General features: G+C 36.4%; 1 long non-coding RNA gene across 1 annotated transcript; it reads right to left on the bottom strand.

The window, feature by feature from the left end:
* Nucleotides 1-33111: 33111 nt before the first annotated feature.
* On the bottom strand, nucleotides 33112-39784 carry LOC148115098 (uncharacterized). The gene is made up of 3 exons (XR_015731887.1): nucleotides 39598-39784; nucleotides 34430-34541; nucleotides 33112-33605 (listed from the first exon to the last, which is right to left on the bottom strand). It is a non-coding gene; the product is annotated as an uncharacterized LOC148115098 (long non-coding RNA).
* Nucleotides 39785-72089: the final 32305 nt, after the last annotated feature.

Genomic DNA, 72089 nt, shown 5'->3' with positions numbered 1-72089 from the left:
AGATGCATTCAATTATTTTGCGTGTTTGACAACAGTAGAAATGGAAGAAAAAAATAAACATATGGAGAGACATCCAACACACTTAAACAGTGCATTCTATCATATAGATGGTCACAAAGCAACACACAATTATAAAAACAATAAATCAAAATATGGCCCCAGTTCTTAAGTTCATAATTTTAGGTCTCTCTTAAAATGTCAGAACTAGCAATTCAATCATATACTTCATGGTCTATAATCAGGGGTGAAATGCTCCTGGTTCATTCCAGATCGCCCAATCCGGTAGCGATGTTGGTGGGCAATTCGGAGAACCGGTATCATCAGAGGCTTTTTAAAAAAAAAAAATTTAAAGCATTTTTTCTATAACCTCTTTGGCCAAAAAAATGCTTTTTAAAGTAAAAAAAAGCCTCTGATGATCACGGGGTTCAGCTGGGATCGTCAGAGGCTTTTCAAAGCATTTTTTTCTGCAAAAAAATGCAGAAAAATGTAGGGAAAAAATGCCTTTAAAAGCCTCTGGCGATCCCAGCTTACTTGCCTGATTGTCAGAAGCTTCTAAAAGCATTTTTTTCTGCAATCTCTTCAGCCGAAGAGGTTGTAGGGAAAAAAAAACCTTTAAAAGCCTCTGGCGATCCCAGCTGACTTGCCTGATCGTCAGATGCTTCTAAAAGCATTTTTTTCTTAAGCTTAACCTCTTAAGCTGAAGAGGTTGTAGGAAAAAATGCTTTTAAAAGTTAAAAAAAAAAAGTTGGCCACGCCCACCCAGTCACATTACCCCCCCACCAAGCCACACCCATAAAATAAGCCATGCCCACAGAATTGGTAGTAACAAATTTTAGATTTCACCCCTATATATAATCCTTTATGTTTCCTAGTGAAACAGTGAGTAACTGAAAGAACAAAGAATTCATGATTGGTCACCTATAACCTTGATGGAGAGTAGAAAGAAAAATCAATTCTGTAAACTATGTGGTTTATGGACCACAAAATAAAATATTTGGTAAATATAAATCTAAAAAGAGAACTCAAACAAAACATTGGGTACAGACAGCTGCTGCTAAATATATTTCATTACATTCCTCGTCAACATGGTTTTGTGTCATTTCCTCTCCCCAATCTGTCACCATTTGGTGGCTATGAACACGTTCAATCTTCGTTGGACAGATTTGTGGTTTTGTATGTCCCTTTAGCTCTTTTTTTTAAAAAGTGGTTTATGGTGCCACAAATATTAGAGGCTTCCTGAAGCATTTGATACCTCCATTTTGTGCCTAAGAGGCATTGTCTGGGCTTCATAAAGACTGGCACTTACAGAATTGAAGTTACATTTAGTATATTGACACAATGGTAAAGATATTTCTTTGTGGAACCCGAGGATAATGAACATTTTCTTCTATTTTGCCACAAAAATTAAGTGTTTAAATTTCTAGGCATTCCATATCTTCCTTCAAGATCTCTACAGGATTCAACCATATATCTCATAATCAAAAGCACACAAATAGTAAAGGAAGAGAGAGAAACACAGTCACAGGGTTTGTGGGCTATTCCTTGCTGCAATTTTGGTCCAGGCCTTCAGCAACTTGATGGGCCCCAATACCAATATAATCCTGTATCAGGCCTGATGTACAGTAGAGTAGAATAGAATAGAATAGAATAGAATAGAATAGAATAGAATAGAATAGAATAGAATAGAATAGAATAGAATAGAATAGAATAGAATAGAATAACAGAGTTGGAAGGAACCTTGGAGGTCTTCTAATCCAACTCCCTGCTTAGGCAGGAAACCCTTTACCATTTCAGATAAATGGTTATCCAATCTCTTCTTTGAAATGTCCAGAGTTGGAGCATTTACAACTTCTGGAGGCAAATTGTTCCACTGATTAATTGTTTTAACTGTCAGGAAATTTCTCCTTAGTTCTGGGTTGCTTCTCTCCTTGATTAGTTTCCACCCATTGCTTCTTGTCCTGCCCTCAGGTGCTTTGGAGAATAGTTTGTCTCCCTCTTCTTTGTGGCAGTCCCTGAAATATTGGAACACTGCTATCATGTCACCCCAGTCCTTCTTTTCATAAAACTAGACATACCCAGTTCCAGCAACCATTCTTTAGCCTCCAGTCCCCTAATCATCTTTGTTGCTCTTCTCTGCACTCTTTCTAGAGTCTCGAGATCTTTTTTACATTATGGCGACCAAAATTGGATGCAGTATTCCAAGTGTGGCCTTACCAAGGCATTATAAAGTGGTATTAACAGTTCACATGGTCTTGATTCTATCCTACTGTTTATGCAGCCTAGAACTGTGTTGGCTTTTTTAGCAGCTGCTGCACACTGCTGGCTCATATTTAAATGATTGTCCACTAGGACTTCAAGATCCCTCTCACAGTTACTACTATTGAGCAAGGTATCGCATATACCATACCTGTGCATTTTGTTTTTCTTGCCTAAATGTAGAACCTTACTTTTTTCACCATTGAATTTCATTTTGTTAGATAGCACCCAATGATCAAGTCTGTCATTGTCTTCTGTATCTTAAGCCTATCTTCTGGAGTGTTGGCTATTCTTGCTAGCTTGGTGTCATCTGCAAATTTGATGAGTTCCCCATCTGTCTCTTCATTAATGAAATTGTTGAAGAGTACTAGTCCTAAGACAGAGCCTTGGGGTACCCCACTCCATACTTCCCTCCATGTAGATGCAGTTCCATGGGAAAGCCATGAGGTAATCATCCATTCTCCCTGCCATACTATCTCCTCCTTTATACCTCCTAAGTGAAGCATTGTCTAAAGCAGCAGCAAAAGCACTGCCATCAGCTCACTTTTCTTCTAATCAGTTGACTTGCCTAGAAATGGAGAAAAGTTATGTCAAGCCATGTGACAGAAATGGAGCCCTTGCAGGCCTTGATAGCTTCCCAATGCTCACTCCTAGCTGTTTTCTTTCTATTATACTGAGTTCCTTGGGATGTTCATGCCTACTATTTTGGTGCAATGGAAAAAGCAGTTGTGACTTTCTTCTTACACACCAACTGATTTCCATGGCCTGTGGTCTGTCACCACTGGGGATTTGAGAAATTTTTATTGGAACTACATATATGTTCATATGCATGAGCAATACAGAAGCTTTCAGCAAGTCTTTAAAATGAAGCAGGAGCCTTTTTTTAATCTGATGCCAGCTTTACCTCAAGAAGACCTCTTTGGATTGAATTCATCTTTAGGCTGTCGGTGAATGTGTTTCTTCCTACTTCATGAATGCTGAAGAGGAATGGAAAACTATTGAAGCATTATCTAGGGAATATGCAGGTGTTCTTCATATTATGATTATTTCTATTCTCGATAAATATGTCTTAGTAATAATATTTATTTCTGTTGTTGAATCTTCCCAAGAGCTTTCTTTGAAGTATCCATAAATAATTGCTTTTCTAAAGACTCTGAACGTTTCTTTATAAAGGGACAAGGAAGCCATTTGTCCTGTTATAGATTATTCTTTCACTTAAGTATATCTTTCTCTGTAATTTAGCATAACATCATCCTGGCCAAATGAGATAAAATATGCTTTTCTGAAATATATGTTTTTGTTTGCATTCACTTTTTCCAAATATGCTTTTTGTATGCAACAATGGTGAATGTATATATTTTAGAATATGAAATTAATGCTGAGAAATATTGTTGGAAGCCTATCAATTATGCAAGTAAAAAAATATTAAAATCACCTAGCTTTTAAAGCTGCACTGTACTCTAAATGATTTCTTTTGTATTCTTTTAGTTTTAAAAGGAAAAAAAAGCAGCAATTAATGCTTCTGAACCTACTACATTTTATCACTTGATAGTATGTATTGCACAAGACTTATCCTTTCCTATTAATGCATAGGTGAGCATCTTAAAAGTTATGCTAAGTTTATTACTGAAATCCCTTTTTGGTAATGGTTCCCACTTCTTAGATCTTATTAGCTTGGGCAGGCTTCATATAATCTCTTTTTTAATCTTCTTTAAGTAGCCTAGATATAATATGCACATGACCTATTATTAGAAATGATATGCTTTTGCTCCCCATTCTACAGAATTTAGAGAAGGAATTAAATCTTAGAGATTGGCAACTTGTTATTTATAACAATATTTAGGTGGCATTCAAATAGGTAAAGATCCACACCACCACCATCATCACACCCTGGAACAAAATACTGAAGACAATTTTTGGTTATTGAATTATATATGTATGTGTAATACATTACTTCAATTAGCACAAGGCACTATGCACAAGATAGTATCACTGTCTGTCCATGGTGCTTAAGGGTAAAGTGTTCTAAATTCACTGCATTCTATTATCGCTATACCTGTTACTATCACTGGTTTGGTCTAGTAGATAAGACATCATTCTAGAAAGCCTGAGACCATGGGCTTAAGTCCTGACTTGGCCATGAAAGCCAGCAGGTTCACCTTGGGCCAGTCACTCTGTCACAGACCAAAGCATCTCATAGGGTGATTATTGTGGCAAAATAGGAGGAGAAAGGTGTATTGAATAGCTATTAGGTTATTAGTAAAAACAATTATTTATTTTATTTAGTGTATGGCATTGTTACATTATCCAGGAGACTACAATGCTAATGCAGAGTAGTAGTTTGGCTGCCTGTTTACCAGTTCTGTTTGGTATACGCTTACTTGCTTCCAACAATAAGCCACAAGAGGGCGAGCTAGCTTTGCACCAGAAAAGAAAGAGGAATGGCTCTTTCAGCAGCTTATTTGAGGCCTTCTCCCTCTACCGAAGCTGCCTTGCAAATGGGCATCACAACTGGAAGGGTTCAATGCCAGAAGGATTCTAACCACCACACCAAGTGCCAGTTTATCTCCCCACTGAAGTGGTACTTATTTATTTACTCCCATAGAACATGCTTTCAAACTGCTGATGGGAACTCACCCTGCCAGATGGTGCTAGGACTCAAACCCCTGCCTGAGGAACAACCATCTCTAGCCTCTTTGAGTCACTGAGCCCCAACACCCCTCTGTAAAAATAATAAAGATAAGATATGAATGAATGAGTAAATAAACAAACAAACAAACAAATAAATATTGAATATTGTGATAATTTTAACATTGAGAATTAGTCTGTAGACTCGTCACTCTGCCATACAGTTGAGGATGTGTGGGTGGGTGGGTGTGGGTGGGTCTGTCTGTCTATCTATCTATCTATCTATCTATCTATCTATCTATCTATCTATCTATCTATCTATCTATCTAATTCTATTCATAAATTCTGATGTATAAGAGAACATGTAAGGATATTTTGCCAGTTAAAAAATAAATGTATGCACTTTATCTAAGGGTTAGAAGTAACACTAGCAGTAACCAAGATATGATTGCTGATTCTGGTAGTTTTAAACATTCATGCCACTTCAAACTATTGTATACACATACATTGCAAATAACAATACTGTATGCAATAGTTCTGTGCAGTATTATACAGTATTAATAGAAACAACCATTATTCCAGCTGTTTTGTTTTGTTTTGCCTTTTTGAGTTACATTACAATAAAAATGCTAATACTTGTAAAATACAGATCATGGAAAATATTAAATCAAATTAGTCTCTGACTGAATAGGTTTAAAATGCTTATGATAATATTTGAGTAGAATTTTATTAAATCCCTGAATACTACAGTGCAGAGCTAGTTAAGTGTAGAGGATAAATTATAAGACCTAAAAATTCAGCCCAAGGCTAAGATGGTAGCTGGGAATTCTGGATCTGGAATTCTGTGATCTATAGAAAGACAATTACATTTTTAGGAAACCTGGACTATAACCTGGGAGATCCAAGTTCAATTTCTGATCTTTGAAAGATTGATGATGGAGTTTCATTAGTAGCTTGAGTTTTCAGGGGCAAGAGTATGTAAATAGACAGTGGCACCTCAAACTGAGTTTGAGTACCCAAAAGTAAGTTTACTGGTACCAAAGGAAAATGTGGGAAGAAAAATTGCCAGAGTTAAATCCAGTCAGGATTTAAATTGAGAAGCAGCTTTTAGGGAACTAGCATAAACTGTGTAATAGTTAAGTCTTTTGTGTTGACAAGGAGTAGTTTGCTAGTGTTGTATCTGTAAACTAGGACTTTATAGTCACCCTTGTGGAATCTCTCTTTTTGTATGCAAAGAAATAAAGAAATATGAAATGAATCTATATTAAGTTAAATGAAAGTGCATTTAGATGGAATTGTGCATATTAACCTATTTCTCCTGAGGTTATACCGTAGGCTGTAATCATGGGAGCATGTCTGATTGAAAGAAACTGAAATATACTTCTGATTAGGCATATATCAGATTGTGCTGTTGATCACTTGTCAACAATGTAGTAAAAAATTATGCTTTCTGAAAATGCAGAAATGATGGCTTATTCATGTGTTCATCAGTCCAAAATTCTAGAGAATGAATATTACATGTGCCATAAATGAAAAATATCAAAAAAGATGTAACAAAAGATAAGATTTAGTTTAATGATTCATTTTGTAAGGATATTAACTCAAGGTGGAAATGAATTTTAAGCTGTAGAATTCTCTCTTATGTACATCTCAGATCTTATATATCTAACAAATTTGAAATGTATTTTAATAAATTTCAAAGCATCAGTACTACCGTAGCAAGTGTCCTTTCTATTTGAAATGAATATGCATTACCCCCACAATAGTCTTGAGGATTGGAGACATAATTAAAACATGAAGCAATCCAAAATTTTCTGCTATCTTTGCAATCATTCTAGAGACTTTTTGTTTCTTTTATGCCTCTTAAGCAATATTAATAATTTAGTCATAATAAATGTTTTATTTATTTATTCAATTTATATATCAATTCAATTTATTTATTCAATTTCTGTAGCCCCCCATCTCAATCTAATTGACGTAAGATGGCAAACAATATCACAACAATTAAAATCATAAAAACACAAATTACATGTAGACAACTGAGAATTATCATAACCAATACATAAAAATTAAGAGTGCATCTCTTGGTGTCCAAAATCAAGAAAACAGGAAGCCCTAAGGTTGTGCACATAGCTGAGTCTCTAGAGTTTTACATAATGCTAATAGAGTCAAAGCCATCTTGAGCTCTAAAGGAAGAAAAGTCCAGAGGGCAGAGTCTACTACTAAGAAGGCACACTTCCTGGTCCCTGTCAGCCCACATTCATAGACTGATGAACCTTATAGTATCCCCAATCTACTATATCAAATTGGATGGGTAGAAACAATTTGAGATGGTTCCTTAGGTAACCCAGACCCAAGCTATATAAAGCTTTAAAGGTGAATTATATCCAGAAACACATTGGCAGCCAATGCAGATCCCATTACAAGTGTAATATAATTGACACCATTAACTACCCAGGCAGCCACGTTTTGTATCAGTTAAAGTTTTGAAATGATCTTCAATGGCAGCTCCATAGAGAACTCATTATGGTAGGCCAAATGAGAGGGCATGAGGGCATGAGTGTCTATGAACAAAGCCCACTGGTCCAAGAATGGACATAACTGGGAGAAAACCTGAAGGTGTGCCAAGGTCTTTGTAGCCATGACTTCAAGCTGTGAGTTTAAGAGGACCATCAGATTATGCACTCAGTCTGACTTCAGCACTGCTCTCCCACACAGTACCAAAGATTGAAGAACTTTGTTTCCATCAGGCGTAAATACCAAAAGTCATTCAGTCTTACTTGGATTAAGTTAAAAGCCCTTTCAGGCCCCTACAACTTTCAGACATAGGTACAAGACATCCATGGCATCACTAAACAGGCCAAGAGTAGAAATATATAGCTGGGTATCATCTGCATATTGATGGCATCTCATTCAAACCATCAGATCACCTCCCCCATCAGTTTCATGTACATATTAAATAGGAAAGGAGAAAGAGCCAAGCATCATGTGAGGGATCCCACACAGTATGGACCATGGTTTGATTCTCTTCCTTCCTGCCAACACCGACTGAAACTGGCCACAGAGAAAAGAGAGAAACCATGCAAGCGATTTTATCTTCGAGATGCCTGGCACATTTGTCATAATTACTCCATAGTGATCTGTGATATTATTCCCTCCTAGGTGGGATTGAATCACCCATCATAGGCGCCAATTGATTATCTGTAGATGAAACTAATGTGAAGAAATAGTTACATTTCATCAACCTTATGATCCTGAGGTAGGCTCTAATAATGGCTATAGTTCTTGTTTGATGGTCTTCGCTCCTTATCTTCTGTCCATCGGATATCCAACCAGTAACTGGAAAGGGCTGGACTATAAGGCAGCACTGAGGCACTTATCATAGCAGCATTAGAACAGGCCTTAAACACCAGATCCATTGAAACAGGGGTCTACCACATTAGACAGAACCCAAGATGCAGACTGTGTAGAGATACATAATGGCAGGGGGTAAAATGCAGGTAAGAACAACATACAGTGAGCAGCATAACCAAGTAGCTAGCATTGTGCACAGGGACATCTGTACAGTGTGTGAGCTACACCCACCCAATCCAGATGTGAGAAAGTGATAAGTTACTAAAATTGTTTATATGTGTTTGGATAAAGAAGGAAATAATTTCTTTACAAGTTTTTCTTTTTCTTTATTATATTCTTTTTCCCCCTTCCTCCCTGCACTTTCTATTTTTTAGTTTTTTCTTTTCTTTTTTAGTTTGTATTAGTTTTGTATTATTGCAATTGTGATTTTTTAAAACAATCTGCTATTTGAAAAATTGTTCATGAAGGTATATCAATGCTCTCACACTTGTCTTATAAATATGTTACTGTTGCTACTCCAACAATGTATTGTATTTCTTTGTCATTGTGTGTTTAGGGTCCATTAATATGTGATGTTATGATAATTAAACTGTTATAATCGTGTCAGGTCATGCCAAATAGAAAGGACTCTGAGAAAATGCTATATTAATTTACTAAATTAAGCCCTATTAATAGATTCTTTTTAAAGACACCAATAATTTGAAACCAGCAGCTCATTAATAGTTGAAATCCCAAAGGTTAGTATAAAACTAAGTTAATGGGTAAATCCCTTTACAGCCTTCAAAATGCAGGTTCTCCCTGCCCTCAGAATAATTCAGAGTGTTTTGTTTCCAGCATCCATCAGAGAAGTGAAGATATAATTATTCTAACACCCTCACTTAATTAATTATGCAAATTATCATGCACCTCTGTGTTTTTCCTTGTTTGAATACATAATTCTATATTTATGAATATGTATGACTTGCTGTTTGCCAGACTGCCCATTACAAAGTCAGAATTGCTGGGAAATTTGGTGCTCCTTTTTGTTTTAAATTGCTCACTATGAAGAAAATAATACCATACTTACTCTGGACGTGGGATAATAAATTTGGTTGATTCTCCAATTTTTTCTTTTCTTTACAGGTTTCTGCAATTTGCATACTGCCTCACTCCAGTTGGACTTAATGAATGTGTGCATTAAAACTTCAGTTTCGAATTTAACAGACTTTAGTGCAAGTTACAAAATTTTCAAACTTCACACACATACATTCACTCCCCGCTGGGTTTATTGCATCAACTCCTTTTGTCTCAATTGCAATACAAATTTATATTTAAAAAGCATTCAGATTAAACATGGGTCCACTCTTTTTGAATAGTTTGTCAATAATAACTGAGGTTTTGCTGTATATAGTGATGTCTCATTTCAAAAGCTAGGGACAAGTGTATGTGTATTGTAACAGCAGAGAGAATGTACTTCAGGCCATTTATTGGCTGCCAGCTGGATACTAAATCCAGCCGCCTAGAATAACCGAAAGTGAGTGGGCAGCCATATAAATTATCTAAATAAATCAATAAATAATAAATCACACATTTTCCCACCTATTTCTTTTTAAAATGTAATTTCTTAATGGACCCTCTTTGCTAAAGTATAATGCAGCCTCTTCACTAAAGCTGACCAGTTTTTGATTTGGTAATTTTTTGGCTGATTAGTTGTTGGGGTTCTTGGTACTCTGTGACCTTGGTTGCTTTGTGACAGACATTTCATTATTAGGCTATGTAACATCATAGGACATAAGACTGTAACATTTTTGGGTAATTTATATTTGCAGCAGCAGCTAGCCTTGCCCATCTTAGTTGGAATTGATATTTTCCTTGATAGTTGTTTAATTAATAAGGACCTGGTGGCTCAGCAGACTAAAAGCATTGTGGTTAACACCAGCTGTCTGCAATTACTGTAAGTTCGAATCTCACCAGGCTCAAGGTTGACTCAGCCTTCCATCCTTTTCTTTCTTTTTTTTTTCTTTTATTTGATTTCTATACCACCCTACTCCTGAAGGACTCAGGGCGGTGCACAGCCAAACAATAAAACACATACATACAAAATTTAAAAGTAGAATAAAATCAAATTAAATAATTTTGGCCCCGACAAATTTAAAACCCCAAACTATTTAAAACCAATTTTAAAATTGAATATATAAAATACTAAAAGATATTTAAAAATTAAAAATCTTCTATAAAAGAGGGAGAAAATTAGGCCAGGCCCGCCTGGTGAAATAATAAGGTCTTTAAAGCGTGGCGGAAGGTGCGCAGATCCAGGATCCTCCGTATCTCTGGGGGGAGCTCGTTCCAGATAGTAGGTGCCCCCATAGAGAAGGCTCTCCCCCTGGGGGCCGCCAGTCGGCATTGTTTGGCCAATGGCACCCGGAGAAGCCCCTCTCTATGGGAGCGTACCGGCCGGTGGGAGGCTATTGGTGGTAGTAGGCGGTCCTGCAAGTACCCAGGTCCTAAGCCATGGAGCGCTTTAAAGGTGGTAACCAAAACACTGGTGACCAAAGAGATCAGAGCAAAGCCTTTGTTTATTGCCAGTTTGAAAGGAGACCAATGGAGCACTGATAATAGAATAGAATAGAATAGAATAGAATAGAATAGAATAGAATAGAATAGAATAGAATAGAATAGAATAGAATAGAATAGAATAGAATAGAATTTTTTATTGGCTAAGTGTGATTGGACACACACCGAATTTGTCTTGGTGCATATGCTCTCAGTGTACATAAAAGAAAAGATACATTAGTCAAGAATCGTAAGGTACAACACAATGATAGTCATAAGGTACAAATAAGCAATCAGGAAACAATATCAATATAAATCGTAAGGATACCAGCAACAAAGTTACAGTCATACAGTCATAAGTGGAAGGAGATCGGTGATGGAAATGATGAGAAGATTAATAGTAGTGCAGATTTAGTAAATAGTTTGACAGTATTGAAGGAATTATTTGTTTAGCAGAGTGATAATGTTTGGGGAAAAACTGTTCTTGTATCTAGTTGTTCTGGTGTGCAGTGCTCTATAGTGTCGTTCTGAGGGTAGGAGTTGAAACAGTTTATGTCCAGGATGTGAGGGGTCTGTAAATATTTTCAAAGCCCTCTTTTTGACTCGTGCAGTATACAGGTCCTCAATGGAAGGCAGGTTGGTAGCAATTGTTTTTTCTGCAGTTCTAATTATTCTCTGAAGTCTGCAGAACCCAACCAGACAGTTATAGAGCTGCAGATGACAGATTCAATAATTAATTGGCACATCTCTGTTATTTATTGACCAGAAAGGACAATCACTTGTTGGCTGATACTTCTTTGTGAATTCCAGATTTTGAAACATATACATATAAACGTATTAATTCCATTTTTATGTCCGCATAAAGTAAAGTATTTAAAGTATTAATAGCATCTCAGCAGATTTGGTAATTGTTAAAATAGCCCAGGTTTGTCTTATTTCAGATTGAGGACACTTGGAAGACTCCTTATCCAGCTTTTAACTGTGTTAGAAAGTTGAATGACCGGATTTAGTTACCTTAAAGAGCCATAGAAACCAATGATCTGCAGTGATTAATTAGGAAACCAGATACAGCCACTAGAAAGAGATGAGTAAGTATATCTAAATTATTGCTGTCAGCAACTGCAGTAATGATCCATATGGATGATTTTGTTCTGCATTGCTGGAATTTTGCATCTTTGAAGACCTTTACTTAGCTAACTTCTTTCATGCTAGTTATTTCAACTTCAGCTTTCAAGGTTCTTTGTCCTCCTCCATATCTTCCCACACCTACTGTACTTTCTATCCCATTAAATATGCAGTAAACTTTACTTTGTACTTTGGCTATGTTCCATCAATAATATTTCTTTTTAATCTTCTTACACAGATGAAATTATCAGTCATGGTTAGTGCTTTAAATATTATGTAGCTATTTTAAGTACTTATCAAGCACTAACCCAAGTTGGTATAATATACAAGGAACAAGGAAAACAAAATATTTATAGTCATAACACATTCATCCTCGTTTGCAGAGTGATACATAGCCTCTTTATAGTGCTACAAAATTTCTAAACCATTGTAATTATCGGTATTATCTGAATGTTGTTCAAACACATCAGGGATTATGTACAATATTTGTTTTCTGTTTCACATTCATATGTTTCTGTTTCAGTGACATATTAATAGTTTTGGCCTTGTTTTATAAGAGGCTTCACTTTCCCAATTTACATAATTTGTCTCTTCCATGAGACAGGGAAAAACATATTATTTTTGCCTTTCAAACATTTTGTACTGCTGCAGACTCAGAGATTCCTCTTATATCCAGTTCTGTTGCACAACATACAGTAGATTGGAGCAATATATTTCAGATTTTTTTTTATTTTCTACTTCATGGCACGATGTTGATATTTAAAGTAAAACAAAAATTACAGAATTCCTTCACTTAATTTCTGATAATAAATGTTAATTAAACACTTAACATTTTTGCCATAAACAATTGACATTTTGGCCATTTTTATGTTTTGATATAAAAATGCTTATTATTATAATTACTATTGATAGGCTGCTCCATACTGTATTATTTAAAACACAGTGATTTGTTAAGGCAGATTGCATGAATGTATTTTGAACTTTCCTTCTCCTTTATTTTGGTAGCATGCCAGGTGTCACAGTTGAAAAAAATAAAATAGTAGACAAGACCAGAACAAAAACTAAAATAGCAATTGCCCTTGACTTATATACCTTTCCACTGTGCTTTTCAGCAGTCTCTGGGCAGTTTACAGAATCAGTGTATTGCCCCTAACAATCTGAGTCCTCATTTTATCAACCTCAGAAGGATGGAAGGCTGAGTCAACCTTGACTCCCATCAGGATTGAACTCCAGGCTGTGGCAGAGTTTGCCTGAAATACTGTATTCTAACTACTGTGCCACCAGGGGTCATTTGATTTCAATATATATATATATATACTTACTCTCCATTTAAAAAAAATCCCTTCAGACACATTCCAATTTAAAGGTTTGTCACAATTTTTGAGAGGTTTATGGAATGTGCCCTCAAAGAAATTTTGAATGCCCAAACTTACCCTTTAGAGCTGGTTTATGTATCTCATTTCTAGAGTAAGAACCCATTGATCTGATCTAGAGTGAACCAGTCTGTATACTGATAAGTAAAAGGTTGACTTTGATTCCTGGTGATTGCTTGGAGGCAACCAATTGACTTTTCTTGGCAACAATATGGAAATGGTTTCCCTTTGCATGTTTCCAAGGTGTATTTTATTTATGTAGTCTAACATACAGTCCTGTAACCCCTGGTAATCTCATCTAAATAACAAATAGTGCAATTAGCTTTAAGTCCAGACTATTTCTACCATTTGCTTATCATTTTTAAAGGTTTGAATGGCACAGGCCAGGCTATTAGATATCTAACCCTAAGGATATCTGCCCAGTTTCTAGATCAGATAGGGAAGATGCACTGCAGATCCCTTCCCTCGTGCACTGTCATCTGGTGGGTCCCTTTTCTGAGCTATGCCTGCCCTTTGGAATAGCTTCCTACCTGACATTCTGGAACCTTATTCTTTTAGGTTTACTCTGGAAGTACATCAAACTGGACTCTTCCCTCACCCTCACCCCCTGTCAAGCATTGAGCAATATGTGGCTGAGTCAAGAGATGCCCAGCATGATGAACTGATGCACGGTGAAATGGGCTTAATGTGTTTTATCTATTTATTTTATTTATTTATTTTATTTATTTATTTTATTTATTTGATTTGATTTTTATACTGCCATACTCCAGCAGGACTCAGGGCCGTGAACAGCCAAGGTAAAACACAGCATACAAAATTTAAAACAATTTAAAAGATATTAAATAATGTTGGCCCACAATTTAAAAAACACCCCAATAAAATCAATTACAAATTAAAACCGAAAGATGGGATCAAGCCGGCTAGATGAAATAAGTGAATTTTAAGGGCCCGACGAAAAGTCCGGAGGTCTGGGATCATACATATCTCTGGGGGTAGGTAGTTCCAGAGGGCGGGTGCTGCCACAGAGAAGGATTTCCCCCTGGGGGCCGCCGGCCAACATTGTCTGGCCACCGGCACCCTGAGGAGCCCCTCTCTGTGTGAGCATACTGGCCGGTGGGAGGCTATTGGCGGCAGAAGGCGGTCTCATAGATACCTAGGCCCTAAGCCATGGAACGCTTTGAAGGTAGTCACTAACACCTTGAAGCGCACCCGGAAGACCACCGGAAGCCAATGCAGCTCACGCAGGAGAGGTGTCACATGGGAGTGCCCTGTCTCTCCCATAATCCCCCGCGCGGCCGCATTCTGGACCAGTTGGAGCCTCCAGGTGCACCTCAAGGGGAACCCCATGTAGAGAGCATTGTAGTAGTCCAGGCGGGAAGTGACGAGTGCTTGATAATACTGTCACTTATATTAATTGTTATGAGATGGCTAGGATCACTGTGTGAGATAGGCAGCCATGTAAGTGCTTTAAATAAATAAATTGCACATTGGCGCTCAGTCCTTTCCATTATTTTCTCCCCTGGTTTACATTATTCTCTCTTTATTCATGTACTCTAGAGTTAAAAAAGAAACTGAAGAATCACATCACACTATATTTTAAACATATAATTCATTTTTGTGCCTTACTTTACTTTATGTTAAAACTACCCCTATGTATACAAAAATAAAGCAATTTAATAAGTGTAGATAGCATGAAAAAAAATACTATTTCTTAGAAGAATTTAACCTTATTAATGAAGATTAGAAAAGCAATACCATACAAAGATAGATCTGTATTACATACCGAGTTATTTTTTTCTCAAAAGTATGAGATTTTTTTTAAAAAAAATGCATTGTTCATTTATGCTTCTCTCAAATATGTAGAATGAGTTTAATCAGAATAAGATACTGGTGATCAGATAACCCATTTCTCTGCAAATTACAAATCCCTCTGTGCAATCTATGTATTCAGAGACTGTAAAGGGAATTATTTCTAAAACTTTCTGCATCTTCCAACCATCACAATAGACATAAAGGCATCACATTAGATCCTGGATTAAAAGGTTAACACATATGGTGCATGTATGTAAGAAAAAGAGAAATAATAAAGAATGCTTTGGCTAAGTTTATAGAAAAATAGTCAGGAAATAATAGCAGAATTGGGTTGTTCTGCTAGAGAATTATATTTATCGGGTTCTTATATAGGGTAAATTGTTTTAATAGATATTCATGGTTGAGTAGAGAAAAATGGAGAAAAATGGAGAATAAACTGTGGTGGCGCAGTGGCTAGAGAGCAGTACTGCAGGTTCCTTCTGCTGACTGCTGGCTACCTGGCTACCAGGCTCAAGGTTGACTCAGCCTTCCATCCTTCTGAGGTCAGTCAAATGAGGACCCAAATTGTTGGGGGCAATATGCTGACTCTGTAAGCCCTTAGAGAGGGCTGTAGAGTACTGTAAAGTGCTATATAAGTCTAAGTGCTATTGCTATAAATGTTTTGTGTTTCTTCTATTATTTCTTCTATATTCATTGTTATTGGAAGGCTGTATCCTTCAAGTTCCTTTTTTAAAATTTTGCCATTTGCTGTCTTGTTGCCCTGGGATTTAATTCATTTGCAAAGGAATAGAATGGAACTGTCCAGAGCTTTTATGAACCTGAGGAATATTAGAATTCTTTACAAGAAGAAATCCTGTGTTTCTCTTTATCTTAAAAAAGATATCTTGATTCTGTCTTGATTCTGATTAATACCTTGTACACCATAGTACATCATGTTAGACTTTCAGCGCATAATCACTTGCTGGACCTTTATGTTCCTAGTATTTATTTACATATGAGTAAAACTTTCCATGTAACTGGGGATTAAGGCTGTTCAGATCTGGAAACATACTGTACAAGAAAACTAAAATTAAACTTTATTTTGCAACTTGATTGAAGTTCTTGGTTTCTCTGAGCTTGGTTGTTACCAGCTAGGGAACATCATCAGTGCAAGTGAGCATGTCATCAGCTTGTTTATCTACAGTATAGTAGCTTCCCTGCCAATTTAATAGGGATGTGTCTTTTTCCTTGGTGATTCATTGATTTGAGTATTGTTCTCTGCCTGATTATTTGTCTATTGTTAATCCCTGTTTATCTGAATGTAGATGCTGGAAAGGTGGTATTCTAGTTTCATTCCTAGATTTTTTTTATTGTTGCTTTTGAATGATACGTAAATGGGGTTTATCTTAATATGTCTATTGATGGCTGATTTGTCTAAATGCCTAACTTCTATAAATACTTTAACATTTTTTGGATTTAGGATACTAATGAATAGTTGAATTTGTCTAGATGTTATAAGATTAAGGAGTTTTCATCAAAGATTCTCTTCTATTAGAACTTTTCCTCCTCTCTTTCCTATATCCCAGTGAGTTATGGTAGAGCCAGCCTGAGTTTCTTCCTAATATTATCTCGTTTAAAGCATTCTTTAAGCCCTTTTTGTTTTTATTGCAGCTTCTGAATGCTTACCTTAAGGCAACCTCCATGATTCTACAAAACACAACTCAAGCTGAGAAAAAACATTAAGGACAGACTGCTCCATCCTTTTTGCATGAAAATAACTGGTGAAACAGTGCATCCTGGGACAATTTTTGAATCAAAGTAGATCCATTTAGTTTTAGTTGTTAAGGCACCAGGCTAGAAACCAGGAGACTGTGAGTTTTAGTTCTGCCTTAGGCATGGAAACTGGCTGGGTGACTTTGAGCCAGACTCACAAACACTCTCAGCCCAAATTAACTCACATGATTGTTGTCGTGGGAAAAATAGGAAGAAGGACTATTAAGTATGCTTGTTGTCTTGAGTTAAAAATATTAAAGACTGGATTTTTTTTAAAAAAGTCATAGAGAACAAATAAACAATCAAATCACATTAGGAAACAGTCAATATAAATTTTAAGGATACCAGCAACAAGGTTACAGTCATACAGTCATAAGTGGAAGGAGCTGGGTAATAGGAACGTTGAGAATATTAATAATAATGCAGACTTAGTAACTAGTTTGACAGTGTTGAGGGAATTATTTATTTAGCAGAGTGATGGGGTTCGGGAAAAAACTGTTCTTGTGTCTAGTTGTTCTGGTATGCAGTGCTCTATAGCATCGTTTTGAGGGTAGGAATTGAACCAGTTTATGTCCAGGATGAAAGGGGTCTGTAAATATTTTCACAGCCCTCTTTTTGACTCATGGAGTATACAGGTCCTCAATGGAAGGCAGGTTGGTAGTCATTGTTTTTTCTGCAATTCTAATTATCCTCTGAAGTCTGTGTCTGTCTTGTTGGGTTGCAGAGCCAAACCAGAAAGTTATAGAGGTGCAGATGACGGACTCAATAATTCTTCTGTAGAACTACTTTCCTTTTATTGTAATTCCCTAGTGAAGACTGAAAAACAAAATGCCAGAATCGGTGATCATCCTTATTTGTTACTATTTGTTGGATCTTCATCCATCTCGCTAATGAGTACTTTTGTTAATTGCTTTCTCTTCATCTTATATAATTCTTTCTCTATAGCTACTATATTCTCTTGAAATTATTGTCTGCATCCATCTCGCAGCACATTAATATAGCATTCAATCATACTGCCCACTAAATGATAAAGACGGCTATGATTCTATTTTCTGAATCTGAAACATTTTAAAGTCTTTCCATGTCTAATATCATCTTCAACTCATTTGAGTATAATATTAGCACAAGAACTGGATTTAAACCAAGTAGAATTAATTCTGAAATATCCGTTCTTATTCTTTTTGTACTGTGTAGGCACAGTTGACTTAAATGCAATAAAACTCACAAAAATCTTTTATAGCCATAATTATACAGACTATTATAATTCCCTCAATGAAGATTCCAACATTGCATCTTTCATATTGCATTACCTATCTTAACTGCTTATAGCGTTGAACAGCTAGGTACTTAAATGCGGTGCTTCTGATATGAGATTTTTCTATAGGTTCAGTAAGAGTGGAAGATGCTAGATTTGGAGCCAGTTTTCTATTTGGAAGATCACTGGTGTGGAAAGAGAGAAAGAAGGCAATCTGTTTGTGTGCATGCATTATCTAATCCACATATATGCAGTATAGAAAAACTTAAAGAAAATACTTTATGCATTTCATGATTTGCTCCATGAAATTTACTAATAAGACATCCTATTTGTTTGTGAGATAAATTAATTTTCAGGCTGAAAATTGCCATTGTATTCATTTATTATACTTTACCTGAGCAAGAAAAAGCATAGGTTCCTTCTCCTAGGAAATCAAACCGATTTGTTAGGCAGTAGGACCTCTCTGCATTTCTTTTTGTTCTGATTTTAAAAGAACCAAAATATTGGTTATTGCACCTTTATCTTTGCTTCCTTGAGGTCTTCCCTGTTTATATTTAATATAACATTAAATATAATGCTCAAATAATATGCCTGTTTTAGATTTTCCAACCTTTTACCTTCATTATTTATAATCTTTGAATATCATATAAGTGATATAAATATTAAAATTGTTCATAGGCACATTCAGAATAATTGAGCATTATAATTCCTTTTCATAGAAAGAATCATTTTACATAGAGACTATAGAGGATTTTCATGGGCAAAAAAAATCCTTTTATGATTTTCTTTAGCCGCATATTAGTTTCTGCAAAAAATGTGACAGGCAAAACAAAAATATAAGACTTGCCAGCCTATTTGGTAATTCTGTTATTGTGTGTGTTTTGATTTAGATCTTGAAAAACCTTGAATAAAATCCAATATTTTTGAGATGCCTTTATATAAATTCATCAATATACAGATAAAGTATGAAAAAAGGCAATAAACAAAACTGTAGCCAGCAATACTGATAAAGGAAAAAAAGATTAATCTATGCCTTATCTATTATTTTGTTCTTGGTGTATAATCAGTTTTCAATAGAATAGATTACTGTTTGCACCATATTTTTCTCTTTTTTTCTCTCAGCCTTTTTTTCTTTCACAGAGTACTTAACTCTTCTGTGTTACCTATTACGGAAAAAATATAACTATTAATTAGAATATATTTCATTTTGTGTTACTTGAATTACTATGTAATATCTATATCCTACATCCTATAGAAATTAGAAATATTGTCAGCTAGAGGAAAGCTTATATTTTCTTTCAGAATAAAACCAGGAGATATGTATCAACTAAGTCATATTTTTACCTATGTGTTTATAGGCACTTACTGTACTTATAGCAGTTTACTTGTTGAAGAAAGTTCACTTCCATAAGAATATCTTATCTTCTCTTCTCTTCTCTTCTCTCTTCTCTTCTCTCTTCCCCCCTCCCCTCCCTTTCTCTCTCCTCCCCTCCTCCTCTCTAGTTACTGATCAGAATCACATCACTATTTAACTACTTAACAATCTTTTCCATTTATAGGACAATACTTCAAGTACAGCTATGTGTTCTATATTTAAAATTTATCTAAACAAGCAGGCATAATATAAGTAAATGACTCTTTAAAATGGGAGTTTTGATGTTAAGGTTTACTGATATTAGGGGTATGTAATCTTGATTTTTTTTGAGTTACAATTGGATGGCACTTGATTTAATTTCTGTAACTCCAATTTCCTTGCCCTTAATTTAGCTATCCTGTACTCTATATTTCTTGGATTTAGTAAGCAGAAGTACATGATTTTTTTTCTTTTTTACTAATTGCATAGTACTAGACTGCTTAATTTAATAATTTTTACTTCATGGTAATTTCCATTTTATTATAAAGGACACTATTTCAGTTATTAATGCAGCTTCTGGAAATTGTGACAAATGGATAAATTTCAATCTATTTTCATAATAAATATCTCCTTTTTCCACGAAGTGAATCGCAGCCACTGACTACTTTTTGAAAACTTTGAGAATTGCATGAAATGAAAAATATATTTTAGTTTCCTCTGCTTAGAAATTAGGGCACATTGAAATGTATTATTGAATTAACTGATTTTTCCTGGGACACTTCAGAATGGAATTAAAGATATGTATAATTATGATTCCATTGAATGCAAAGACTGGAGGAAGGACAATCCAGTGTTGATTGCAGAAGGTTAAAAAAGAGGTCAAACTGGTACTGGATTTATAATTGGCTAAATCTGATGCATATTAGACATATTTTTTCAAAAGTCAAATTACTCCAGTCTAGTATATGATTTTGGACTACAACAGGAAGATGTGGATTCAAATCACTTTTGAACTATGAAATCTCATTGGCTACTTTGGAGCTACTCATTCTCTACCAACCCGGACTTGTTATGGGGAAAATTGGGACTGTCCTTTTGAGTTCCTAGAAAAGTGGTGGGAAATACTGTAAATACAACCATTGAAATAAGTAATTTGAGCATCAGGCTTCTATATTAACTATACATTTAACAGCTTATAACAAATGGTATGATCAGTGGATATTTCATGCATTAATACATATTTCAAGATCCTGGAAGGCAAAAATGTTGTCTTTATAATGAATAAAGGAAGCATCCAAAAGTATGCAAGATTAAAAATATATATTCAAAACTGAAGGCAGGAATCAAAGATGACTCCAGGGCCATTTGTTTTAAGATTTTTCCTTATCCAAACACACGACTTTGGTTACTGAGAGGTTCCCCCCCGCTTTATTTATAGACGTGCCTCAGTAACAAGATCCACATTTCTTTGCATCTCTCAGAAAATACTGACTATTGTGACTGACTAGGGTATATGTGGGCAAAATGGTTCTTGAGATATTAGCCTTTTCCAAATGTCATTTGCTTAATGCAAATAGGGATGGTGTTTCTATTGTATGATCCCATATATCAGGACTGTCAAATACTGGCCACGCCCACGCCCGGTTTAGCAATGGGGAAAAAAGTCCTGATATGTCATGGGACACCACTGTGACATCAGATTGACACCCCTGCCATATATCCCAAAGTATTCAACTAACAAGGATAGAATTGGCTGATATGGCAGAATTGTTTATCGTGTGTAGTGGCTGTGATCCACAATCATTTTGTTTGTGTGTGTGTGTGTGTGTGTGTGTGTGTGTGTGTGTGTGTGTGTATAAGTGTGTCTGTTTGTGCTTTAAAAATCACTGTTGACTCCTGGTTGTTGTTTGGACAAGTCCTTGCAATTTTCTTGGAAAGTTTTTTGGAAGTTTTTTAGGACTGAGAGAATGAGAATGAGAGAGCATCTGGCTCAAGGTCACTCAGTTGGCTTCCTGCCTAAGATGGAACTAAAAATCTCAGTTTCCTGATTTCTAACTTGATGCCTTAATCACACCACACTGGCCCTCTAAAACCATAATCATGCAGAATTCTAATCTACAGAAAATACTGCAGGAGAGAGAAAGTTCCTTATGGCAGGTGTTTGCTTTGCAATGTATCGAGGTTACCAGGATAGCAAAAAATGTTTCTCCTCATATAAATGTTCTGCAGGAGACCACCAAATTTCCATTCTAGCCCAGCATTTGATTTTTGTTGTAACAATTAGCAACTAAATGCTAGTGTTTCTGTGACATTTTTCAGACATATTACCTTCAGATGATTTTGGGGAAAAAAATATTTAATTGAAATGATAGTAAAAATCTATTTGGTAACTGTACTTTGGCTTGCTGCAATGAATTATTTAATGTTTTGTGCACAACTTCAAAAAATAATTCAGAAAAAGTACTTCAGACCAAATGGAAGCACAGTACATTTCCGCTCTTAATTAAAGCAGGCACATCTCTTAATTTATTTCTTTATTAGATTTATTAACCACTGCAATACAACTTTTGGTGGATAACATTTTAAATGAGTAAAAAAACAATATTAGAATCAATAATGTATGTTCATATAGGACTCCACATCCTTTAAAAAAATCTATCTACTGTAGAATGATGGTTAAAGCATAGCAGAAACAACAATCTTTTAGTACTTTAAGACCGACAAATTATTACCGCATTTTCTGGTGTATAAGACGACTTTTTAACACATGAAAATCTTCTCAAAAGTCGAGGGTCATCTTATACGCCGGGTGTCGTTCTCCTATAACCAGGCAGACCAGCCCGAAAGGCTCCGACGAGCCTTAAATGGCTCTGGCGATCCAAGCTCTGACGATCCCAGCTTTGCCTGCTAATCAGGCAACGCAGCTGGGATCGCCAGAGCCATGTAAAAGGAAAAAGGTTCCCCCCTCCAGCTTGCTTACCTTAGCTGCTAGTCGCAACTCTTGCCTTGCTTCGCTTGCCTGAATCCATTCCATCAGCAAGCCAATCCCTGCCAGCAATCACAAAGCTGTATGTGGAATTTTGTGTGTGTAAAGTGTGAAAGTTATTTTTTTGGGCTTTTTGTGGCTGTGTGAGGTTCCTGCTTGTTGCAGGGGCCATTTTGGGTCTAGCAGAGCTGCTTTTACATTGTGGGTGAGCCAGTTGTGTTCTGTTGTGTTGTGTGTGTGTAAAGTGTGAAAGTTGTTTTTTTGGGCTTTTTGTGGCTATGTGAGGTTCCTGCTTGTTGCAGGGGCCATTTTGGGTCTAGCACAGCTGCTTTTACATTGTGGGTGAGCCAGTTGTGTTGTGTTGTGTGTGTGTAAAGTGTGAAAGTTGTTTTTTTGGGACTTTTTGTGGCTGTGTGAGGTTCCTGCTTGTTGTAGGGGCCATTTTAGGTCTAGCACAGCTACTTTTACATTGTGGGTGAGCCAGTTGATGTTTTTTAATTTTTATTTGGTGTGCATTGGAAGAGGGGTAGTCTTATACGGTGAGTATAGCCCAAACCCTATATTTTAACAGGAAAAGTCGGGGGTCATCTTATACGCCCAGTCGTCTTATACGCCGGAAAATATGGTACCTAAACTTTCAAGAGTTGTAGTCTATTTTATTAAATACATGGAATATAGTGATAAAAAGTAGTTATTTATATATAAATAATTGAGATTTATCTTTATAGTTTTTCCAACAGAAGACATTTATTAAAATACTCTGCAGTATTTTTTTCCTTATTAAAAGACTATCACTAACTCCTATAATTTGCTACTTTCTACTTTATTGCATGCTGTTTATTGGCACCAATAAAACCAATGTTTGATATTCTAGACCTGTGGCATTTTATTTGTTTAAAATGTGCAGAGACAGCAAGGAGAGATCTGAAGTTTCAATTTCATGTTAATAAGAGATAGAATAAAAATGGATTAAAAATGGATATATGAACTGCACAGCAGATGTAAAAAGTCTTGTAGATGTTATGGATAAAGGGTAATTGATGTTTTTGAAAGACTCCAGGGCTTGGCAGCAGACAGCAGGCAAATCAGAGTCCTCTGTAACACAAACACAGTATTAATAATTCTTTTCTTGCCCAGGGGAAGGAAGGTAGCTATTTTTCTAATGGTTGAAGAGTGTGGTTATATTTGTACAACACTTGTTAAATGACAGTGGAAAAAAAAATAGCTTAAGTGAAGGAATCATACTAGTGATAAATATTTTTTTAAGAGTTACATCTTACTGGGCTGGATAAAACCTTTGATGTGAGGATGCAAAATCAGATTCCATAGAATTCAGAGCAGGTGGGAGACAACCTCGCCAAATAAAAACTGAAGTAATAATTTTGAAAGAATGAAGTATATTCATGGAATTGAAATCCTACCAATTCATAGTCATTCATATGTGCTTCTCAGAAATCTTTGTAGAAAGAAAGATACTTGAAAAAAAAATGAGAAGTGGTGTAGTGGAATGTCAGGTTTTTTTTAAAAAAAAAATGGTGAGCAATGGGAAAATTGCTTCATTTCTCATGTATGTCAAAGAAGTTCCATCAATAATATTAATCAAGGCAGGAAGATGGATTTTTACCAGTTAAAATATGACATCAACTTTATTTCAGTATCACCTAAATGAGGATGAGGGTGGGAAAAAAAGTAAGAAACATGCATGAATATTTTCTCCCCATTATTCCCACAATAGAATATTTTCTGATATCCTAGCATGCCTTTGTAGGTCCCAAAGATATGTTGCAATAATAATCATACCAGAATCTTTTTTTTAATGGGATACAGTGATGCTGACAGTTGGTACTTGAACACACACTGATATTTATGCCCATCATTGTCTCCTCTATTCCCTAAAAATAGTGAACCACCATATAAATACCACACACAGAATAGCCCAAAGCACACACTTTGCTAGAAAGAAGTTCCTTGAGGATGGGCTCCAGCATGAGTCCAAAAGCTTGGAAGACTAAACCTCTGATTTCTGTGACCCACCCAGATTGGATCCATTCCTGCAACATTATTCTGGGACACCTTTATTCGTCTTCATTTGATAGGGCAAGTCATTTGAAATTTTGATAGCCTTGTTATAAGGTGGGGGGTTTGCCAAAGGATTACTACCACTGTGAAAATGTGCATAACTTCAACTTGTAACAGCTTCAAATTTAAAGAATTGCTTCAACAGCTTTAATTGTGATTTGGTTTCATGTAACTCTCTGTGAGGAAAGTAATCTGATGAAATTATTGAAGATCAGTATTCAGAAATCGGAAATTGTTTCCAAATGAAAATGATCTTAAAATACAGGAATGGCTCTCTCAGTTTAAAACTATTGTGGACTTTATGTGTCAAAATCCTACTCATTTGGCTGTGATCTCTACTGGATATAGAAAGACTTTGCTCTAACTAAACTTTAATCAACATGCAATGTGTACCTTTTCAGAAAGAAAACTTGAAAAATGTCTAAATTCTAAAAGATGTGCAAATATATGTTGTTTTTTAATGTCTGGAATTTGCACATACTGTTTGGAATGTATTATTGTATACACCTAATCATAAATAAGACAAAGATCCTCTTTTAGGTTTGGATTCCTGTTTTTATTACATGGTCTAACAAACACGAACAATTTAAATAATAAATCATACAATTCTGGGATCTAGATCAAATATATGAAATAGTATTTAAAAACATTTGTTTGTCTTTCTTTGCCATGCATGTTGTTGTTTTTTAAATTTAAAATGTAATAAATGCCAAACAAACGAACAAAAAACAGACTTCAGGATTTCTAAGAAAATTTTTGAGGTCACTATAGCCCTCCACTGCAGTGTCCTTGGTGCTCTCTGAGTTTCATGGATTTCTTGAAAACATTTCATCAGTAAACTAGGTAACATCATCAACTACAAATAATCTCTTCTATTGACAGCCCTACAAAACAATTCAAGTAGTTTTAGGAAACAAAAATGGAAGTTGGCTGTTGCCTGGGACTATGGTTATTGCCAAGGATAATGACAAAGGAAACACAGTGATGAGATAAAAAGCATCTTGAAGACTGACAGAGATATAGGGAAGAATCTTTACCAGTTTGTCTTCTGACAAATGAGTGTTTTGTGACTGACAATGCCCATATGGCAATGAACAGTTCATGGTTGTCATTTGTGAGCATTCTACCACATGCTGTCAATATATCAAATGTATCCATTGACTCAGAAAGCTTAGGGACCCTGATATTTGTACCAGAATCATTCTATTTAGATAAATATATAGATTTATTACTGGGGTCCTCACAGTGTAGTACCTGGGTAGCCTAATATGCATGCCAATGCTTCCTTTGGCACCAATCAGGCCCTGATTCCCCATATGACATGTTTACTTTATTCTAGTTACAAAATATGGGAACCTGGCATGCTGGTAAGAAAAGCATCACCTCTAGCATCATTATTTCCTGGAAAGATTTTCTGGATGCAGAAATAGATGCTTTTAGCTGTCTTGGAAAATAAAATGGGTAGTACTTGTAGCCAAGCCCTGGATTTGGAAATGAGCCTCCCAAGAACAAAAGGAAGCTGGACTGATAGGGAAAATCCTGTAGGAGGAACATTAGAGAGAATAGCCAGTATATTCTGTTTAATCTAGGTTTTATAATTGATTGGGTCTCCTATGGCAACCATCTTTTGAATGGCAAGCTCAGAATTTCATATATGCCAACCAGCCCCCCAATTGGTATGGAACAGTAGTAATGATATAGCATCTGTAGAAGAGAAAATAGCAATTACAGGTTTCTTGGAAGTCATTATGGTACATTGACTTCAGCATTGCTGTTAATTCTCAAGTCGCTCTGATATATTCATAGATAAATAATTTGAATGAGAAAAGCTTTAGCCAATTAACTGACAAAAATCTATTATGTGAAGACAGGAAGCTGCTACACTGCCGATTTTTCAAGTGTTTACCCACAAATCACGGAAGTGCAAGTTTTGTCAGCAAATGTGATTTATGCAATAGTAATCATCTGGCATGAAAAGATGAGAAGCTCTGGAGGTAGAAGGTAGAAATAAAGAAAGATCCATATTTCTTCTGTGATTGCATTATGTTCACAATTCCCTTTCTGCAATATGTTTGAATTGTGCTAATTCTTCACATTTGACAGATGAATACCAACCACTCATCTGTACCCATCTAATCTTCCAACACGAATATAAAAGATACCTGTATGGCATTTCTCTATTACTTTTAATTGTTCATAGCAGGAACATAAAACTGAACATCTAAAAAGAAAGAATCAGAATGGGAATATTAATGGCTTGAGATCTCATGCTTCTACATATTCAAATAGAGCTGTACATGAAGTGTGCTTGCCTGCTGCTTATGGAAAACCATTCCCTCTCTCACCCACCCACCCATTATTCAGTTAAAATGAATAATTACGATAGATAGATAGATAGATAGATAGATAGATAGATAGATAGATAGATAGATAGATAGATCCAGATATTCATGCCTAAAGTATGCACAGAAATGTGTATTATATAATTTTTGTATCACTTTTTTAAAAAATCTCCAATGTACATGGAAAGGCATACTGACATATGAATAAAATATTATGGCTTTAAATAAATAGATATTTCTTTTCCTTTTGAAAGTAATGAAGATATTTATTTCCTTGCACTTTCATATTTTTTGTTTGCTGTTTGAGGGAAGTCCACTCTATGGTTCCAGGTCCATGTGGCTGCCCCGGCTCCCGGAAGACTCAGCAGCAGGCGGCTGGGCCAACTGGCCTCTTCTCTGCTTCCAGTTGGGTTTTGGAAGCTGCAGAGGAAGCCATCCTCAGTGCTGGGATGGCAGCGGCGCAGACTCTTAAGGACCTCATGCTTACCGGCTTTGCCCACATTGTGATCCTGGGATACCGCTCGGTCAGTGAGTGGCACTCTGTCTGGCTGGAGGGGGGATGTCTGCTGGGTGGGCATCAGGTGGCAAGAGGTGCTGGGTAGCTGCTCTCTTGCGAACAGGGCGGGAGTTTTCAGGCGAGGGGGATGGATGCATGGATGGGAGATGGGCGAGGGCCAAAAACACTAGGGCAGCTCCCGATCAGCTCAGCTGATCCACAGGTTGCCGTTATGGAGCCCAGCTGCCATTAGCTGAAAAGGGAAGAACGGCCTTCTGTGCTGCCCATGCCCAACCCTTTACTAGGGCTTATTTTCGGGGGAGGACGTATATTTACGCCCACCCCAAAAATCAAGCTTGGCCTTATTTTCAGGACATGTTATATTTTCAGGGAAACATGGTAGATTTTTACAATTTTTTAATTAAATAATGCAGTTGATTGTTAAATGTGTCAGTGTTTACATTCTCATAAAATAGATTAAGGAGTTTTTCAGACACGTAACACAAACTTTAATTTTCTCTTAGGCGAAAGGTCTTGATAGATTGGATGACCTTTATGATAGCATATCAAAAGAAGGTATAATTAAATAAAATTATTCTCCAGAATTGAAATGATAGACAGAATATAAACTCTTCAAGAGACAGTGGAATAGATATCACTTTCTCCCTCACTGCTCTTTGCCGCTCTTTTACAGAAAGATTTTCCATTTTCATGTTCAGTGGTCTGAGAAGGTTTTATGGTATAGAAATAATAATTTGCTCAAACAAATTTAGCTCCCAATTTCTTTTGTTATTCTACCAATTATGCCTTTCAAAAGATACTTGCATGCCGATCTGACTGATGGCAATGTATTTATGAGAAGCATAAATAATGTTAACGTGCTTTCCATGAAGGATATTAATATGAAGTATATCGTAATGTCCTATAACAGGTCATGTAATTTTTTGACTGAGTATGTTTTTAAGCATAAATAGATTTATATGAAAGTGATTCAGTAAAAGTTGAGCAAGTCCTGCTGATTTAACTGGGAGGAAATTAAATATATGTTTTTTATTTAGAGGTAGACACAAAGGATTTTTTGAAATTTTCTAAAATGTTCTTCCAGCAGTCAAGAAAAACTCTCTATTTTCTTCCAACAAGGGAGGAAATTCTGTAATTCACATATTCTTAAGATAGAGTACTTTTTGCTACTGAAAAATGAATGAGGTAAAGTGTAGGTTTATTTTATTAAAATTTACAGTCATAGGCCAAAAATGATGAAGTTAAAAAAAAAATACATTACACAGCATCCAACAAAAGCCTATTTCCAGGTTAAAATCCACAGCATAACCTGGTTATCTGCATCTGACAATTCCCAATGTAGATGATATTGAAAATACAGGATCTCCTGGTGGTCAGCACTTTTTTTTACTTCTGTTCAGTCAAATCCAATTCTCAGAGACTGCTTGGACCCTGCAGTTTTCTTGGCAAGGATTTTCAGAAGCAGTTTGCCATTGCTCTTCCCTAAACGTGAAAGAAAAGCTAGCTTTGTGCCTGTTACACTAAAAATCTACTGCTTTCTAAACTGATGCTTTAACCAGTACACCAAACAGGCTATCAACTGAGAAATACCACACAGGATATACACTGGATAAAAACAAAAGATAATTTCCCCTTTAACAGGCCTGGTGTACAAGTCTATAAAACCAGGCACATGGGAGCATGACATAGGATAACATCTATATCTCTCTGTTCAGAGAGCTTAAGGGGCTTAATTGCATGTACCATTCTGATAGCTTCTAGGTATTTCTTTCTGTGACTACCAAGAACCAGAAACTAGATAGCTCTTAAATCTAATATACTGCATATAATCATCTAAAGTACAATATGAAAGTCTGTGAGTTCAATTCCCAGTAGAGGGTTTAAATGGGATAGAATGGCTAGCTCTATCCAATGATTCCCCAAAAAGATGAAACCTCAAGACAAGATGGACAGCAAATAAATCTAATAAATACAAATGTGGTACCACTTGGTGGTAAATATAAGTCTGTTTGAAAAGGCATAATATGAAATCATAGACACCGAGTCTAATTAAATCAATGGATTTTACTTTTTTTTAAAAAGCTAAGGATTATGCTACCTAGCATTTTAAAAACTCTAAAATATACAATATATCATTAAAAAGAAATAAAAGACTTGTACAACTTCAGCCTCTGTTCATTTCAGTAAATTGACTAATCCTACTCCACACTCTTAAGTCAGAATTTGAATTTTCAATTTGCTGGAGTCTACAATAGAATCCGATGCATCATTTTCATGTAGAAAATACATATATTGTTATAACCAAGGGAGCAAGGACCGTGTGGATAGAATATAGGAAGATTATAGGAAGAATATTAGCAATATTTTTCACAAAAGGTACAGAGATTCATGTCCAGCAGATAGAAGGAAGGAAAGTATATAGATCAGTGATATAGATACTCAGAAACTGGAACTTTTCAATACAAAGTATGCCTTTGTAGTTCATTGCTCTTTAATAGTTCCTTACTAATGAGGTGGTTACATGGAAGAGTGGCTAGGAATTGTTTGGGGCATTTTAAACAACCCAAAGGATGTATAAAATCATTCCATCCTTCCCTGTCTTCTCCATGAGCCAAAGCAAATGAATTAGTCATCAAACAATTATAAAGTTTAACTCTATATTGGAGAAGAACCGTCGCGGTTAGGAGGACAACTCAAGCGGTAAATTAATCTGGAATCATTATATAAACACAAGAGAGCAAGTTTGTCACACACAAACCTCATGCCTTTGAGTCTTATCTAGTCTTTCCTATATGAAAGCTGGCAGTCTGATAGATTCCTGTGGAATAGGCACAGAGCAATGAAGTAGTTTGTTTGAACTCTACAAGTCTGGGTCTGGTTGTTCATGTCTGACACTAACGATTTTGATAGATTTCTCCATTGTCACTTTACATCCTAACATAAACACGCAAACAACAGACCCTGATGATTGACACATTACACAAGAAGTCCAGAAACTGATAGGCAAGCAATTTTTCATCAAGAAAGCAATCTCCTTAGAAATATACTCCATTGAATTCAATAGTATTTATAAGAAAATAAAATATATTTTCCATTTCTTCACAATTGTTAAGTTATGCTAAGCAAAAAGCTCTTAAAATAGGTATTTAAAAAGCCATCAATAATTTATTCTACATAGAGATTGTTAAAAAAAACAAAAAAACAAAAAACAAAACCCCAGAAGCACTGATCTGTCGATGCGTTGCAGCAGCAGTAGCAGCTCGATGACAGTTTGGGCAATTTATTCCACATTTTGACACAAATGTTTGCATTAAAGTGATTTGCACCTGCCTGAACAAGTAGAACAAGGAACATTCTTTGAATGTGAAAGCAACCATTTGTCATGTTTATAAACTTTAGCAGACTTCCTTGTAAATTACTGGCTTTGCTAGATAGATCTCTTACTTTCAGCATAGAATTCATTCTTTTTATAGTATTGTGACAATTCACCACAGAAATCCTCAAAACAGTCATCCAGAATTTCCTTTTACCACTTAGTGGACATTTTCATGTTTTAATTTTTAATGACAGGAATGCTGCTATAACTCTTATATTTCAGCACTATTTCAAAAGTGAACAAAGCAAACAAAAAAACAGTGTGGCGGCCGTAAACTTACAGAATAACAAAAGATGGTAAGGATGCATTCTTTTAGCTCTGGATAGAATAGTGAGCAATGCTAACTTAATGCTACCTTCCACAGATAAATCTATATAAACTTCAGAACAAAACATAATCTCAAAAAAAAAAAAAAAAAGTCCTAAAACAGAAAAGTACAATTTAGCCCCCAAATCTGTGACAACCTCTATTTAGTCATGCCTTTCTGCTGGTTCTTTCTGCAGCCACCCAAATACAACCAAAGCAATGTTATAGGAGATGATCTCTGTTGCTGGTCTGGCATTATTATTATTATTATTATTATTATTATTATTATTATTATTATTATTATTATTATTTAAATTTGTATACCGCCCTTCTCCCGAAGGACTAAGGGCGGTGCACAGCCAAAATTAAAATACATACAATACAAAATTTAAAATAATTTAAAAGCAGAATTAAATCAAATTGGCTTCCCAAAATATTAAAACCCATTACCCTTAAAATAACCCTTTTAAAATTTTAAGCCAGCCCAGCTTGCTGGAATAGGAATTAGAGACAAAATCTTAAAATACACGGGCAAAAACAGGATAGAATGAAAAATATGAGAACAATGGCTAATAACTAAGATGGACCTAGACACCTCTAGCTACTGAAGGCTGATGGATAGGTTGGTAAACCTGAATTAAATCAGATGGTGTTTACATGACTAAAGCTTTGTTAGTTTGGGTACAACTCTAGAGAAGATTATCAAAGACAGTTTGCTTATTTATATTTTACTACAGTCTGTAACAAGTACAGAAGAGAGTTGTTGAGCATGATTTAGAGAAGAATGCTAAAACTCTTAAGAGGAGGAAATGTCATGTAGTCTACCCCAAAGATAATCCCCTAAGAATTGAAGAAATGAAAAATTAAATGTTTTATGAACCAGAGAAAAACCAGCTGCCAGCCCAGATTCATAGTGAGAACATTGCCATCAATATCTTCAAACTCTGCTTTAACTACATTAGGAAGTAGGTACAATTTGGAACTAGACCACTGCACAAATATATTAGCCAATACCGTAGAACAGGGATGTCAAACTTGCAGCCTGCAGGCCGGATGCATCACACGCTGGCCACGCCCAGACCTGGTTTAGCGAAGGGGGGGGGAGTCCCAATATGTCATGTGACACTGCTGTGACGCTGTGAGTTTGACACCCCTGCCATAGAGTCTTTATATATCTAGGTACAAATAATGAATAACATTAAGGGGACAGAAAAAAGTTCAGTTACCACACAGTTACTTCGGATGGCTGCAGATATTAAAAAATGGGAAGGAGGCAGTACTTAAGCCTGCATCTTTAGTCAAGAACATGTTAGCTAACCCATGTAAAAAATGTGCCTGAGAAACTGGAAGCTTATATTGAACAAACATAACTTGCTTGCGTATGTCTGCTTATCTGAAAAAAAGTTTGAAATGATGTTTAGCCTCAACTTTCTATCAAATTCTGAGAATCCACGAACAGCCTTGCTACAAAGCTTCCAAAGCTATCCCAAAGTTACTGATGAATTACTATTTTTAGCATAGCAATGCCACTTCGATAATTATTCACTTGGTGAATAATCATATTAATTATACAATATTTATTAAGTTACATTGGGATTAAAATAAAACTAGATGTACTTTTTATCCTTAGCCGGTCTTGAAAGCTAAGCAGGATTAAGCATGGTTAATGCTTAACCATGCTTGAATGGAAGAGTCAATGTCAGAACTGTATGCTAGATTATGGAAGAAAAACACATCCCAGAAAAAAGCATGACATGCCAGTACTTTTACCAAGAAAAACTACATGCACATATCCATAAAGTCATTAGGATTCAAGGTCAACTTGAAAAAGAATTTATGGTACTTGTTTCCTGATCATCTTGTACTCTTTCTGAGAAACCTGCTGAGTGAATTAAATCACAAGAGTGCATATCAAGACCACTGGAATATAGTGGTTCAAGTGTCATATTAGAACTGGGAAGATTGAAGTTACAGTCAACCATCGACCATGAAACCAACTATTGGATGACTTTTTGCTGGTCAGCCCAACCTATCTCACAGGGTTGTTGGGGGCGGGGGAGAGAATGGAAGGAGGAAAAACTGTATATGCTTCAGCTCCTAAAAATAAGATGGGACATTATTAATCTAAATCTTACTAAACAAGCAATATTAACAAACAAGCAATACTATAAGGCTACTTCTTAGAGGCCAAATGCCACCTTATCTGAAAAACCTGTGCTTCCTTGCTTTAAAACTATAAAGGAAGAAGTAAAGTTTGTGACAGATGTGAACAGCAAATAAACACAAAACAGTTAGCCAGGCAGGGAAATGAAGGGGAGGAATAGTAAAGATAACACATGATCATTTTATGAATCCAGCTGCTGAATATTTTCTAATGCCAGGCAATGTAATGGCATTTTAAATCATCTGGGGAGAAAAGGATTCATAGTGACTGGATAAGTGTGAGAGTTATCATGATAATAATTGCACATTAACTTTGAATAGGAAAATTATTTATTCTAACCTGTATGTCCCCACTTCTGGCACCAGATGGCATTCCACATGTTGATAAATACTGCCTAAAAAGTAAGGGAAGGATGAATAATTACCACTTAAATATATTCCTAAAGTGAGAATTAGATTTGGCTGACAAGGATTGTCTGGTTTTCTTGCACTGTTATGCAGAAGTAACCAATCAAAATCACGGATCTTTTCATTGCTAAATTTGCAACGATGCACAAAAATTTGAATACGTATTTACTGATACCACTTTTGTAATGATTCTATAAGAAAGAATTAGTGAATCTGGAATATACAATTTTTTTTTACTACACACTGATTAAAAACTTCCTGTGCACTGGGCAGATGGCATACTTATGAAGATATATGGTGAAAAGTTAACAAAACTTTAAACAGATGTTTTAATCTAAAAAGAGGCATAAACTCATGTGTATTGATAAGATACATTGCTACAGGCTATCAAATGATAGTGTATGAATGTAAATTACTTGATTGTGGAGGTCTTCAGTACATCTCTACAGTATCTAATTATACAGACACCTACCACTCCACACACCCAATATTATTGTTGTTGTTTCCAGAGGAGTAGCTAGGTTGATCTTTTACAGCAAAAAGTCTTATGGCCAATTAAAGTCTTACGGCCCATTAAAGACTTAAACTTCCAAACTTTCAGGGACTATAAACCACTTCATCAGATGAATCTAATTCATCAAAGCTTGTACCAGAATAAATATGTTAACCTTGGGCCATAAAATAGATAGATAGATAGATAGATAGATAGATAGATAGATAGATAGATAGATAGATAGATAGATAGATAGATAGATAGATAGATAAATAGATATAGAGATAGATAATAGCAATAGCGCTAAGACTTATATACCTCTTCACAGTGCTTTACAGCTCTCTCTAAGTGGTTTACAGAGTCACCATATTGGCTCCAACAATCTGGGTCCTCATTTTACTGACTTGGAAAGATGGAAGGCTGAGTCAACCTAATAATAGATAGTGCACATTATACATACATATGTTCATATTTACTGTGACTCATCTAGTGTGTAAAATAATGATATACAGAGCTGTCAGCAAACTAATTTCCTTTCAAAATTAGTTTGCTGATAGAAAACAAATTATAGGAACAATAAAAATCACATTCCTTCCTCCTCATTTCTTCCAAAATGACTATAACCCATTTGATTGTTAGGAAATCAGGAGATAATGAATTCTCAGTCCCAGTAGGTAAATCAGACCAGGGAATCAACTCCATATGAAAGCGAAAACTACTTTTATTGAGATTGGCCAAAATAACAGAATCATGAAAGTCTGATTGTGTTGTACCTCCCCTTCAGTCTTATACTACAGTGAATTTGGGAGGTGTCTTGGTGTCCCTGAGTCACTTCTAAATTTTATCTCACTGTTTTGGACTTTAAAAATGTTTTAATTTCTTTTACCTAGGTTCTTGTATATCTCCATCAAGGTCATTTTTCCCTACTGTCAACATGAAGAGGTCACCTGGCCAAATTTAAATACTGGAACAGCATTGCCTTCCATATACTGTAAAGCTACAAATTATAAGTTTGAATCCCTAAATAATGTCAAGGATGGTATTGTCCTTCCCTCTCTTGGTCAAAAATGTCAATACCCATGAAGTTGACATTACAGACAATTTAGAATGACTGACCTAATAACTCATTGTTTCTGTTTCGTCCTCTGAGTCATGATAAAATTCAGTGACATTTCTCCTTTATTAAGCCCATGAGAAAAATGTTGGGGAAACAACTTTGCTTACACTTGGTCCTGCAGCTACTTTCAGGTGGATAATTGTTTCTGCAATGTCATATTCTGTACCATAAACTGATCGCTAAAGTGCTCAAATATTAAAACAAATCTGGAAAACAAGCTAGACTGAAAGAAAGTTGATATGCAGGGTCTTGGTGCTCTCTGACCTTGGTTGTTTTCTTGGAGAAGTTTCATTACCAAAGTGCACTGATGTTGTTACCTAGTTTGGTAATGAAATGTCTGAAAGACAATAATCTAGTTTAAAGAGCACCACAGACCTCACAGTTCAACTTTTAAGCTACAGATATTCTCTTCTTGATATAAGTGTATATGGGGAAGAATTTGGGAGATATGGTAAAAAGATACTGCCTAGGCAGATGTGGGATTCACATAATTTACCTACTGGTTCTCCTAGCACTGAAAATGTGAGCGCTCACGCACGTGCACTCGCTTAGCTCACATGAGCCATCTCCGCGCGTGCACCTGGCCTTCCGTGCATGCACCTTGTTCGCTCGCGCGCCTTCCGCACATGTGCCCGGCCTCAAAATGCCCAAATAGGACAGCATAGAGCCAGGTGATGATGAGTACATCACTACATCTTTAGTACTTTGTTGTTTTGCTACTTCACTCCCTTTCCTCCCAAGAAGCCCAACTTTCTATTGAAATCACAAATACGCTGTGCATTAAGAAAAAATTTGCAACTGATACTTAAAATAATCTAAAACTATTACTCTGACGAGCTCAAAGCCTTTTCTAATGCAAAAGAACCACTTATCCACATATCTTTAATGGGCCTTTTTATAAATAGAAAGTTTTGCCAAGATCACTGTTGTGAAGGGAGGTACATTTGCTTGTCATAGTATGAAGCTGATATATATTCTCCCATTTACTGTCAAAAACCACATTACAGTTCGCTTCCCACTTCCATGCCATTTTCTTACTTAATTCCAAATGACAGCTAAAAATAATATGATAACGAACATTTTCAATATGAAATCTTCTGCTATTCCAAGCACAACTGATTTCAATAGCGTTGGATACTTTTTGTTTCTGTCATTATTTCCATGTTTGAAATTTTATATTAGCTTTACCCTCTTTCTACCTTGTTTTAGAAGACAGCCTGAAATCTATAAGGCACTATTATTACATCTTTCAGGCACTCCCTGAAAACTTTTCATCAGGATTTTCCTATAGGAATATGATGGAAGAAGGACTTTGTTTTCCTTTGCCTTTTCTCTCCCCACAATTAATAAATATGTAGTTACACTACTTTATTGCATTATTGTATTTCCCTTTCGCTTTATTGGATGCCCCCCCAAGTTAGAACTGCATTGATAATGATGAGGATTGGGACATCATAACTGTCAAGATAGCACCTATGGCCAGAGGATCAAATAGTTGATAAATTAATAAAATAGAAGGGAAACAGGCTTCTATATGTGTGCAGTATGCATAAAGAACCACCTGACATTGAGACAAAATGTTGATCAAGGCAAATCAGCCTTGCCTCAACCATTGCTAAGAGAGAGCTGCAGCAGGTTTTCATAAAGTCATTAAGGGGAATCCCTCTGCCTTTGCAAAATTAAAAGTGATTCTGACTGATCTGCATAATAGGAATATATTAAATAAATATCCCAGATGAACATTTTAAAAAATAAATTCTTTTACCAATTTTTATTCAAGAATTTTAACATGCACACCAGAGGTGGTATTCAGCAGGTTCTGACCAGTTCTGGAGAACCGGTAGCAGAAATTTTGAGTAGTTTGGAGAACTGGTAAATACCATCTCTGACTGGCCCCGCCCCCATCTATTCTCTGTCTCCTGAGTCCCAGCTGATCGGGAGGAAATGGGAATTTTGCAGTAATCTTCCCCTGGAGTGGGGAAGGAATGGAAATTTTACAGTATCCTTCCCCTGGAGTGGGGTGGGAATGGAGATTTTACAGTATTCTTCCCCTGTCATGCCCACCAAGCCATGCCACACCCACCAACTCATGCCCACAGAACCCAGTGGTGGGTTGCTCCTGGTTTACACCGGTTCTATAGAGGAGGCTCTGCCCACCGACCCCGACATCAGCAGAACGCTTCTACGCACACGCGGCCCCAATGCAAACCAGTAGTAAAGGTAAGTAGAACCCACCCCTGACAGAACTGGTAGTAAAATATTTTGAATTCCACCACTGACACACACACTCTCTCTCACACACACGTTCACTATATATTCAAGTCAATGTACATTTCTGGATTGAAGAATACTACAAAATTCAGGAAGAGATTCTTTTGGGGAGGAAAACTACTTTTCGTTTCAAGCATTGTTTGAAAATTTCAAAAGTAGAATGTTTTTATTAAATCTCTAGCCAACTGATTTTTTTATTAGCAGCTGTGCAAGCAGCTGTGCAAGATTTACAACTTATTATAAGCGTAAAAGATTGTAGAACTTGTTTAAAAATTCTCTCTTAGAAGCCCATCTTGTTTCTGACACCACTTCACATCTCTTGAAATCTTCCTACTTGCTGTTTCCTGAAAATATTAGTTCACCATGAACCCAGGATAATTAAAGTATCTGTAAGTTAAAAAAGAATTGGAAAAAAACAACTGCCTGAAATTTTTTTAAAAATGTACTATTGGGTAGACAAAAATAAGCATATCATTAACATCACAGACAGTGAAAACTAAGGGACTGCCAAATGAGGTTCCTTGCCTTTACTTTAATATATATGAGAATATGTAACCGAGTAGTATTTTTTAAACTTAGATTTAACTCTGCTCATTTCAGCACTGCTGACTTACAGCATTTTTCATTGCATCATCCAGTTATTCTTGAAGTGAAAAAAGTTGGTCTACCATATTATTTCAGTCCATAATGATTGGAAGATTCCATAAATAATTAAGCAAAAATGATCTTTATTAATATGTAGACATGGTTATTTAAAAAAGTATTAGCAAGACTACTACACATTCTAAAGCACCTTTCTGGAATGGAATGTGAAGTGTGGCTCAGCACTAATCTATATATGATTTCACAATATATGGAAAAAGCCATTAGTTTTCCAGCAAGGTTATTAATTTAAGATTATGAAAAGAAAAGAATACTACCCTCCTGGGAGAAACTAAGTTGATTAAGTTAAAGCATGCCGACCAAGACAGAATACTACTAGTGATCCTTGAAGAATCTGGCACATTCAGGATGAAATATAGGGTAGTGTGTTCAGATTCTGGCAATAAATGTAATTAAATTCATTAATAGGTCTAATATATTACTGTATTTTATGCAAATTGCATTTTTCTTAAAAACTTGTCCCACTAGTTATGGCAATACAGCACAATGAAAAATAATTCTTAATATTCATTGAATTCATATTACATATCTTGTAGTATCTATTTAAAAAAAAACAACAACAACCCACCCCTGTTTTATATATCTTACTGGTAAATTGGTAGTGCTCCAGGAAAATATTTGAAAATAAAGAAATTGATATTTTATTTTTTAATTATTTATTTCCCATCTGTATTATTTTTCATAAGTAACTCAAGATGGAGAACATATCCAGCACATCTTTTTCCTCCTGTTTTCCCCACAACAACAAGCCTGTTAGATAGGTTGTGCTGAGAGGGACTGGCCAAAGTCACTCAGCTGGCTTCCTGGCTAAGGCAGGACTTGAACTCACCATCTCAGGCTTTCTAGCTTGGTGGAGCTAGCACTGGAGCAAAGTCACAACAGCACTGAAAAAAGTGACTTATGACCATTTTTTCATACTTATGACTGTTGCGGCATCCCCATGGTCATGTGATTTTTTTTTTTTAATTTGATTTATATGCCGCCCTTCTCCGAAGACTCAGGGCGGCTTACAATGTGCTCAGCAATAGCCTTCATCCTTTTGTATATTTATACAAAGTCAGCTTATTGCCCCCACAAACTGGGTCCTCATTTCACCTACCTTAGAAAGGATGGAAGGCTGAGTCAACCTTGAGCCTTGGCGAGATTCGAACCCTGCAGTAATTGCAGGCAGCTGGTCTTAATAAGCTTAATAACAGGGTGCCTTAAACCCCTGTACTACCAAGGCTCTTGATTTACATTTGGATGCTTGTCAACTGGTTCGTATTGATGAAAGATGCAGTTTCCCAGGTTAATGTGGTCTCCTTTTGCAGCCTTCTGACAAGCAAAGTCCATGGGAAAGCGAGTTTCACTTATCATTCATGTTACTAACTTAACAGCAGCAGTGGTTCACTTAATAAATGGGACAAGAAAAGTCTCAAAATGGGACAAAACTCACTTAACAAATGTCTCACTTAGCAGCATACATTTTGGGCTTAGTTGTAGTCATACATCGAGGAATACCTGTATTCAGCTTGTACGCTAAATATTCTTCAAGGGATTCTTATAAGAAAACGTCTGTAGTATTAAAAACAGAGGGAAACAAAATTATTAGAACAAGGAATCAAAATAGATTGGTGGCCTTACTTACAGATCCAAACAAAATATTACAAAGATTTAGAATTATATGGATTCCAAAATGAACAACAAGAAATGGATAAAATATTAACAGGGACTGATGAGAAAATAATTAGTAAAACATATAATTGTCTCCTTAAATTTAAAATGGAGGAAGAAATGGTAAAAGAAACAACGAAAAATTTTGGATATAATATAGAATTAGAGCACTGGAAAAAATTCTGGGGAACAAATTACAAAATGACATCAGCCGCCTATAAAGACAATATCTATAAAATGTTTCATAGGTGGCATTTACCCCGGCGAGATTAGCTAAAATGTTTCTGCAGTGTTGGAAATGTAACCATCAACAAGGGACATACTGTCACATGTGGTGGATATGTCTCAAAGCCAGAGATTACTGGCTAAAAATCAAAAAGTGGTTGGAGGAAATGACCAAGCAAAAAATTGACATGAAACCAGAACTACTATATTTTCCGGCGTATAAGATTACTGGGCGTATAAGACGACCCCCGACTTTTCCTGTTAAAATATAGGGTTTGGGCTATACTCGCTGTATAAGACTACCCCTCTTCCAATGCAAATAAAAATTAAAAAACATCAACTGGCTCACCCACAATGTAAAAGCAGCTGTGCTAGACCCAAAATGGCCCCTGCAACAAGCAGGAACCTCACACAACCACAAAAGGCCCAAAAATCCAACTTTCACACTTTATACACACAAAATTCCACATACAGCTTTGTGAGATTTTGTGTGTTTGTGTAGTTAGAGTGAAACACTACAGAAACACACTAAATCTCAGAAAGCTGCACAAATATTATTTTATTTTATTTTTATTTTTATATGAAAGCTAAATTTAAAACTTCCTAAACTTTAAATGGCTAGGTCTAAAAAAGAACAACTAAAAAAAAACCCAATTAACTATTTTTTTAAAGCTCCCAAAGGGGAAAAAACTTACCCAATAGAACAGGGGTCTCCAACCTTGGCAACTTTAAGACTTGTAGACTTCAACTCCCAGAATTCTTTACCAGCTTTGCTTTGCTGGCTGAGGAATTCTGGGAGTTGAAGTCCACAACTCCCTGCCTGCTTGATTGCAGGCAGGGAGTAGCTTGCTGATGGAATGGATTGCAGGCAAGCGAAGCAAGGCAAGCATTGCAACTAGCAGCTAAGGTAAGCAAGCTGGAGGGGGAAAACTTTTTTCCTTTTACGTGGCTCTGGCGATCCAAGCTGAGTTGCCTGATTAGTAGGCAACTCAGCTGGGATCATCAGAGCTTGGATCGCCAGAGCCATATAAAAGAAAAAAACTTTTTTCCTTTTAAATGGCTCTGGTGATCAGAGCCATTTAAAAGGTCAGAGCTTGGCTTGTCAGAGCCTTTCGGGCTGGTCTGCCTGGTTACAGGAGAACGACATCTGGCGTATAAGACGATCCCCGACTTTTGAGAACATTTTCATGTGTTAAAAAGTTGTCTTATATGCCGGAAAATACGGTATTTGTTTTGGGGATTATAAAAGAAAAAATGAGTAAAGATATTCAATACCTCATGCTCCACAGAATTACCACCGCTAGAATTTCATTTTCCCAAAATTGGAAACAACAATATGCTCCTTCAAACATGATGATTATAAAAAAGGTGCTAGAGTGTGCAGAATCAGATAAGTTAATGATGGAACTCGAAGACAGAGAGGAAATAATCTACTACAAAACATGGAACAGATGGTATATTTGGCTGTAAAAGAAATCTAAAATCAATCTATAGTGACTGTTAAGAGAAGATATTATAGTGAAAATGCATTGTTCAATGTGTAGTAGGTCTGTATATTAGGTAGTGACTATATGAATAAGTATATAACAAACAAATGCATATGTATATAATTGGCCGAAGGTGTCAGACTTCGATGCTATCTCAAAATAAATGAATAAAATGAATATTATTAAAGATGCCGGTATTGGAAAGCTGTTAAAGTGTAGTTAAGATTTTAAAGATGTAAATGTTGAATAAAAATAATTTAAAAAAATAAAAATAAAAACAGAGGGAAACAAATTGGTAATGATTTGTGCTATGTTGATAACATTAATAGCTAAAAATGCAACTGATCTGCAAGCTGTTGTAATAAAAATCAAGGATCACAGTGAAAATTCTGACTAAAATTACAAGAAGGCCTAACAAATGACAAAAAGAAGAGCAAGCAGCCTTAGAACTGAAAATGAAGCTATGGAAGTGATGGACAGCTTCTGTCCTTTAGGAGCAACTATCTACAGTAAAGAAATCAGTCGTCAAGAATTTCACTGAGGACAAGCATTTTGTAAAAGTAGCTCCAAAGATCCTGAGACATGTCTGTACCAATGAAGATCAGAATCTTGCTGGCAATAGTTTCCCTTGTGTCCCTTTATGGAAGCAAAAGTAGGACTTTGAAGAAGTAAGGCTGATGTTTTGAAACTTTGGTGTCGGGGAGGACTCCTGAGAATACTACAGATTGTGAAGAAAACAAATCAGTAGATCATACAGCACATCAATCCAGAATTCTTACTCCAGAAACAAATAACTAGGCTTGAATTATTGTATTTCTAAATCTGATAAATAAATTTTAAAAATTGGATGCATCATGCCAAAACTAAGCTCTGTTGAAAAAGCTAATACTACAAAAGTTTGAAGAGAAGTGGATGATCAGCACTAAAGTAGGATTCTATTATAGTGATTAAGTGCATTGCTGGAAAATCTGAAGGGCCAGTTGTGTATAGATTTTCCTGGAGTAGGTCTATCTATGCAGTCAATGACAGTCAACATTAACATGATGGTATATAATCAATTGACTTCTGCTTCATTAGATCTCCAAAATTTAGAAACAAAGTGGTTACATTTATTTATTAAATTTGTATCTTTTCTACAAGGTGACATAGAGATTCCATAATTATGATTGAAGATATATTGATTAAAGATAAATAGATTAGTTACTAAGATCTATTAATTAAAGACCACTCTTAAAAAATAATTTCCCATGGCAAAGGAAAAATAGAAAAATAAAACTTAAAATCTGAAAAGGAACCTAACAATTATACTTAGAACATTAAAAAAAGAAAAGCTCAAACAAGCCATAGTCTAGAATTGGTTCAACACCTTTGCCAAATTCTGTCAACTACATCTTATTCCCTTTCATCCATCTCAGAGGTCACTTTAAGAAGACACATATTAATAAACTATGCTCATCCAGAAGCACTGTAGGTACTTAATCACAAGCTATCTAGGCCAGCCTCAACCAGAAGTCTTAAAAGAATACCGTGCTTGATATTTCCCAGGAAATAAAAGTGACAAATTTATTATTTGTATTTTTATGTATTATTGGATTTATAGCATGTCTTTCTTCTGTTTGACAATCAAAGCACTTTTATACAGTGAAAAGAATACGAAGAACATCTTCCGGCTAGGTAGAAGATCTAAACTGAGTGCAGTTTTCAGTGTTTCAATCAAACAAAGAGACAGATGACATTTTTTAAAACAAAATTCATCAGGTATCAATCACCTTTGAGGATAATTGATTAATTTCCTGATATTCTATAGCATAGAATAACTGTCCAACACCCTACCATTGTGAAGACAAAGGTTTTCTTCCACAAAATGGTTATATTTTTAATATCTGCTAATTTCTAATGAAAACAAATTGTGTGTGATTGTTTGAACTGATCATGTATCTTCTGGGTGAATCATTTAATGTTTGTTCAGCATTAAGGGTAGTTCATATAAAAATATGTCTGAAATTTGATGTGTTGTCATGTAGGCATTCATTAAATTGGCCACTTATTGGCAAGTCTTTTCTGCAGATTCATGGCATACAAAGGCAGATTTGTTAGAGTCATCTACTAAGACAACCTTGCAAAAAACCAGACTGGATTTAAATAATAAGTTTCAACAAGGACGTCTCTAGGTAAGAAAAAACAACACAAATGTTGCTTAAGAATGGACATTGAATACTGGATGGTAATTACTAAGGGTTATAATAGTGGGTTTTTTTCTGTATGTCTGCCTTCTTCAGTATATTTGTCAGCACGTCTCCACTGAAAGAATTTCTTAGTTTCAAAATTTGAACCATCGGCTAAGAACCAAGAGGTTTGCTAAGAAGAATTAAAGTATCAGCTCATGAGCCTTAATTGTCCAAATAGTTTGTCCACAGTCTTACACTACAAACTAAAACATTACTTGATTGATAAAAAAGATGGCATCTAGGTCCAAATGGAAGGAACCAATTTTAGTTGCTGAATTCATCAATAACTCAGCTCACTATGACAGAAATTAGTGTCAGTTGTCTAGTATTCTGCAAGTATCATGATAGCAAATACTATTTCTTTACTGTCACTGCCTGGAAGATTTTCTGATGAACTCATTTTGAGACTTCACCCTTGATTCAACTATTCCATGCCCTGCGTCTTCCTGGGAAAAAAAATCAGAGAGCTGATAATATGTTCCAAGAGCCTTGTCTGAACTTGTAAGTAGGAAATGTTCCTAGATATAAAGTAAGCCATATCATAGTAGCATTTCTTTACCTTTTTGATGTTACAAGATTAGTTTAAATCAGATAACATATTGCTCTAATCACAGTTATGGGAGACTGTTTCTAGCATGTGATACAATTTAAGATTTGTTATGGAGGTTTTAAAATCCTTATTCATTCCTAATGAAGTAACCTGCAAGAACCAACCAATCTGCAGCTGGGAGATGTCATTGGACAGCACATACTTGAATAAATTAAAAAAACCTCAGTAATTAACTGCTAGTGACGATGCTTACAGTTTTCATGGCAGGATTTGGAACTCTATCCATCAATTATTGATTATATACTAGTTGGGAGAAAGAAAATGGATTGTTATTATGGTTGGTTGCAAAGTCAGCCAGATGTTTAGACTGGATTTGGAATTATTGTCCACATATTGAGTCCCTTCCAAGAAACTAGGACAGGCAGATGTTGTTGTTTGATCGTGTTAAGGGTATTGTCACATGTGCAATTATTATTGTTAAAATGTAAATTTTGCTTCAACTCCTAGTGACTCTGTGTGGTCTGCGAACATAAAAAACAACAAAACAGTACAAAAGAAAACAAAATCAAAGATGGCATATACACCCAGGTGGAAATAAAGATCAAGATCAAGAGGAAGAGGTTCACTCTAAAGGCCTGGGTGTAAAACCAGATCTACTCTGTTTTTCAACATATACCTTATATGAACCATGTACTGTATAGCATATATTATATAAACCATAGTTATCTGTAGAAAATTTAATAATGCTTTGCTAATGAATTGCGAGATCACAAATGTGCTTTTCTATTTGAATGCTTGACATCTATATTTCCTGTGTATATTTGGAAAACATATTGACTTGTTCATGTTGCTCCCGCTTCTGTTCTTAAAATGTACAGATAGAGCGTATACAAAAGACAAAACATAAAATCCAATTGCATATGTCGCATAATGCAAGAATGCACAATTTGTGGCCTCAGGATGGCATGCTGCTTTTACAAAGTCTTGAGTGTTGCTCCCAGACAGGAAGAGAAAAGCTTATTACATAATGAAAGTAAACTTGCCAAAAATACACACACAAAAACAAAGACACATACACAGAGAGAGGGGGGATGGGGGAGGGAGGGGGAGAGAGAGAGAGAGAGAGGTGAATTATGATAAATTTCACAGAAAGAAAATACCTTGTAGATAATAAAATTTCCAGTATGAAATTCAGAGCATGTTAAATAATAAATAAATGCATTCTCCACCGTTTCCTTTTATTTAGACCTTTTATATGCTGAGAAAGAAGCTAGAAGGCAAAAGAGAAAAAGAAAGATAAACATTTTAAATGATTCGGTGAAGATAAAAAAGGCTAGGCCAACACTGCCAATGTTAGTATGTAAACATTAATAACCAAGTTATACTATAGCTTTCTTTCATAGAGCCAGTGAATGATTCCAAAGCCATTCAGCTCTGCATCTTTTTGTATGCTTTATGAAAGTGAATCAATCTCATTAGCCTGGCCTTATTTTGTTGCTCCATTCATTCAAGGAGTTCCCAATTCTTTTATATAATGAAGGGAAACAGTAATAAGGATATAATATATAATACTAGAATATGATATACTGGTATACTAGAATTAGTAGAAACTTGTTATTCTGTAACCATTAGATTCCTGTAATACATATATAGCCTTTGTATTTGTATCACATATATAATGCCTTTATATTTGTATTTCCTGTAACAAACATATGTTCCTGCCATTTGATCTGAACCCATATCAATCTTCTTCCTGTTTTTCTTGTGCCATCTAAGAGCATGGTGTGTATCTCAGTTGGAACTGCAGACATCAACTGAGGGATAATTTACACTTCAGCCCTAACTTACACCTTTGATCTGTATAAGCTCATTCCTTGCAGAATCAGGGGGCAAAACGGCCAATTGAAAGAACAAAGGAATGCTCAAGGAAGAGATAACGCTAATTGGGAGGCTTCTATTCCTTTGCAGGGCAACAAGGGATACACAAACCTAAACTAGGAGGCCAGAATTGGGTACTAAACTGATGTCTCTGAAGGTATAAAAAGGACGCCATATCTTCCCCAAGGTGTGGCTATCTCCTCACATGCATTGTATCTGTACGTTCTGGATATAGTCCCGCCCAGTATTTTGTTTTTGGCCATAAATAAAATCTGCTTCTTTTTGCAAGCCTCATCTTGAGTCTCAAGTATATTTTGGGACCTTACAATAGGAAAAAAAAATTCTAATTGTCAATTACATGACTTTATATTCTAATAAGCATTGTTATGAATAAAAAGTATATTCATCTTGTGAACTGATATATTAATTCCTGAGAAAATTATATCAGCAGTTTTATCACAGTGTACTTGTAGTACACAGCATATAGTATTACAGGGTGTGTGTTTTTTCATTTTAATGAAATACAATAATGTGACTTTAAATTTACCTTGATTACTTGAATCCAGTTACCAAACTAATGAATCTGGCTGGACTACTGAATGACACAAAAGTAAAAACGAATTGTAGGTTGTGATTTGAAGGTCAGTCTTTGCAGGCTGATTAATATCATTTGGGAACCAATTCAGATATAAACCATAATAGGGATGTTAAAATAGTAATCTTTCTCTCATTTTCCATACTTAAATCTTTTATATAATGTATATAAAGATTATTATATTAGCATTTATTGAGGTTGTGGTGTGATTAATCAGGATTCTATACCTAATCAGCTTTAGACATTGACCTGGGGTGCCAAATTTTATGGGGCGCCAAAATTGAAAAGATTTCTAAATAAACAATATGAATATAAAATCTGTTGGTTTTCCTTGTTGCTCTGAACATTTTCTTTCTACACTTTTCAAAAGCACTTGTCACAAAATCAGTTGAGTGGTAGTAATTAGCATATTAATCAGATCTTGCAAGCCATAAAAAACAAGTTATTATTACAGCCATTGATCTCTGGAAGCTGATCATTTGAAACAAGACCAAGGTCTGATAGGGAGAGAAGGAGTGAATTGAGTGGCTATCAGGTTATTGAAGTTATACCCAGAAAAGTACTGGTAGTAAAAGTGCAGTTTGTGTGACACTGCACCTGCTTGAGGGTTAAATATAATTGTATAGAACTGTTGCCATGTGGTAACAATGGGTTCTGATGCAATTATTTGCTGTGATTCATAGGACATAAGGTGAACATGTCCAAACAAAAAAGAAAAACATTTGCCAGAGCTGAAAATTGTAAGTTCAAAAACAAAAAGGTAAAAAAGAAACAAGAGAGCATTTTTTAAAAATTGCTAACAAAATCAGATGATGAGCCAATGCCTATGAGGCAATCAAAAAGTTTATGTATTTATTTATTTATTTATCACATTTACATGGTCGCCCATCTCATGGAAAGTGACTCTGAGCTGCATACAACAATCCAGTAAAACAAATGACTTTGCCTAGAGCATGGGTGTCAAACTCGTGTCGTCACAGCGTCGTCATGTGACATATCAGGACTTTTTTCCCCTTCGCTAAACTGGGTGTGGGCGTGGCCAGAGCGTGATGCATCCAGCCTGCGGGCCGGGAGTTTGACAGCTCTGGTCTAGAGCATCAAAATGTATAGAGCTGGTCCTGGCTTAATTCAAGATATATTTCTAAGCACTATAGTACTGGTGTTCCAAAAATCAGGCCAAATACAATATATTTTATAAATTAGTATATCTTTTTTCAGAGAAATGTTACTCTGCTTTGGAATGTTCAAAGGTCAACATATCAAACAAAGGTGCTTTTTCAAGAGGCAACTGGACTTTCTTGTTTTTCTTTGAAGACGTTTTGCTTCTCATCCAAGAAACTTCTCAAAATCAAACAAGTGTTTAGAAGAAAATTGCAACCAATTAAAACATTTAATGAAATGTATACAATAATTATTTATGGGGCCTGAATTTTGTTGCACCCTTTATATAATTGAATAAAATGTTAAAAACAAATTCTAAATTTATCTATTAATTAAATTTCTAAACTGCCCATCTCACCTAAGTGACTGTAGAAGGAGAAGAGGTAGACAGCCTGGGAGCAGAGTCAAGAGAGGACCAGTTAGTGATTAAAATGTAGAGGATTTATAGAATTGACGTAAATCCTCAATTTACGACTGTAATTGGAATTAGCAATCCAGTTGGTAGTCACTATATATTAGGAGCCTGAGTGGCGTAGGAGGCTAATGCCTCCTACTAAGGCAGCATTTAACATCCAGCTGCCTGCAATTACTGCGAGTTCAATTCTCACCAGGCTCAAGGTCGACTCAGCCTTCCATCCTTTCTAAGGGTAAAATGAGGACCCGGTTTGTGGGGGCAATAAGCTGACTTTGTATAAAATATACAAAAGTATGAAGGCTGTTGCTTAACGCATTGTAAGCCGCCCTGAGTTTCCGGAGAAGGGCGGCATATAAAAATAAATAATTTTTTTAAAAAAAATATAGTTGTAAATCCATGGTTGTTAAACAAATGCTGTGGTTATTAAGTGAACATTTGAATGGGCTTTTTTTTTTTTTTTGCCAGAAACAACTATTAAAGGCTCTAAAGCACTCAATCGATGTTCATCATCATTCCAGTCATAAAACAACCATTGTAAGTTGAGGACTACATATACCTTTCTTTTGCATTCAGATGGCCAACCATGAATGGATGTTTCCTCCAACCCCACCTATCCATGCTGGAAAGGTGGGGTTGAAGAAGGTAAGTAAGCCTTCTTCAACTTACATGGTCCATCAAATATTGCCCCTTTGTATAGGCATGAGATGTTGACACATGTACAAATGACCTTGCTGTTACAACCACAATCCTACCTTTTGAACACAGTCTTTCTTGACTCCAGTGCTCACTTTGCAACTCTTACATAGGAAACAGGATGGCTTCTGTTCATCACACTTCTTTAAGAGAACATTATGAAACCTCATCAAAGCAAAATGCGCCTTTAAAGGTCTTGGCAACTTATGCCTATGTTCCTGGCTTATAATGTCAAGAGCCAAATGATAGAGCTCTTGACATTTGTGTTCTTCTACAAATATCAGTGCAAACGCATAAGGTAATTCAAATTATATTACATTTGCCATTGCTTTGCTTTGCTGTGTTTGCCAATCCTCTCAGGCTTTCTAAGGTTCTCAGGCTTTACATAGCAACATGTGCGCAGGAAAGTGGCATTCACATATATTTATGGGCTGTTCTTTAGTGTTTTATGTGGCCAACATAAATATAAAAAGTAGGCCATTTTGACTGAATGAAGTTAACTGCTTTTATTTGATCAGAACTCCTGTTGGAGCAGAATAACTGAAAGGCCTTGGCATTAAACATACAAAAATGTAAAAAGGATCTGTTCATGTGAGTTACTGTGAAAGGAACTAAATTCTTGCTTTCATTTCTATGGAGCCTTTACTTCTATGAAAACTTTTATTCAGGTGTGTTACTTGACACTGCGATCAGAATATTTTCAAGGTGATTCTGGACAAGAAAATACTTATCAAACGCTAACTGGGAAATATTTCTACATAGTGGTGTAACTATACCAAATTGGCAAGAACAAGAAAAACTGGGCAAAAGATAGTTAACAAAAAGCAGGCTATAATGAGGAGTTTGATCATCGATAGTAAATCGATAGTAAATCGATAGTAAAATAATTGCTGTTAGATTCCACTGAAATAATTTGGGGGGAAAAGTCAGTCACGCTTTAATTTTACCTCTATTAATTTCAGTGAGAATTAGGAACATGTATTATATAATCCAAACAAAATATGACTGAATGTAAGATGAGTTCTCTTGACAAAATTATGATTAGATATGGAAAAATATAAAAGAAACATTAACCATTATAAAAAGATCTTCCCATTTTAAGGTAATTATTAGAGAGATGGTACACATCTAAACAAAATTTTAAAAATTATTTTATTTATCCAAATATTTTATTGGGTGAATAAAACAACTTCATTAGGGATTCGACCGGAAGCATCCAGTGAAACAGTTGGGGAATTAGCAGGCTCTGATGAGCTCCACAAGACCCCGGACTGACAAGCTACTGCCGAGGGGTCTTCGGACTGGAACCGTCCTGTAGGGCCAGGAAAGAAGGAGAGGCACCTCAGAAGACCAAGAGGAACAGGCAAGTTCCTCGAAGGTCAGAGGAAACTCTCTCCGACTCGGCAGCGGGGGCCATTGCGGCCACCAAGAAGCTGGGGCAATCGGGCTAAGTATTGAGCAGGAGCGGTGACTGGAACGGAGTTTTGAAGCCGGGTGAGTGACAGCCAACTCACAGGTGAAATAATAGAAAATGATTTTTAAACTTAAAAGACCCCCAGCGTAAGAATAGCGACTAACGGGCATGGGAGGAAGAAAAGAGGATGTTTGAAGCGGAACTTAAATGGACAAAAACCTGAAAAGAAAATTGATTTTCAAATAAAACTATTTGAACTTTAAAAATTAGAAGAAATAACCCCAAAATTGGCTAAAGGATTGGAAAGAAAATAATTAGATCCTTCTTTTTTGAATGTAAGAAAAACAAAAAAAAATTGGAAATTAAGCCCTGCAAATAAAAAAAAAAAGACGAAGAAAGTATCGTTTAATTTGGACTGGACTATAAAACTGATTTGGCATCTTTAAAGTTAAAGAGAAGAAAAGAGAAACTAGTAAAGACTGTTAACATGGATTGAAACAAAATGGATATTTGGTCAGACTGCTGGCTGGAATTGTGGATTGTAGAGAGACATCTTCAGGAGAAATAAAAACATTGCAATTCGGAACTTTTGTTTTAGAAAATTCTGAACTTTAATAGTGATAACAGCCGTGAGAACTTTTGGTGTTGTGGCCCGCCAGTGGCCTGCGTGGATTGTGGCTGATCCTGATGACAAGGAGGCTGGTGTGGTGTTGCGCCAGCAGCCTGTGCAGCTGGCAGTCGAGTCAGACAGTGAGGAGGCTGAAGAAGATGTGGTGCCAGAGGGAGAGATTCAGCCAGGGCCTTCAGATCCTCCAGAGGCTCCTTCAAGTGAAGAGAGTGAAGTGGAAGAGCCTCTTCTCAATGCACGAGCATGCAGAGCTGCCAAAAGGCAGGAGTGGTTACTCAGGAGGAGGTCTCCTCGAGAATAAGGCTTGGGGCTAATTGGCCACTCCCTTAGCCTATTTAAGTTTGCACACAGCTGGCAAATGTTGCAAGAAACAACGTGTGTTCGTCCGGTCATTTGTTGAGTATTTGAGAGTGAATTTTCCTTGCAAACCTGGTTTCTGGGCTAATTGCCAACTCTTGTAAGCCTTTATCTAATCTTTGGAATTTCTGGCAGGCTGTTAAGGACATTTTTAGTAATAGCCTGCATTTGAAAAAGACTGTGTTTGTAGTAAACGGAGTTGTTTGGAGTTTTGTGTGTGCTACATTTCTTGGGTTCAGTAGCTGGGGCAGAACATTTGGGGAGGATTTCTTTGTCTGCAAGTGGCTTGACTTTGGAGGGGAAAAAAAGAGGAATACAATGAAACTTTTAAATTGGAATAAAACCAACCTGGAAAGAATAAAATGGCACAGGAAATTAGAGAAATGATGAAAATGATGTACTCATCATGAAAAACGGAAATAAGGGAAATAATTATAATGTTACATGGAGAACCGAAACCTGAGGACCCAAAAATTGTGATAGAGCACACTCAAGTTGACAAGGAAATAATCACGGAGAAACAAGGCACAGAGACTGAAAATAAAGAAGAAGATAAAGACAACAAGATTGACTTTGGAAAACTAAATGATTATGTGGATATTAACAATAAAAAGGAGGCTTTTAGAGATTACATTGGGATTAACAATGGAAAAAACAGAAAGGGTGGAAAGAGACAAAGAAGGAAAGAAGGATGGAATAGAAAGAATATAAAAAATTTAAATGATTACACTCGGATTAACATGGAAAGACAAGAAAGAGAGAAAAGAGTGGAAAACATCAGGAAATACAGGGCAAAATAGAAATGTCCAGGACCTTGAAATAAAAAATGATTGCACTGGGATTAACAGTGGGAAAATAAGAAAAAGAGAAGAGATGGGAAATAATGGGAAATATAGGGCAAAACATGAGAGTTCAAGATTTTAAAGCACAAAAGAAAAAAAGGGGAAAGAAAAAGGCAAAAATAAAAACAGAAAGGGAGAAAAGGAGAAAGAAATGAAAGAGGAATATGCTATATATATTTAGAATTGAAATATGAACTGAAGTAAGAAATAATGGAAAATTATATGAAGGTATAAATGAATTGAATAACAATTGGAACATTTTTATCTGCATTCCTGGAATTTAGATAATGATAAATTTTTAGAAATATGAATAAATTCAATAAATCAGAGGACAACAGTTAGATTATTTTCAAATCTAATTAGGGAAATTGTAATAATGGAAACACTTTTAAAGGTATATGGTGGTGAAAGAAGAAATGATTAAGTTGTGACTTTGAGGAATATATGGGGAAAGTTATTTGGTTTATTATTATCATGTAAAAACAAAAGATGGCTACATAATTGACATCCGGTTGGCGCCGCGGGGATACAGACAGGGAAATGGCGAGCTCCTCGGAGCTCTGCCAAAACCCCATCTGCCAAACTGCCACCGACAGTGTGTGTGCGGAATCAGATAGATTAACTAGATTGATTAATGGTAAAAAAGATTCAGAATTTTATAACAGTTGGAAATTATGGTACGATTGGGTCCAGAAAAGGTTGGATAGAATAGATATATGATGGCAAGTATGTATGTATAAAGGAATGACTTTATATTTATGGACAATGTACTCACATTACACCATGGTGGCAGAATTGTATATTTCATTTGTGTATTGATGCATAGAATATATTAATAAAATAAAAAAAATATGAAATTTTATCAGTTTGTAATTGTTTTAAGTTTTTTTCTTTTCATAGCTGGGTATTGTAATCAGAATCAGTAAATTATTCAGCATGCAATCTGTTAGATGTAAAGCTTTTCCCCCCTCTCTTTATTTTCCTTCAGGTAACATTTTAATTAAGTTAGTGAAATGCTTTTTAAATTCCAGCTACAGTAATTGTTGATTCTAGACAGAAATTTTACAACAAAAGAACACAAAGAAGAAAATAAGACTCATAAAATACTTACAATAACTCTGCCCCTGCCTCCCAGCAATTTGCCTTGCAGCAAATTGTTTTAGTTTCATTTTTATTTTCAGCAGAGCCTGATTAACACAAGAAAAAAAAATCTGCCTCCCAGCAATTTGCCTGCTTGCAGGAAGCCCACGCAGCAATAGGCAATGACAATCCCTGCAGCCTGAAACAGCTGAGGGTCAGGAGGCTCACCCAGCCGACAATCAACTGCTTGTTCTAATCAGGCTGTGCTGAAGCTGAAACAGGCTGTTTGCTGTTTGCTGCAAGGAGGTAAATTGCTGGGAGGCAGAGGCCAAAGGGTGGGGGCAAGCAGGTGGGCGGGGCTACATTCGGTGTATAAGACACACCCAAATTTTCACCCTCTTTTAGGGGGGGAAAGTGTGTCTTATACTCCGAAAAATACGGTAATTCCTGCTTGTTTATGTTTATTGTGTCCTCTACCTCTACATTTCTTCTACATACTCAACTTCAGCTGAATAATTACAGCTAAATTGAAATTAACTGCATATTTATCAGCCCAAGTAATTTGGCACAATAGCGAACAATAGTTAATTTTTATAAAGCTGCAGCTAAATTCAAAAGTTAAATGAAAAACATTATAGGTTAGATATAGTAAAAACACAAGCTTTTGATTAAACACTGATTTTTGTTTTTGTTTTTCATTTTATGAATATTGAGTCCTGTAGTTTTCTTTAAAAAAAATCTATTTTGGAAATCTGAAGAGTCCTCCCAAACAGATTAGGCTGGCAAGTGAAATCAGAAGGAAAAAATAAATGAAGATTGTCTCTTAATCCTGAAAGTAGAAGATTTCTTATTAGAACTCTGATTAGATTATTCATACTGCTTGAATAAAAATTCTAGATAATTAAACACCTCCAGCATGCAAAATGTTTAAAATACTATATAGAAAATGCACAACATATACTTTTAATTTTTTTACAAGAAAATATATGAGACTTTCAAGAACAGTTTAGTTAATTGATAAGACAAGCATATGAAATAAATAATTATCCCTGTGATAATAGATAAAATCAGTTTCAAAACATCAATTCATTTCAGATAATTGATCCTGTTTGATTTGCCAGCTTGAATTGGTTTAGAAAATCAATCCTATTTCATCTAGAGGTTTGAATCAAACAATCTAGTTCAACTAATTCAGTTTGGATTTCCAACATGTTTCACAAAAAGATGTTTCTTGGTATGCGTAGAAGCATCTGAATTGTCTGAATCTATTTGGAGGTCCCTAATTTGATGACTCAATCTGACTTTCTAATTCTATTTGAAAATCAATACAATTTGAAGATTCAATTACTTGTTGGTAAATCAAATTTCCACATTGAAGTTTTACAAAATTTTAGAAATTACGATGACCTGCATGAAAAAAAAGGGAGTTTAGCTGCACATTTAATAGACAATTTGGGAATAGTTGTCAAATTAAGTCTGTACTTAAGACAACCTCAGTTTTAATCATAGATTAACCCATTCCTTCCTGAGTCAGGTATAAGGGAAAACTACTGTTGTTAAAAAATCTTGGAATTTTTTTGGGAGAAAATTAAGACAACTCATATGCTTCTGTGAATGTAAATAAATTCATTTTAGCAAATTGAACTGGATCAATTATCTGAACAGAATCAATTATTTAAAATGAAATTTGCCTGAATTACACTGAGATAATTACCACTTTGTGATATCTGTTTCTTCATATAACTGAGCTCTTTCTAAAAGTCTCTTATATTTGGATATGAAAAAAACCTGAAGAACAATTCCCCACATCTCAGAGCTCTGAATTTTAGACTGCTCTACACAGGAATATGTTGTCCATTTTTCATGCAAACAAAAATAAGAAGTAATATGAATAAAGGAGGTTTCTGAGCTTTTCTTTTCTGCTTGTTTGGGACTTATGTTTTTCCCTTGTCAATTTGGTAACAGATTTAATCATCTATCTACATCAAAGATACACACACACACACACACACACATGTAAGTATGTATGTATGTATGTATGTATGTATGTATATTTCTGAGGATGGAGTCAATGGCTGTGGGGAATAGGAGACATCGAAAAAAATGGCTTTTTTTCCCTTCCAGGTTGGATGGTAGCAGTATGGCAGGTGTCCTGCAGTTAATAGTGGTATAATTTGTATCTGTTTAGTTAGTTCTGAGGAATTGGGCAGAGTCCTCCCAACTGTACATTATACCCATGCCCTCCAGGATGGCTAAGACCACCTGGAAGATGATATTTGGCTAGGTCCAAGCAGTGGTGAATTTTCCTTGAATGAGGGAGTGTTCTTAGTAATGCTTAAGGAGGCAGTAGTCATTTTCTCTTTAAGAAACCATTGCTAGATCCTATTGCATTGGAAAAAACTTCTGTCTTATCTTTAACCTTTCCTTTTGGAGAAGATGGTTGAAAAGTTGCACAGCAGCTTTAAAAGGCTACAGAGGAAGTGGGTTATTTAGAATCCCTTCAATTGGGTTTCAAGCTTGGGTATGGGAACTAAACACTATTGATTGTACTTGTCGATGATCTCTGGTGGGTTCAAGAAATGTGTAGTGCATCCATTCTCTGCCTTCTTGATCTCTTAGTGGCTGTCAGGGTCACTGATTTATGGCACAATGTTGTGGTGGTTTTTTTCTTCCTCCAAAGGCAGTTTCAATCAGTGTTGTTAGGAAATAAGAGACATGACTGAAGACCCTTTCTCATAATTATGTTCTTTCTCCATGCTTAACATCTACATGAAACCATTAGATGAGATCATGCACTGGCACAGGATTAGGTAGCATTAGTACTCCAGGTTGACCAAGTAATATTGGTGAGGTTCTTTCTCAGGGTCTAGAGGATGTAAATAGGGAAGAACTGACTTCAATTCAGCCAAAGCAGGTGTAAATTTGGATTTTAATCTCCCCTGCATCTGGAGATTTTTCATTTTTAGTTTTCAATGGGGAGGCAATGCCCCAGAAAATAATAGTGTACAATTTGGGGGTTCTCCTAATCTTGTGGTCCCTGTTTAAAGAGTAAGTAGTAGCCAAAATCAGGGCTTTTGCACAGATTTATCTTGTGCACCAATTGTACCTTTTCCTGGATCAGGCATCATTGCTCACAATCATTCATGTCTTTGATCATTTTCTGAATTGATTACTGCAATATTCACTATGTGGGACTGAAAACCACTCAGAAGCTGCAGCTGGTCAGGAATGAAGCACTATGGGCAATTAAGAACACACTTTGGTACATCCCCATTACACACAGCTCCATGATCTTACTGGTTCCCAGTAAGCTTCTGAGTGCAATTCAAGTACTGATCACTATCACTAAAGTCCATCATGGCAGGCTATTTATGAAAGAATTACCCAGTTCTGACAGGGTCTACTCTAGATCCCATCTATTAAGAAGATCTATCTGGTGAGACCCAGGAAACATCCCTCTCAAATAATCTCTCTATTGCAGTGCTACCCCTCAATGAATATAGATTCATTGACATTCATGTGTAGCCGTTATCCTAGTGGCATTTTGTAGATCTTGGATGTTGATCTAGCATGGGATCTGTAAACTGGGTGAGCCCATCATTGTGATTTTCTTAGACTTGGCTGTGACTATGTGCTTAAATTGATTGCCCTAGGGTGCCTCTATCTTATTGTTGTGTCACTTTGTTTATTGACAGTATTTCTCATCTTTGTTTTGTTGAATTTTATTCCTGTTTACTGCCCAGAGTCATGATTGTGAAATTGGTGGCTATATTAAATAAATAAGTCAAATGCTTTTATGCTATTTCAATCTCTCAATTCTTAAGTGGCTCACAAGCAGGTTTTACCTGTGGATTCCTATATATTGCACCAGTTGAAATGTTTGGAAAATCTTCTATGCCAGTTCCACGAAGAGTCCATTGAAGTAAATTAATTCAAATATATGCAAATTATATAAAATTAAATGGGATTTGTTGTTACTAGTTGCGAAGTCGTGTCTGACCCATTGTGACCCCAGGGACAACATTCCTCCAGGTCTTTCTGTCCTCTACCATCCTCTGGAGTCCATTTAAGATCATGCCTACTGTTTCAGTGACTCCATCCAGCCACCTCATTCTCTGTTGTCCCATTCTTCTTTTGCCCTCAATCTTTCCCAGCATTAGACTCTTCTCCAGTGAGTCCTTCCTTCTCATTAGTTGGCCAAAGTATTTGAGTTTAATCTTCAGGGTCTGGCCTTCTAAAGAGCAGTCAGGGTTGATCTCCTCTAGGACTGACCGGTTTGATTGTCTTGCAGTCCAAGGGACTCGCAGGAGTCTTCCCCAGCACCATAGTTCAAAGACCTCAATTTTTGGCGCTCAGCCTTTTTTATGATCCAACTTTCACAGCCATACATTGCAACTGGGAAAACCATAGCCTTGACTATACACACTTTTGTTGGCAGGGTGATGTCTCTGCTTTTTAGAATGCTGTATAGATTTGCCATAGCTTTCCTTCCCAGGAGCAAGCATCTTTTAATTTCTTGGCTGCAGTCCCGATCTGCAGTGATCTTGCTAAGTTAGTAAAGGGGGCTGGAAATCACACAATGAAATCTAACACAGACAAGGGTTATATTCTTCATTTAAGAAACAAAAATCAAACATATAGTTATAGGTTTGGAATTGATGATGGAAAAAAAGATTTTGGAATAATATTTGACTGCAAACTGAAATTTGAGTCAGCAATATAATGTGACTGCAAAGAAGAAAAATACCATTTTAGGCTCCTGCATCAAGAGGAGACTTATTTAAAAAATAGTTAGAAATAATAGTTTAGTTCTACTTCATTTTGCTTTCATCAGATTCCAGTCTGAGTATATGTCCACTACTATGTAACACATTTTAAGAAGTATGTAAAGAAACAACAGGTTTAGAGAAGGACATTGAAGATGATCAAAATCATAGAAACTATATTCTATGGAGAGAAATTGAATGTACTGAGAGTGGTCAGTCCTCAGAAGACAAGATTACCAAGTTATATGATTTTATTGGTGTTCAGTTGCTACGTCGTGTCCCATCCTCTGCCCTCCCGTTTCCCAGAGTTTGCCTAAACTCGATCACACTATTTAGCATCTAATCCAGGGATGAAATGTTACTGGTTTGCACTGGTTCAGGCTAAATGGTAGTGGCGGCAGCGTGAGGCTCCACCCACCGCCCAGATGTCATTACTTCCTGGTTTTAATCAGGAAGTAACCTGTTTTTTTACCCTCTGTGCATGCACAGAAGTCTTTGCGCATATGCATAGTGTCCATAATTGCATGTGACGCACACACACACGCACGCACGCACACTTCTGAACCAATAGGGAAGGTAAGTAGATTTCACCCATGATCTAATCCTCTGCTGCCCCCTTCTCCTTTTGCCAACATCAGGGTGTTTTCCAATGAGGGATACAGTAGCACCCTTCAAATACCTGAATGCATATCACACAGAAAAAAGAAAGCTCCAATGTGTTTTCTCATTCCAGAAGACAGGCCATGTAATAATGGTTTTAATTTCTAGGAAAGCAGATGCCAGTTAAATGGTAGAAAAAACTTGTTGTTAGCAGTTCAACAATAGAACCCATTATCCAGAACACTGATGGATTCTTCATCACTAGAAGTGTTCAAGCCATCTGTCAGGGATGCTAAATTTCTGTTCTGAGCAGAAGTTGGATTGCATGATCTCAATATACCTCCAAATTCTATTACACTATGAACTGGAACTCCCTGCATCCCTCACTGATTATCATACTGAGCTGTTTGGAGTTGAGTTTAGCTACTGACTCTCTATCTCTCGGTTGAATTAATACCTTTGTGCCTAAACAGATATAGGATAGCATTTTTTAAAGTCTCTAGGTAGAAATAATGTAGGAACATAATATACTAAAGAGGTCCTGCCTCTAAAGGAAAAAGAGACATTACTAAGAGAAGCACTTTCTATTAAATGAAGAAGCACCTCAAATACAACCCATTATAATTGTTATTTACACAAATAATTACATTAATGAAAAGAAAACCTGCTTCTGTTTACTTGAAAATAGTTTAATGTTTGCAAACCAAATCGTTGACTTGAAATGTCAGAAAAACAAAACCATATGCTTTCTTGTGAAAAAGATTTAAACATGAAAAGGAACAAAAAGGATGCCGAATTTACAAGACTGAAGCAATCATTGTGCTACATCTGAGATCAAATATATGACTGATGCCTACAGTTCTTCAGAGGGAAACGTCTTATCACAATGCATTTTTTTTGTTCTTTAACAAAAAAAGAAAGAAAGAAAAAAGAATGCCATTAGCACGCCATCTAGTTTGCAAACTCTACCCATTCAATCTCCTAGAAATTCCCTTGGCAAAACAGTTTAAGGGATGAATAGGCTTTGCTGCATAATCTATTCTGTTTACAAACTGAACAGAGAAACAAAATAAAGCACTTCATTTTGAGAGATGTCCTTGAGCTGAGCAAGGGCACGTGTTGCAAAGATGTATTCAAAGCTATAAACAGAATATTTAACCTGGAGCAGTGAAAGAGTGGACAGTCATTCATTGCGTTCATTGCTTATGCTGTCAGACTTTATAGTTCAGACAACCCGCCCTCCCCTCCTGTGTTGTGGGCTTCCTCTAACAGTTCATCCTGTAACTGTTTTGAAATTATGCACCTGGAATGGGGCTGGATGTAAACCCTGAAACCAGGGAATTGACAAGCATGGTACTTAATGAAGCTCTGAAAGTTCTGAAAGATATCTGATTCAGTACTTAGAAGAAGACACTTAATCTTCAAGGTTAATTTATTGTTGTGGCCCGCCAACGGCCAGTGGAGTTAGTGGCAGAATCAGACAGTTAGGAGGTTGGGCCAGGAGGAGTCTGGGGAAGGCTCTGATTAGTGCTCTGCATTGGAGGCAGAGATGGGACCAGGGCTGCCTGACAGTTATCAGCTGCCTTTGGAGTCGGAGATCAGTGGGGCAGAAGAACAGCTGAGCCTGTTCCTGATGTGCACATGCGCAGAGCTGCCAGGAGAAGGGAACAGTTAAGGAACAAGGGCCAACTTGGGAGTAAAGGCACAGGTGGACGGTGAATGGCCCCTCCTATAGGGAATAAAGAGGAGCAAAAGGGGAGGGGAGTTTGCAGGAGACAATTAGTTTGCTTAATTGGTTCATGACTCACAGAGACTCCTTGCCAAGTACTTTCTTGTACAGCATTGCATTTTGAAGATATTGGCCTGGCAGCTTTCCAAACAAGATAAAGTCTGTGTTTGTAAATTCACCTTGGAAAGACTATTTGCTAGGACTTTGCTGGATGTAAATGAGGAGAATTCACAGTAACTTAATAAAAGGGGGTTTTGTCGGGACAAGGAGTCTGCTTCGTGGCTTGGGGAACCCTAGGTCAGAACATTTATGTCAAATAGAAAAAAAAGATTCTGATATTTGGTGTGATTCTTTGATTGCATTTTACCAAACATTAAGGGTACCTTAGTGTGAAGTTTGCTGTCACTTCAAAATAAATGCAGACAAGAGGCAAACATGGATGGATGGATGGATGGATGGATGGATGGATGGATGGATGGATGATTTAAAATTTAATTTGTACCACACTTTGCTTTGAGATAATTTATAGTGATAAAGAAAAGGTGATAAAAAGGAGCAAATGAAAAAATTGATACCAAATTAAGCTATCAGCAAAACAGAATTTAGCCTTGCAACAATTAAAAAGAAACGTTCCTATGAAAGGCGGGAGCAACAGGCTAAAATGTCCCAAGGTGCTTTCTTTTCAAGACTTTTTTGTTTTTCCTTGAAGGGTTAGGTATTTTGCTTCTTATCCAAGAAGCTTCTTCAGCTTTGACTGGATGTGGGGAAAATATAAGACAGCTCTTGGATGTGAAGAGAAACATCTTCAAAGAAAAACAAGGAAGTCCAGTTGCCTTTTGAGAAAGCACCTTGGGACAACCATGACCTGGATAACTGAGAATCTCCATAGAAAATAAGCTAAAATATACATTTGATATGTTACTTTTTGTACATGAATTATCGGTTTCTGCAAGAGTGCTAGGCAACTTCTTTATGTTGAGGATTGCACTTTCTAAAGCTTGATGTCCCCTGGGGTTGCTATTAGGCAGGATTGAGAAGAAGCTGCAACTAAGGAATGTGGGAATATTTTTTTTCCTCTGCCATTTTCTTCTATTTGCTCAAATAACAGACAATAGGGAACAAACAAACAGATTTATTTTGCATAGACTTTTTGATCTTAAGCAGAGATTTGCATTCGATTAACAACTTGCAGTCCTGTGGTGGGCCAAGTAGGTAAATCAGTCCATGCCAATCCAAAGGGTTAAGAAAGGGCAATGTTTCTGGGAAGAGCACAGGTTCCTCTGATAAGCAATCATGGAAGAACACTGGCCATGACAAACTTTATCTTCTCTCCCTGACTTCTATGTTCATATGGCACTGTTTTCAAAAATACACACAGATGTAGAACCTCTATTCTATTTTCTTCAAATGAGACCTCAAAACTCTTTTTTGCATAGTCTCCCAAATTTTAATAACATTAGCTTACCATTTTTATTTTTTCAGTTGTTACTAGCTCAATGGACACACCTTTCATCTAATAAATAAAAAAATTATATTATATACAAGGTTTTATACATGAAATCGTTCTCAATGGAGAAAGGAGTAGACAAATTTCAGATATATTTCTGCGGAAAGAAAAATAATGTAGGAAGTCATATATTTAGGAGACAGATAGACCAACATTTATTTCAGATTATAATCATTCCTAAAAAGCTACTGTATAGTGGGAAAGGGAATGAAAATCCATTCTATTTAAATGGATAAGGGTCTCTCTGTGAGGGTAATGAGTGGTTTTTAAATATGACATATAAATAAATAGATTTTTGTATAGAAAATTTATTATGGATCTAAGGACAATGTTATCTTATTTGCCCATAGCACTGCTACATGCTGATCACTGTGGAGTATGAATTTGTGTTTCTTGATTATTGCTATGCTACATAACAGGACATGAGCCACAATTGTGCCATAACAATGCCTTTGCACTTCATTCCTTCCTTTCTTTCTTTTGGAAGATATCTAGGCCTATTATTGAATCTTGTGGACTCATTTTAGTAAATACAGTACAATAGTTTATTCACAAAAAGATGCTATGAGCCGAGGTGGCGCAGTGGTTAGAGTGCAGTATTGCAGCTACTTCAACTGACTGCTAGTTCAGCAGATCAGCGAATCAAATCTCACCGGCTCAAGGTTGACTCAGCCTTCCATCCTTATGAGGTGGGTAAAATGAGAATCCAGATTGTTGGGGGCAATATGCTATTTAGTATACTGACTTTGGTGTAAGCCGCCCAGAGTCCTCAGAAAGTGGGCGGCATAGAAATATGACTAATAAATAAATAATATGACTAATAAACCTCACTAGCAGCAAGATGGCATTTTCTGAACTCCTGAATTTCACATTAAGTACTTTCAGCATTCATTCCAGTAAAAAAAGATTTCTCAGTTACCAAATAGTATTTACTTCAAGCGTTTGTATAGTTATTTAGCATTGTATTTATCTGGATTCAATTTGCCAGGTTGTAAGGAGAATTTCAGCATACCCCTTGTCTCTTTCCCTTTGTCTCCTGTGGTGTGGGATCTTAAAGTAGTGGCCAAAATTGTGGAAACCTTTGCAAAGATAATTTAATCAAGAATGTTAATGCAATAACTTTTATGAAGGATTTGCTATTAGAATAGCAGTTACAGTATAAAGAAAAGTGAAACAGGTAGAAAAAATGAGATATACAAAAATTATCACCATAGAAAAAACGAGATATACAAAAATTATCACGTCAGTTAATACTTAATTGGGTAACCTTTAGCATGAATTACGGCCTTACAGAGTCTTCCCATGGAGTGAACCAAGTCTTTTAGTTCTGCAGCTGCTTTAACATGAAACTAAGATTGAATGATTGCTTCTATTAACTGGGTTTTATTGCTGGGTCGCTTCTGACTAACAAATTTCTTTAATAGATTTTCAATTGGCTATTCCCAGTAGTAGATATGATTATCTTGAAACTCTCAAAAAAAGTGGTGTTATTAGCCATCAAACCTCAAAAATACACTTTTCCCAAAAGGTTTCCACAATTTGGGCCAATATCTATTGTATATAGATTTAAAAAAAAAAAGTATTAACCATTTAATAGTGACCTTGCATCCATCAAGTTTTATAGGGTTCACATAAAACTAGTCAGTTTAAGAAACATACACAATGTGCACATTTCAGGACAAACAAAATGTGTAAGTGCCTGTCTGTCTAGCATATTTAGTACTATAATTAAATAGATAAATCATGAAGAATTGTTCTCAGTTGAGAAAGAGATTTACTTCACATTCTTTCCCTAACAACATATACCCAAGGTCCTAATTTAAAGAAGACTTCATAGACTCATTTCAGCTAGATCCAGATTTTCATGTAAATCTCCAGAAACATCTTTCGCCATTTGGAACTTGCCCCTTGGTCCAAACTATATAGATTCTTTGATTGATGATCGAGCAAACTGTGCCAACATAGATGGCAAAACTCCAATCTCCAGATACTCCTAGATTACAGTTCAAACATCCCAGTTTGTTGAATTCCAATGATATGCGTTTGGTTTCCCAACCCTGGTCACACTTAATGAATATTCAGTGTCATAGTGCCCTCTACTGATTAAAAAATGATTGCACGTGATTCTTTGGACGCAGGTGAAAGAATGAAATGCAGTAGGTTGGTTTTACTAATACGTTTTTTACTAGGGAGCAATAAGAAGAAGAGAATCAGTGTCACAGGTTTTTCACTATTGAAAAAAAATGTTGCTTTTTCTTTCCTTTTGGAGAAGCTGCAGCTTTTGAACAAACAAATGAGGAATTACGTGAACATGCCATAAATCATGTATAAAGAGGTTGAAAGAGAGTAGGCAGAAAAGTAATGACAGGACAGAGAAGGTGGAAGATTTGAAAGGGCATAAGTGATGACAAGAGGGAGAAGGAAGGCTACAACTAGAGACAAGAAAGGTAGAAGGAACTACAGGTAAACATGGAAATAGGGAGTATTGAAACATAGCAAGTTTAGTGGGCAATGTTCAGGAACAAGTAATTGAGGCAGTTTCGATGACTGCACTAAGCTGCATGAAGTCTATTCCTTCTAAAATGAAGCAACAATATCTTTTCTCCTTACAATACATCTCCTTACTATTCTACAAAAAATCTCCTTTATGTTGCATTTCCCGAGCTTTGTACTGTGCCAAGGTGGAAGGGAATTGTCTTGGCAGCTAAGTCAAAATTGTAAAATAGCTTTCCTTCAAATCATCCTTAGCAACAATGCTATATTTTAAATATTTGCATTTTGATTATGTCGTTAATTTGCAACCTAGATGGCTTAATGGTAGATTTGTTGTAATGTGTGTAGAAAGCGGTGGCTTTTTTCTCCTCACAGAAGGAGGAGAGAATTGAAGTGACTGAAGTAGCTAACTGGTCCACACACTTGCTACTTGTCTGCCAATATGCCAGTTTAAATTTTCTCACATGAAGTCACATGGAATGGAGCTTGACTTAAAGACAACTTTGCCAAATGAAGACGATGAGCCCCATGGTTCCTTGGAAGGGAGCTGAAATGTCCTCAGATGACCTTTCCCCTTGAAAGAATCCCAAGAGTTGGTAGACAAGGTTAGTCAAATAGAGAAATCACAGCTAATCCACAAATGAATTAGCTCACCTCCCATATGCAGCCAATGCAGAGATGTGATGCAGTTTTCAGTCTGTTGTCTTGTGGAAATGGCCTTTTCAGCTGTTAAATATTGATGTACAGTAACTATTCAGACATTGGAGAGATTGGATTCTCTCTTAGATATGATTCATTTTTTGGTTGCAGTTCTTTTCCCAAGTTGCTTGTCTCTTCTATTCAATGGGACTCACGTAACCCAGCTGTGAACAGAATTGCAGCCTTTCTACGAAAAATGGGAACTAAAACATGAAAATAAGAACAATAGTGATAATTCTCAATAGTAACTCTCAGTAAAATCAAAGTACAATAAACTGTGACATGAAGAATGGTGTACAGATTCTCAGACACATTGTCTCTGTTTCAACAAAGATGAAAAATGCCAGTAAATTAATAAAATGCAATTTATTACATTGAACTGAGTCTGGGGTACTTAATTCCTACCTTCTGAAAGAAGGATTCCCTCTAACTAAGAAGGGAATTTCATTAGACCAATGTTTCTCAACTTTAGTAACCAATCCAGTGTGCTGACTGGGGAATTCTGGGACCTGAAGTCCACAAATATTAAAGTTTCCAAGAAACTTTGAGAAACACTGCATTAAACACTGTGAGACTTGTTTCTGAATAAATATTTATAGATTTATAGTATGAATCAATGACTTTCTAGAAAGCATTCCCTGTTGTATTTATTTACATTTCCTTTTATTTTGTTTTATAGACTGCTAACCAAGGCAGAAACAGATGATAAGCAAAATAACATACTCACTGTATGTAACACAATAGAAAAATCTGGTGGAGTTATACTTTCAGAGAGAGGATTTCAAGTGATATCAAGCTATATTGCAATAAATACTGTAGAAGTCAAGTGCAATGCTTTTATTCAGGATTTTAGCCACTGAGCAAGACTATTTTTATAATACTAATATATTGTCTCTCTACCTTCCACCCTCACAAATTTTAAACACCCTTCAGGTAACACTGTGGAACATTTCCACTGAAGATGGTAGAAATACAGTGGAATATATTGCACATGCTGAAGTCCACCCAGATTCATAAAACCTCTTCTACTAGTTAGAGAAGTATCTCTAGAAATTCATCAAAGACCATAACTAATTGGAGGGGTGGAGAATGTATTCTCCAGTGATTTAAAACTGCAGACTGAGAGCATGAAAGATTGCAAGTAAGGCAATAATATATGATAAGGTATAAACTGAATTTGTTTGTGTAGCATAGCACAAAGGGACTAATTAGGCTGAGCAATTTCTTTTATCTCATGCAATAATAGTCTACACATCTATCTAGAGACTGCTAGCAGTCCAACTATAGGGCACAAACCAAAAATTAATTAATAGCAGTTTTCATTCCAGTTCCATTACTTAACAGATTTCAGTAATTCTCTGCAGGTATTGTATTCTCAGGCCACGATGGCATATAAGACAGTGGGCTATATCTGAATGGTTGCAGTTCAGATGTGGTAACCCTATTAAAACTTGTACATCTTGTTCTATCACAGAATTGTGAAGTTACAAGGGACCAATGGAATAATCTAGTCCAACCTCTTCAATAAAATCACTCTTGAGAGGTGGCAGTCCAACTTTTTTTCTAAAAACATCCAGAAATGGAAAATGCACAACTTTTGAGGATAAACTCTTTCACTGTTGAACAAATCCCACTGTAAGGAAGTTTTAGCTTATATTTAAATGAACTCTGGCCCCTTACTTTTTGGTCAAAGCTTCTATGATCATGGAAGATAATTCCTGATCAACTCTCTATGGCATCTTTTTACGTGCCTGAGCATGATATTTTCCCAGACAATGTCCCAAGCAACCCAAAACATTCCAATTAAATCCCCAAACCTGAGCTACTTCGCTGCCATAGAGTAGTCTTCAATGTTACACAATCCAAGTTTGGGGCCCATTTACCTTGCTTCCCCGAAAATAAGACCGGGTCTTAATTTTTGCTCCAGAAGACGCATGAAGGCTTATTTTCTGGTTAGGTCTTCTTTTGGGGGAAATATGCATCCATCTTGCTGACAATCTTAACTGGGGCTTATTTTGGGGGTAGGGCTTATATTACGAGAATCCTGAAAAATCATGGACTTATTTTCCGGGTCCTATTTTTGGAGAAACAGGGTGATTGGATTGTTTTGGCTTATTTATTCAAGGGATGCATCATCTCACCTTTAATAACTGAAGTACATACAAAATATTGAAAATGCTGTAAAGCCACTTTAAAATATGTAAGCATATACAACCACTTAAAAAACTGTGAAAGTAATAAAACCACACAGTCATTTTAAAAAATTAGAGAAGAAAGAGAAAACTGACCAAAGCAAGAGACAAATGACAACATATCAAAATAAAACTTTTTTGCCAGCCCTCTCAGTGGTATTAGGTTGATAGCAACAGAACTGTTGGAGAGTGGGATATGTTCAAGACATGCAAGATGCCAGTTGTGACAAATGAGGCTCCATCCTTTTGTATGAACAGGTATACATATTAAAAAATATTTCACAATTTGGACACTAACAATGAAAACATTTAAGAAATATGGATACCTGGAGAAGGGCTTACAAACTGAATCTTAGCATATAGGCAGAAACAATATGTTTCAAATATTTATACCAGCTATGGCATTGTTGAGGGACTACATGAAAGAGAAAAGATATTTTCATGAGCTCATAACTATTTATTTATTTCACTTTATTTATTTTGTTTGTCAAACATGTACAAGATAGCAGGTATAGGTATAAACATAAACAAAGGAAGTAAGTACAGATAAATGGGGACAGTAAAACAGGGACGGTAGGCAGGCTGGTGCACTAAACAGTCTTATTCAGAGCATTCTGCTTGAATGGGTTGAATACCTTCAAAATGCTTGTTGAGTATAGAACAAAACTCAACACATTCTGGATATTCTGCTGCACTGAACATCTGGAATTCAAAATTGTGGTGGAAACCTCATTACCAAAGCACCACTAACCAGAGAGGGGCCAAACGATTTTGTTTTTAGTTCCAGGTTGGCAGCTACAGTAAATCAAGAGCGAGAAGCACAAGGCTGCATAGTTCTTGTTAGAATGTTGATCAAGTTTTACTATGGATGCAACCAGCAGAAGACCTCAAATATAGAAAGAATTGCTTTATATTTGATAAGGAAACCAAATAACCTTATAGTGAACATGGGTATCCTTTGTAGCATGAAATCATTAAATCACATTCTTAAAAAAAGAAATATATATGTTTGATACATGAGTTGAGTCAAGATTCTGAGTGTTATTCTAATGAACTGACTACATTTACAGCCAGAAGTGATAAGGAGGTAAAGCAGAATATATCCTTGAGCCCTTCCCCCTCTTAAAGCATAAATTCTGTAATCTGTTACATTCTACTATTAAGGATATTACATAGGAGGTACAACAAGTGACATCTCTGGACCTAAAAAAGCATATTCTACTATTCTTACATAAGCAAAGTTTTTATTGAGTTTTTATTCCGGTTCATTGCAAAACAATCCCTTCCAGTTCATCACAAAACAATCCCTTCCAGTTCATCACAAAACAATCCCTTGTGTCCTAATTTTGCTCAAAAGTAAAAGGCATGGCAATCTACTGTAGTTACTACCTAATCTGTTTAGTTTCTATCACCCAACCTATTAAATGAATAAAACATTTTAAAATTCTCATAAAAAATATTAGAAGCCACAGTGTCAGGGCACTTTTTTCCAAGTCCATCTACACAAACATCTATGGAAGCCCTTTTCAATATCTTTAGGGTCCTAGACAGAGATGAAATATTAAAAACAGACAGCATGATTCATTCCAGAACAGCCAATAAACAGGAAGACCCAAATCCACTTCTCTGGCTATTGGTCAGCTGTTTTTTCTCTTTCTCCCTTTAATGCATGAGCCTGACTTCATCTGGCAATTTGCCAGCAACAAAGTCTTTGATTTTATAACCTACAGCCAGAAAAGCTCATCATCATTAGCAACACTTGTCAAATGTACACAGTGCATGCACATACACATACACAAACAATTGCATTTGCTTACTAGCTACTTGCTTGAGAATGAAAGTGTTTAACATAAAGAACATACAACCGAAGCTATGCATTTTACTTTCCCCATAGCTAAGAATTCATAAATAAAGCAGCAAATTCATGCTACCGTGCAGAGAAGAAAATGAGAACCGTTTTGATCATTTCTTTTCTGGATCAGTCCTCCAGAATGGTCTCTCAGTGCAGCTGTATCTCCTTGCCAATAAGTCAGGTTAGCCAGGGAGAGGCACATGTCAAAAGCTCATATGATATGATACAACTTTCTTACTTGTGTCATACATTAGGATGCATGGGTATAATTGCATCATTTGTATGATAAATATTGTAATGTAATTTTCGTTATTGTGACTAAAATGTCTGTGGTAAAAGGCCCAGCAATATTTGCATCAACCTCTGCACATATATTTAAAAACTCTCCCCCCCTTTCCCCCACCTCTACCACTATGTGTCTTCCTCCCTCACCTAGTCTTAAATTATTGAATTGTGACAGGGATGCAGGCTGGTTTTTTCCGGAAAGAAAAAAAAATTGCATCAATCACAATTTATAACAAGCAAGTCAGTTTTAGTATTCAGGATTTTTGGAACATTTTAAAAATGCTGTTGAAAAGAGCCCAAGTCCAGACAAAACCAGGATGATTTATTCCAGGATTGAGACAAAAATCTTGGAATATGTGTGCTTGTTTGGGGTTCTCAACACTAGGAAATCATACATTTGTGCAGAAATACAAAATGCATAATATGCAATAAAAACAAACAACTGTAAACAGCCCATTAAAACAGCATGTACAACATTAAAATTAAAATGATATGTCTTCATTACAGATGTAAAATTTCCAGAAATGTTAAATGGAGCTTTATGCATTGGGCACGAAAGATCCACCCCACTTCCCAATACACATTCAGGAGCTCAAGTTTTCTTGTCTTTGCAACATTCCTTCTATTCCTTTCTCCTCTTTTTCCCATTCATATACCTGCTATCTATCAGAAGCACACATACCCATGTCCCAAAGATGCACCTTTTTTTTCTTTTCCCAAGAGGCAACTGGACTTTCTGATTTTTCTTTGAAGACGTTTTGCTTCTCATCCAAGAAGCTTCTTCAGCTCTGACTGGATGGTGGGGAATGAAAGGATTTATACTCCTTGCAGACAGCTCCTTGCAAGTCGTTAAAGCCACCACACAGGTGACCCTGATGTTAAGGTCACCTGGAGGTTTATCTGGGTCATCAGGGTCACCTGTGTGGTGGCTTTAATGACTTGCTAAAAGAATGCAAATGACCAGCTGTCTGCAAGGAGTATAAATCCTTCCATTCCCCACCACCCAGTCAGAGCTGAAGAAGCTTCTTGGATGAGAAGCAAAACATTTTTAAAGAAAAACCAGAAAGTCCAATTGTCTCTTGGGAAAAGAAAAGAAAAAAGCATCTTTGGGACAACCATGACCTGGATGACTGAGAACAACTGATTTAGCCATAATGGTTAGTTTGCTTTTATTTATTTTTATTTATTTATTTATTAAATTTATATACCGCCCTATTCCTAAGGGACTCAGGGCGGTGAACAGCGAACGATAAAAATACATGTAATACAAACGTTAATAAAAAAAACCAATTAAAATATACTAAACACTCTGGTCCTAGATAATTCAAGACATCCCAGTTTAAAATAAAATCAAAAAGCAATATAAAGGGAAAGTTAGGCCAGGCCGGCCTGCTGAAACAGGAATGTTTTGAGGGCACGGCGGAAAGTGCGCAGATCCGGAATCTTCTGTATCTCTGGGGGGAGCTCGTTCCAGATGGTGGGTGCCCTCACAGAAAAGGCTCTCTCCCTGGGGGCCGCCAGTCGACATTGTTTGGCTGACGGCACCCTGAGAAGCCCCTCTCTATGGGAGCGTACTGGGCAGTGAGAGGCTATTGGTGGCAGAAGGCGGTCTCGTAAGTACCCCGGTCCTAAGCCATGGAGCGCTCTAAAGGTGGTAACTAAGACCTTGAAGACCACAGGGAGCCAGTGCAACTCGCGCAGGAGGGGAGCCACATGGGAGCGCCATGCTGCTCCCATAACTACCCGCGTGGCCGCATTCTGGACCAGCTGGAGCCTCCGGGTGCTCCTCAAGGGGAGCCCCATGTAGAGAGCATTACAGTAGTCCAGGCGTGAAGTGACGAGGGCATGAGTGACCGCTTTTGGTTTAGTGAGAAGTGCAAAGCCAGCCATATTAGTTTGAAGACCATGTTTCATGGCTTAGAGTTCACTTTGGCTGGACCTCTTTGACTATTTCAACAAATCATATTGGCCACAATGATATGACTGAACCAGTGGTGGGCTCCAAATTTTTAAACAACCAGTTCTCTGCCCTAATGACTGGCTGGGGGGAGGGGCATGGCTGCGGGAGGTCATGTGATTGAGTGGGCATGGCCAACTCTATGTCACTTGTGTGGGTGGTATCTGTAATGGGACAGGCAGGGTTGGAGAGGGAATCCAGAGGTCTCCGGTGGGGAGGGGGAAAGATCCAATCATACCAGAAGCAGCAACCTCACACTCCCCTCTCTACTAGCCCCCCTTTTTACATGGAATTGCCCAGCAGCAGAGATGGAGAGGGAGAAGGGGGCAACGGCAGCTGATAGCATTGAGGGGAGACTGCCAAACAGAAACGGGAGCACACAGAAATGCAGCCCCCTTCTCCCTGTCCATTGCTGGATGATCACGTGGAAAGAAGGAGGCTAGCAGAGAGAGGGGGACAGTGCGAGGTTTCTGCTTCTGTGATGAGGGACACATCTGGGTCTGGCTCACCCAGCTTCTCTTCCTCTCACAGCCAGCGTTTTTTGGCCATTTTCAGGGCATTTTTCGGGCCATTTTCAGGTTGTTTTTGGAATGAAAAACAGCCTGAAAATGGCCCGAAAAATGGCCTGGATTTTTTGGGCA

This window comes from Pantherophis guttatus, chromosome 2 (genome assembly GCF_059756535.1).
Source record: "Pantherophis guttatus breed Tessera chromosome 2, ASM5975653v1, whole genome shotgun sequence".
Classification (NCBI taxonomy): Eukaryota; Metazoa; Chordata; class Lepidosauria; order Squamata; family Colubridae; genus Pantherophis; species Pantherophis guttatus.
The sequence above is the reverse complement of the archived record's forward strand: the minus strand, read 5'-3'. Positions and strand labels throughout refer to the sequence as shown.